The sequence below is a fragment of the Pelobates fuscus genome, chromosome 6 (assembly GCF_036172605.1).
Source record: "Pelobates fuscus isolate aPelFus1 chromosome 6, aPelFus1.pri, whole genome shotgun sequence".
NCBI lineage: Eukaryota > Metazoa > Chordata > Amphibia > Anura > Pelobatidae > Pelobates > Pelobates fuscus.
In genome coordinates this window covers 6,614,280-6,686,368 of record NC_086322.1, presented here as the reverse complement: position 1 = coordinate 6,686,368, position 72,089 = coordinate 6,614,280, and the positions used below count along the sequence as shown (strand labels likewise).

At 39.1% G+C, this 72,089-nt stretch overlaps 1 protein-coding gene across 1 annotated transcript; it reads left to right on the top strand.

The window, feature by feature from the left end:
* The first annotated feature begins 16,683 nt into the window (after window positions 1-16,683).
* LOC134615258 (vomeronasal type-2 receptor 26-like) lies at window positions 16,684-70,395 on the top strand. Its single transcript, XM_063459746.1, has 6 exons — window positions 16,684-16,742; window positions 32,223-32,316; window positions 49,724-49,993; window positions 55,489-55,710; window positions 59,000-59,123; window positions 69,491-70,395. The coding sequence occupies exons 1-6, from the start codon at window positions 16,684-16,686 to the stop codon at window positions 70,393-70,395; spliced, it is 1,674 nt and encodes a 557-aa protein (XP_063315816.1).
* Window positions 70,396-72,089: the final 1,694 nt, after the last annotated feature.

The window sequence follows — 72,089 nt, the reverse complement described above, 5'->3', positions numbered from 1 at the left end:
TTTTACAAAAAATATTACACAATACAATACAATACAATACAAAACAATACAATACATTACAATACCATACGATACGTTGTTCGCTGAGATTAACCTTGGTAATAACTTAGTCGATCTCAGGGAGTAATTTTAGTTTTAGTTTGAACCTATGGAGTAACCTCCGATGCACTAAAACTCCTCTTACAGTTACAGCGTAATACCCCGCGAACGACATATCGTTTCCCATGCCGACGGGATTACTGGGATAGCCAATTCCTTAAAGAACTCTCGAGAATAGGTTAATTCATGCATACTTGTACACTCAAGTTCCGCCTAACCCTCTCCTTCAATTTTCTTCAACCAGAAGGCATTATATACCTTCTTTGGGTCTCTTCCTTGAACCCTGTCCAACTGACCTTCCATTCCAAGTTGAAACCTGACTTGGGAAATCACCCTGTCCAAGGAAATTGGAGAAGAGTTCTTCCAGTTACGTGCTATACTTAATTTGGCCGCTATCATAAAATGAATATAAATTGCCTTTTCTTTTTGCTTTAATGAATCAATATTAAGGTGGAGTAAAGCGTTCTCAGGTAGCTTTGGAATAGACACGCATAAAAGGTTCTCTAAATAATTAAATAATTCCTGCCACAACTTGCCTACGATCTCACATTCCCACCAGATATGCAGGAAGGTACCCAAGTCCCTTTTGCATCTCCAACATATCGGTGAGCTTGAACTATACATGCTGGCTATTCTTGTGGGCACTAGATACCATCTGTTAATGACTTTAAACAGAGTTTCTAATAAATTCAGACAATGTATAGTTTCACACGCTTGGGGTAGTATTGCACACCACTGTTCTTTGTTTATTATTATGTTTAAATCTTTCTCCCACTTTTGTTTTGCGATGATAATCTGAGGAGCCTCTAGTTTCAGTATAGCATTCATTGCCTTGGAGGAAACTTTCTCTATTTGTTTATAGTTTAAAAGTGAGCAGATCAGTTTGGTTCCTTCTTGGGGGTGTCTTATAATGTTTTGGGTTAAATAGTTTTTCACTCTCAAAAATGTAAATAGTTCCTTATTTGACAGTTGAAATTCTTGCTTTAATTGTGGGAAGGTTTTCGTTTTTTCGTTGTTATACAGATTTTCTATTTGAGTTATCCCTTTTTGGATCCAACTTTTTATACTTAAGTCGTTAATATAATATGGGAGTAGTTCTACTTTAAGATTGTTTGTAATTTTATTCTCCATATTGGCTTTTTTTTTTATTTCTTTCCAGAATTCTAATATTGACTCTATACACAAGTTAGATTGCCTAATAGCCCGTAATTTCGGGTCTGTATACCTATACCAAAGAATAGCACTCAATTCCTTTACTTGGCAGCTCTCACTTTCTAGGATATACCATCCTTCCCTTTTTACACTATTCAATTGAGTTCTATATATATGAAAGAATTTGTTTGCTAAATAAATATCAATAATACTTGGAAAGCCCACGCCTCCCTCTTTAGTTTTTTGAGCCAGTAGAGTTTTGTTAATTCTCGGTCTCTTGTTCTACCAGATGAAATTATTAATTTTGTTTTGAATCATATCCAGCCATGGTCTGGGGATTTTTAAGGGGATCATTCGAAACATGTAGGCCCATTTGGGTAAGAGGTAGGCTTTTATACGGTTCATTCTTCCCCACCATGTAATTTCAATTTTTTTCCATTTATTCAATGCATTCATCATATTTCTAAAACAGCTTAGAAAATTAACCTGCGCTAGGTCTGAGGCTTTCTTTGTCAGCAATATCCCTAAATATGGAGTGCTGGTATTAACCCAATTAAAGTTATATTTATCCTTTATATGGTTACTGCTTGCTGTATCTAGGTTAATATCTAGAATTATGGATTTATTTTCATTTAATTTATAGTTCGAAACTTCGCTAAATCTCTTAACAGTTTTCATAAAAGCAGTGATAGATGTAACTGGCTTAGTTAGGGTGAGTATCAAATCGTCTGCATATAGTTTTAATTTCAGCTCTCTTACTTTCGTGGTAATACCCCTTATTAGATTGTTTGATCTTATATTTATCGCCAAAATCTCCATAGTTATTATATACAAGATTGGGGAGAGCGGGCATCCCTGTCTTGTCCCGTTATGGAGATTAAACCAGTCCGCACATATATTAGGGCCTACTGTCCTAGCCGAGGGACCAGAATACAGGGACATTATGGCTCTATGAATCCAGCCCTGGTAGCCGAATTTCAGCAAGGATTTACTCATGAATTCCCAGTCGACCCTGTCGAACGCTTTTTCTGCGTCGACAGTTAGAATTGTCATAGGTGTTTCTGTTCTATTAGCTAGATCTATAATATCTGTTATACATCTTGTATTATCCGAAGAAATTCTTCCCGGAACAAATCCTATTTGGTCAGGGTCGATGATGTTGTCTAAGGTCGGTTTTATTCTGTTTGCTATAATTGCAGAAAAAATTTTCACGTCGGTATTTATAAGGGAAATTGGCCTATAGTTTTCCACCTCTCCCGGGTCTTTATTCTGTTTCGGAATGGGTAATATATTTGCCCTCAGCATCTCCTTTGGGAATTGTCCCTTATCGACTATATTATTGAATAAATCTGCTAAATGTTTTATAAGTAAATCTCCGAAAGTTTTATAAAATAAGTTTGAAAATCCGTCTGGGCCTGGGGTTTTATTGTTGTCCATTTTTTTGATGGCCTCTTCCACCTCTTGTGCTGTTATTAAGTTATTAAGACTTATTTTTTGATTCTCTAATATTACTGGAGTATTAATACCATCTAAATAATTGTCTATCTCCTTATCCTGAGTTACTAGAGAATATAATTCGCTGTAATAAGAGTTAAAGCATTGGCCTATGGATTTGGGGGAGATATATTCCTCTTCGTTCCTCTTTATTCTAGTTATTTTATTGGATGCGATTTTTCCTCTCAGCTTCTTAGTTAACAGTTTATCTGCTCTGTTACCTGTACTGTATTCTTTCAGCTTCAGTTTCCCCATTATCTTTATATTTTTCTCAATTCTGATTTGATTAATTTGATTTTTGATCTCAACAATCGCCTCCGAGTTCTCTCTTGAGGGTGTTTGTTTGTTCTCTTTAGATTTTTTCTCTAACTTATCTAATAGGGGAGCTAATTCTTCTCTTTTAGACTTTCTAAGGTACGATTCTATACTTATTAAACTGCCTCTTATTGTGGCTTTAAAGGTACACCAGTTGTTAGAATGTGAAGTTTCGTCAGGTTGATTATCTAAAAAGAATCTTTCTATCTGAAATCTAAGAGCCTCTTGGTTTTTTTTCCTTAGTGAGTATATAATCATTAATTCTCCATGTCGTACTATTTTTAGTATTCCACTGATCTTTCATAGTCCATATGTTAATACTATGGTCCGACCATGTGTTATTCCAGATATCACTTTTCACTAAATTTTCTAGTGCGTTTATATCCCCCCAAACCATATCAATGCGCGAATATGAGTAATGGACTCTAGAAAAAAAAGTGTATTCCAGTTTTTCTGGATATGAAGATCTCCATAAGTCAAAACAATCAAACTCGTTCTTTATATTTCTAAGATTTTTTGCCATTTTAACTGTAGCTCTGTTCGCTTGAGTATTGAGGCTAAATTTCTTGTCTAAAACCGGATCCAACACACAGTTGAAATCGCCTGCCATCAAATATACTCCTGTCTTGATCGTTTCTGCCTGTTCCAAAATCCTTCTCAGTGTAACCACAGGAAAAGCATTTGGCAGGTAGATGTTGACCAGCGTATATTTAATTTCGTTTAGTTTACAAATTATAATTAAAAATCTTCCTTCCCTGTCCACGTATTGGTAGATTAATTCGAATTTCACTGTATTTGCCACAATTATAGCAACCCCCCTTTTCTTACTGTCGCTAAGCGAAGCCTGGAACACGTATGGAAATCTGTCCCCCCCCCATTTTACCTTATCCCTCAGCCTCCAGTGCGTCTCTTGCAAAAAACCAACGTCTATCTTTTGGTTGACCAAAAAATCATATACTAATGCTTTTTTAGAAGGAGAGTTCAGGCCCTGAGTGTTAACTGATATCATTTTAACCATATTCCCCACAAAAGTCTCCCATCATCCCAGACGGCATGTTCAACACTAACAACAAAACAGGACAAACACTAAAACATTCATTCCCTTCCTTTCTAGTTGTACACCAGATAGGAAAGAATGGCCTCTCCCCCGTCGGAAAGGGTGGAGCCATTTTTTCGATAGGTGAATTTAGAATTTTCACCTTATCGGTTATTGTGTCTCAACCTCGGACACATGGCAGGGAGCAAAAAGAGAATGCCCTTAAGTGAGAAGTATCATATTTAGTTATATACCTGAGTGAGTTAACTTATTTTCTTACAGAGAGAAGAGAGAGGGAAAAAAATACATATTTTCTATCTAATCCTACAGCATCTTATCTATAATATCCTGCGTTTTGTTACCTCTTCTATCTTAAATTCTGCTTACTCTCCCTTCCCCTCTTTTTTTTTTCTTTTTCTTTAAATATCCAGAAACCTATTTGTACCTCTTTATCGCTTTTGTGAGTAATGCACCTTTTAACCAAAAACTTCTTAGAGGAGAGAGAAAAAAACAAAAAACAAAAAAAAAAAAAAACCACAACTCTTTTTCTGTTACATATTATCTATTTCTTCCACTTAACCTTTTAATTTTTATCCCTTAAGCCCTGTCAAGGCCTTTTACTAGTGCTTTTGTGCTTTGTACTATTTTACGTGCTTTTATCTTCTTCACCCTCTTATGTTTTGTAAACCTTACTCCTTATCTTTAAACTATATATACATCATTCTGTATGAGTCAAAAAAAAAAAAAAAAACAACTCTTTTTCTACTACATATTATCTATTTCTTCCAATTAACCTTTTATTTTTATCCATTAAGCCCTGTCAAGGCCTTTTACTAGTGCTTTTGTGCTTTGTACCATTTTACGTGCTTTTATCTTCTTCATCCTCTTATATTTTGTAAACCTTACTCCTTATCTTTAAACTATATGTACATCATTCTGTGTGAGAGAAAAAAAAAAACCACAGCTCTTTTCCTACTACATATTATCTATTTCTTCCAATTAACCTTTTATTTTTATCCATTAAGCCCTGTCAAGGCCTTTTACTAGTGCTTTTGTGCTTTGTACTATTTTACGTGCTTTTATCTTCTTCACCCTCTTAAGTTTTGTAAACCTTACTCCTTATCTTTAAACTATATGTACGTCCTTCTGTATGAGTCAAAAAAAAAAAAACTCTATTTCTACTACTTATTATCTATTTCTTCCGTTACCATTTTATTTTTGACCTTTAAGCCCTGTCAAGGCCATTTATTAGTGCTTTTGTGCATGTACTATTTTACGTGCTTTTATCTTCTTCACCCTCTTATGTTTTATAAACCTTGCTCCTTGACTTTAAACTATAAGTACAGCATACTGTGTGAGTCGTAATCTTAAAAAAAAAAAAAAAAAAAAAATTGAACATTGTTCAATTATTATTTGATCTTTGTTAGTTCCATCCAACTGTTCAATGATTCTTTAGAGTCAAAGTTTTCAGCTTTCCCATTCCAGAACACCCTTAGCGTTGAAGGGAAGCCCCATCTATAATTGATATTTTTCTGTCTCAGGGTCGGTAGTAAGTCTTTGAAGGTTTTTCGCCACGTTCTAGTTGAGAATGATAGATCTTGAAATATGATCAGATTCTTAAACCTTTCCTCCAATGTCTGCTTATTCCTCATAGCTGCCATTATTCGTTCTTTTGTTTTGTAAGAGTGAAATTTTACCATTACATCCCTTACGAGAGTCTCCGGAGCGTTGTAGGGTTTAGGCAGTCGATGGCACCGGTCTGTCATATAATCATGAGTATCCCCATCTGGTATCAAATTTTTAAAGAATTCCAGGAGAAATCCTTCAAGGTTTTCGTTGGAAACCTCTTCTGGAATGTTTCTTATTCTGATGTTAGCTCTTCTGGATCTATCTTCCAGATCGCAGATTTTAGTTTCCAGTACTCCTATTTTGTTTGTAAGTCCTGCAATCGTTTCTTGACTTATGTTGTATTTTTTTTCTAATTTTTTGAAGTTTTCCTCCATTTCAGCAAGTTTGACTTGAATCGTTTTAAATTCCTGCTTTAATTCTCTCGTATTAGCCGTCATGTCTTCACCTATGGCTCTATGGAATTTCTCCAGATTTTTTGTCAGTATATCTTCCGTCATAGTTGTTTTTAGTTGAGCCTCTTTATTTAAGCTGTAATTTATTTCCATATTCTCTTCAGAGTCTTCTGGGTTAATTTGAGGCTTTTGTTGTGAAGGTGAAAAATACCCCGAAAGTCTTTTATCAGGCTGGAGCTCTTTCCTTTCTTTTTTCTTCCTCTCCTCTAGAGCTTTTTTTGTAGCCATGTCTTTCTTTGTTAGACCTTTTCCTTAGTTTTCTAGGTGTTTGTTGTTGTCCTTGCCTTTATATAAACGGTGTTAGCGGAGGATGCTGGTGGAGGGGGGTTAATATGGCAGGTGTAGCAGGGTTTGACCGAGTTGTAAAAATAAATAAATAAATAAATAAATAAATAAAAAACACACGACCGGAAACTTAATTTTTAGAGATTTTTAGAGATTTTAGAGATTTTATGAAGCAGTATTTTGCTTTTTGCTCTTTGCTCTTTACTCTTTTACTCTGTTAGGTATTTCTAACAGCCCACTTGTCCTCTATGGCGTTTGAAATACCTCCGGCTTTATACAAGCTTTGTTCAGGGTTGGTAGTTTAATAGAAATAAATTCCCGCTTCAAAGTCGCTTGAAATGGTTTGCATAAATGGCTTGGCAAAAAGTAAATTAGTGAGGGTTGGGAAGTATGTTAGTAAAGGCTAAAAAAATAATTGTTTGTGTCTTTTTCTCCCTTTTGTTATTTTTCTTAACACTTCCCTTGGTAATTGCCCTCAGTAATGCCAGTAATGCCCTTGGTGGCTTGGTAGCTTGGTAGCTTGGTAGCTTTAGTCTTTAGTCTTTCCAGCCCCCCAATTTTTTTTTTTAACCACTTTTTAACCACTTTCACACATTGTACCTTCTCTCAGTAGCTCGTCCCTGCTGGTCTGGTTACCTTCGCGTTTTTTTTTGCCGCTGTCTCTCTGATCAATCTGATCGGTCTCCCTGTGGACTCCCCCTCCTCTCCTTCACCTCCGTTCACAACTACCTTGTTATTGTTATTGTTCTCCGGTTTGCAGCGTAGCTGATCGGCAAGTTGTTGAAGCGTACCAACAGCGTTCAATTCAGCGTCTCTCTCTCTCTCTCGTATCACTTTGTCCGTTCACACTCGCGCTCCCTGCATCTCACTCGCGGGCATTCCTGGACCCGCCTCACGACGTCAACGCCTTCACGTCATCCGTCCTCCTCCTCCTCAATCCTTTAACAGGACCAGTACTTTCTTCTTGCACACCTTTTCTCGTGGCTGTGAATCCTTCAATTGCAATTTTGCTGGTTTCCAATGTGTTCCAAAAACGCACTTCCGTGCATTCCAGCAACATCACTTGCATTTTTGTGTTCCACTTAAGTCAGATATGCGTTCCATGGACACCGGTGTCTGTGCTCTGATTATGAGTTTCATATGTATTTAAAGTTTATTGAGAACAGGTCAATTATCTACTGAGGAGAAAAGTATTGAACTTCAAAATATCAATTGTACCTATTAATTTAAAAGTCAAAACTCACACCACATAATAATAGGGACAAAATTAAAAATAAACCCCCCCCCCAAAAAAACCTGACAATGATCATTTCAATATATTTCAAACATAGTTACATAGTTACATAGTTGCATAGCTAAAAAGAGACTTGCGTCCATCAAGTTCAGCCTTCCTCACATATGTTTTTTGCTGTTGATCCAAAAGAAGGCAAAAAAAAAAAACAGTTTGAAGCACTTCCAATTTTGCAAGAAGCTAGGAAAAAAATTCCTTCTTGACTCCAGAATAGCAGTTAGATTTATCCTTGGATCAAGCAGTTATTACCCTACATTAAAAGATTATATCATTTAATATTCTGTTTTTGCAAGTATGTATCTAGTAGATGTTTGAACATCTGTACGGACTCTGATAAAACCACTTCTTCAGGCAGAGAATTCCACATCCTGATTGTTCTTACAGTAAAAAAACCTTTCCTTTGCCTTAGACAAAATCTTCTTTCTTCTAGTCTAAACGCATGACCTTGTGTCCTATGTAAAGTCCGGTTTGTGAATAGATTTCCACACAATGGTTTGTATTGGCCTCGAATATATTTGTATAATGTTATCATATCCCCTCTCAGGCGACGTTTTTCTAAACTAAATAGGTTTAAATTTGTTAACCTTTCTTCATAGCTGAGATGTTCCATTCCTTTTATTAATTTTGTAGCCCGCCTCTGCACTTTTTCTAGTGCCACAATATCCTTCTTTAGAACAGGTGCCCAAAATTGCACAGCATATTCAATGTGTGGTCTTACCAGTGATTTATAAAGAGGCAAAATGATATTCTCATCCCGAGAATGAATGCCCTTTTTCATGCATGACAATACCCTACTGGCCTTGGCCACTGCTGATTGACATTGCACATTGTTGCATAGTTTGTTGTCTATAACAATTCCCAAGTTCTTTTCGTGTGTTGTTATTCCTAATTCGCTTCCATTAAGGGTATACGTTGCTTGCGTATTCTTTACGCCGAAGTGCATAACTTTGCATTTTTCAACATTAAATTTCAGCTGCCATTTGAGTGCCCAGTCCTCCAGTCTATCTAAATCCCTCTGCAGCAAAGTAATATCTTGCTCACATTGTATTATTTTGCAAAGTTTTGTGTCATCTGCAAACACTGAAACATGACTTTCAATGCTGTCTTCAAGATAATTTATAAACATGTTAAATAGAAGGGGTCCCAGAACAGACCCCTGAGGTACACCTTAATCTACAGTGCAATTGAAAATTATATATTCATAAGTGCCATAGTTCATATAAAGTGCTCAAACAAATAACATATGCATATACCTGTTTCCAACTCAGTTCTGAATCATTATGTATTGAAAGCATAAATATATAGATATGAACTATATGCAGGTGATACTCGAAAAATTAGAATATCGTGCAAAAGTTAATTTATTTCAGTAATGCAAAATGTAATGGGTTTTCATGAGCTGTAAGCCATAATCATCGCACTTATGACAAATCATGGCTTAAACTATCTTGCTTTGCATGTAATGCGTCTATCTCATGTATTAGTTTCCCCTTTTACATTGCATTACTGAAATAAATACACTTTTGCACGATATTCTAATTTTTTGAGTATCACCTGTAGAACAGTTCTATCTATACTAAAATAAAAATATAATACTAATGGTATGACCAATGAAATGTTAATATAAAAATGTGTAAAAATTTAAATATGAAAATGAGCATTAAATAAAATAAAACAAAAAAAGATAAATACAAATTGAAAAAAAATATAATGAAAAATAAAATGAAATGAGTATACAAATATATATATATATATATATATATATATATATATATTTCAAATAAATATGGATTTTTATATATTGAATATGAACAGGATATCTCTACAAAAACCAAACCAGATCTATATTAACATTAAGGCCAGAAGGCTCCAACATCCATAATTTGAACGAGATTTCTAACTCTATCTCCCCCTCTCAACTGTGTTAAATTAAATTTTGGGCAAGACCTACAGTGTGTTAAAATACCCTTTTTTATGTTGTTAATATGTTCCATAATTCGAACCTTAAAGCATCTTTTCATACGGCCCACACATTGCTTGCTGCATGGACATTGCAGTAAATATACCACAAAATTTGTGCGGCAGTCAATCTCCTCACGAACTGAAAACATCTCACCATTGGGTACACTAGAAAAACGTGTAGAATTTTCCATACTAATCATGGTACAGGCTTTACAACGTTGGCATCCTCTGAAACTCATTTCTGTTAAATTATCAATTTGGAGTTCATGTTTGATGGAGCTTGGAGCCAATAAGCATTTTAAGTTCCTATTCTAACTAAAAATCATTAAAGGATCTCTAGGAGGAAATTCTCCTAAGATTGGTGTAACGGATCACCTGGCACTGGGTACCTCCATTGATGGATGCTCCTAGTGCTTCCCGAGGGCTCCAAGCGCTCCGCTTGACACAATAAGCATTGCAGACCCCACGAACCACCCCAGCTTGGTTGGGGTCTCACCGTCTCCTATCCACCCTGGATCTACAAAAAGGCTCCAGGCTCCAGTGGGTGAACCTCTCTTCCTTCAGAGAGTGAAGCAGGAACAAGCTCTTAAAAGAGCTTAGTGATTATAGTCAGGGGAGTATACAGCATATAGCAATCCCCAGTGTAGATGCAGCCTTTTCTCCCACACATGAGACAAGGCTCTATGTTGAGGATAAAACAGGAACTCAGCAGTCTGAGGGTTTATTGTCTCTTATATACAGTTTTTTTCCACAAGGTTACCACCCACGTGGACCTTGTGGAACTCAGGATACAAAGTTACAGTTAGACACTCCCAGATAATGTACACAAACCCTCCCCTCTACTTGGGAGATAATTGAGCAAGATACTGTAATTAACTCAATTATCCCCAAGCAGAAAAAACACATTTTTCACAAAACACAGAAAACACTCCAAAACACCACATATATTATACATTCCTGGATAGCCCTGAACTGGGTGAACAACATATCCAAAAATCACCCAGATCAGAGCAGTCATATTTGACCGACTGCAAGCATGGCTTTCATGCCCAAAATAGTTCCAGGGATTTAGGCTGTGCGGCCGGTCTAGTTCACATAGTTCAAATGCAGTTGCATTTAAACACTTTTACAATAGCCCATATTAAAGTGGGATTGGAATTGTCGAGCTGTTCGACTCCCGCCGAAGCATCGAAGTTTAAAAGAAAGTAAAGTTCAGCTGTGTTCGTGCCGTCGCATGTGAGGTAAATTGGCTGCACACACCCAGGCTGGGAGGTAAATTGGCTGCACACTCCACTTGTGTGTGGTTCAACTGTTTGGTAGTTTGTTCGGTAAATCCCATTTACCGAACCACATAGTAAAAAGGCATGATCAAGCCTTTTTACAGTGAGAAAACAAAGTTTTAGCATATGGGCCATAATCTTGAGGCAAAAAGCTGGCAAACAGGCCCCTCCAAAACCCAGTGGTGAGGTTATTTTCGTCACAATTGGATCTTTCAATAAAATGGGCCAATATTTTTTTTAAGCTTTTCTTAATCTCACTATGTTGGGTATTATATCTAGTCATAAAAGCATATCCAAACTGTAAATTTTCCCTATTTTTAATATTATCCATAAGGAGATCATTTCTTTTCACTTTTGATATCTCCCTGATGTGTTTCTCTATATTTTCATAGCCCTTTTGAATGAGTTTATGTTTTACATGATGTGCCTTTGTTTTGAAATCTTGAACCGTGGAACAACTGCGTCTGACCCTTGTCAGCTAGCTCTTTGTTATGCCATTCAATCACGGACGATTTTTGCAATGCCAATTCTGATTTTGCAACATTTAATTTTATTTCTCTGAATTAAAAAAAAAAATAGTAAGTGAGAGAACCAAATCTCTATCTTATATTAATACGAAGTCAGGAACAGGGGCCATTTTAAGTCAATAAAAGGAATTTGAAAAATAAAAAGGAAAGAGAAGAGATTGTACTCTTCACACCCTGACAAAATCAAAGCTTTCTCATACATACAGTCTGATCATACATAAAAAAAGAAAAACAGTGCCTTATCAGCTTATATCAACTAATCTGTGGAGGTAGTTTCCATAGTCACAATGTAAGACTCAGCATGGCTTGGCAAAACCACTGCAATGAAAATTTACTCTTTGTTGACTACACATGGTCTTAGAAAATTAGCACTTACAATGCATACCTTAAAGAAAATATTTCTGTGGAAATCATGAAAACAGGCTGCAGTCTGAATGATGGACATAAAGGAAGGGGCCCTTCCATAAGAAGGGATGAGTATATGGATTTTCTCAGAATTGGAGAAAGGGTAATACAATTCCAGGTTTATCCCATCATAAATTTCATCATAACTGAATTCCACATGGTCTTTGAAGATGATGTGTTTAAAATGGTTTAAAATTATATATTTTTTTACACTAGGTACCTGTTTTGGCTGTGATGAGATTCGTCAGATCTTGTGTCTTCTCAATTTTACTTTGCTCAAACTCTTTTCCCCATATGGTCACTCATTACAAACACCTCAATCATGATAGATTGTGCTGTCAAACTCTCCTTTCATTTTATTTAGACCTCTGTAGTTGATACAAGGACTCAGGTCACCTTCCTTCTTAGAAAGAAAGAAAAAAAACTCACTCCAGCAGGAGAGGAGGAGCATTGTATGAAACCATTAGAGAGGGAATCCTGTATGTATTCCTCCATTATCACACTTTTCTGAGGGGATAGTGGATACACACGACCTCTAGGAGGCATAAATCGATGGCACAGTTGTAAAGGTCTATGTGGTTGCAACGTTTCTTCATGACTCTTTAAACAACTCTTTAATGGGCATATATTGGGAAAGGATTTCCATGGATAGAGGTGTGTCTGTAGGCGCATTAATAGTATTGATAGGTTTGATAAGTTGTATACATCTTTCCCTGTATGAATCACCCCATGACAATACTTTACCCTGTCAAGATAGGGTTTGTGAAAAAGCAAGCCAGTGGAAACCTAAGAAAACAGGACAGTATGAGGATATAACCTGGAAAACAATAGACTCCTCGTGCAAAACACCCATTGATAGATTTCTGGAACATAAATAAATAACATAATCAAAGGGTTCCTCAGAGGTCTATCCTCTATGACCCCAATGGCCAAAAGTGTTGCTCTGCTTCTTAGTGGTACATGATGCAATAAAGTATATTTAGCATCTATGAAATTCTCTGCTGCTCCAGAATCTATAAGAGCTTTGGTGGTAAAAACAGTACCACTCTGGGATAGCTAGATAGGAAGCAGGAATCTATTATGAGGTGTAGAAGGGGACATGTACATAACACCTAAGGCCGGTCCCCTAATGGTCCTCAGGTGTGTAAGTTTTCCTGATGGATAAGGCCATGTTAAACATAGATGACCTTGTTTGCCACAATATATACACAAACCCTTACCTCTCCTGTATTGCTTCTCAGCCTCCGATAGTATAGTTACCCCTAACTGCATGGGTTCAGGATCAGGTTGGGAAGCACAGAAAGAGGTAGAGAAACAAGGAGCCAAAGAAATAGACAAATGCTTAGGTCTGCTCTTAACCTTTTCTCTTTCTCTGAGCCTGTTATCTATTTGCATTATATATGTTATATATTCGTTTAATACCTCTGGTAAGTCTTTAGCAGTGGTTTCATCTAATAAGGTTTCAGACAGTACCTCTAAGAATGCTGTAACCAAGCTACTATTAGTCCAGTGGACTTTTTGAGCCATAGTATGGAATCCTATGCGCATCAAAGCTTTAGCTACAGATTTTTCCTTCTCGAAAGGTTTGAAAGATAGCTTAAACGCAGTAACAAATTTCTTGTAGTTATAAGCTGTAGATCGCTCGCTTTCCCATAAAAGGTTGGCCCAAGCTAAAGCTCATTGGTTCATGAAATGCCCAATCTTGGCTTGTTCAGAAGGAAAGGCCTAGGTGAAGCCTCAAAGTGGTACTCTATCTGATTCAAGAATCCTCGATATTCAAGGGGCTCACCACTAAACCTATGAGGAGGCGACAGGTTAAAAAAGGGGCTTTTATAGTAGGAGGCCTCAGACAGTGCAGGTTGTGGAGTCATAACAGTCTGAAGTGCCTGAGTGAACTGATCCATCCTATGATCAAGTTCTTCTACTTTGGTCTTGTAAGTAGTCATTTGTTGGTTTATAGTCGTAATGTCATGGACAGATAGGATCCAACAAGCAAAGACAAGGACAGAAAATACTAAAAGAACAGAAGGTGTATTACCGGAACTTAGAATGGACTGATTAAACGCCAATAGAATAGTACAAGACAAGACAAGTTCAGGGATACAGAAGTCAAAATAAACGTTAGGAATAGCCAAAGGTTAAGGACAAAAGAAATGAGAATAGTCCAATATAAGCCAAGGTCAAAATGCCAGAAATACAAGAAATATAAACATACTCTCGGATAAACCAAACAAATGGAAACCATGACAGGGCATCAGACAAATGGACCAGGGTGTTTAACCCAGGAAGGACTCTAATTGGTTACTGGAACCTGGTGACGCCAAAGCGTGAGTGCATGTCGATGACATGATGACGCACGCACGTCCGTCTCACCAGCGTCAAAAACAGAAGCTGTGCCTTTAAATTGCGACCTTCGAAAGCAGCCGGCGTTTAAGGGAACAGCACCGTGATTCATGGGCATATAGTATGGAGAGCAAAGGGAGACCCGCAAGAGGTAAGTGTATCTTTAGTTTTAGCATGTCTGTGCTGATTGAGCGTGGATACGCTGTCATGCTGACTGGACGTAGGCTAGTGGCCGCACTGACCTGGAGCGGGCGTGCGGTCTTCCCAGATGGGCAGCATGACACACCCAAGGAGACACTGAATGAATGTTGGGAGAGATAGGAGACCCACAAGAGGACGGTGTAGCGGAGAGCTGATATCCCACAGCTATTCTCCACTTAAGATCCCAGTGAGGCTCAGGAACAAGGCAATAGTAAATCCACAGGCAGAGTTTCCAGCAGGCAAAATAACACAGCAGTATCCCCACAGCAATCCCAATAACTGGACGACACACAGTTTCAGGAGCAGAACTGACCATCTTTATTCCAGGGTTCCTTATAAAGCATGCTCCCATGCAAGGGAGGGATTTACATCAATTAGGACAGTAACCAATACTGTAAATGTTACCTCCCACACATCTCCTCCCCTCAGGGTGACTCATAATCCCCTAAACTTACACAGTATTTTACCCCAAACATGGATGTACCCCTAAACTAACACACAACCTTAATATTAGGGTACCGCTAGGTAGCCCTGATCTGGGTGAACAATATATCCAAAATTCACCCAGATCAGACCAGGGGTTCGGCAGTTAGGTGGAGGGTGAAGTTTGACCGACCGCACACGAGGTGATAGCCGAAAAGGGTTCCATACGTTTGGGCCCTGCGGTCGGTCTCCGTTCAGCAGATGAAATACACAATATTCTTGGCCATCCACACTTAAATCCCCCTGCATTACATTTCCCTCGTTCGGTACTTGGTTTCTACCGAATGGGGGTTTGTTAGGTCCCTCCGTTCGGTAGTTACGGAGCTCTGGAGGTCTCAGTGGTGTTCGGTTGTTTGAGTGTCCGATTTGAGTTCCAGACACTCGACGACCAAACACCGCTGAGATTTTGATGCGTAAGATGGCCGCCGCACGTGGTTCGTATACCGAACAGCGGCCACCCAGGCATCAGCAATAAAGATCTAAGCTGCGGTTTCTGTGAGAAGTGTGAACGCCTAATGAGGCGTACACTTCTCACTGGGGTGGTCTAATGGTTCGGTAGTTTCATTCTCATGGAACTACTGAACCCACATATGAAATTATACATAAAGACATGAATACACAGCACGGATATAGTTACACAGGTAAATTACAGGACAGGCTTACTGCATTCCGCTACAGACGGTGTCACTGAGACTGAGGGATTGGAAGTTTTGGAGAAGATGGGATTAACAGTGTCAAAGGTGGTAGAAAGGTAAAGAAGACATAGTATGGAGTAGAGGCCTTTTGTTTTAGCTTTGATTAGGTCATTTTTTACTTTTGTCAGAGCAGTCTCTATAGAGTGGAGGGGGCAGTACCAGATTAAAGAGGGTCAAGCAGTGAGTTGGAATTGAGGAAGCGAGCCAAACAAGTAAAGACAAGTTTTTTTTTTTTAAAAGCTTTAAGTAAAAAGGGAGCAGGGATATTGGACAATAGTTGGAAGGGGAAGATGGGTCTAGGTGGTAGCTGTTTTAGGATTGGAATGACAGTAGCAAGTTTAAGGGGAATAGGGACAACACCAGATGAAAGAGAGCAGTTGAGGATGTGCATTAATTTCCCATGACATGTGCACTTACGTTTTAGTTATGGCCTTGTATCTTTGCCAAGTTAAGGGAGGTCCTAAAATGAACATCTAAGATATAAATATGTACCTTTTTTTTTTTTATTATTTTTTTTTTTTCAATTTATAAATTGTTTTATTGAACTCTTTGTTAAAATAAGCATAGCGGTTACAGAAAAGCAAGGTGCATGTTAGTAAGTATCACATGTGCTAGACATCGTACACATTTAGTACCAGCAGGTACAATATTTTACATGGAAAAGGTACAACAATGATTGCAGGTTATAGCGGGGTACAATTTTTAGTACACATTGCGTATTTAGCTTATGTGTTATTACTTTACAGTGTGTGGTCATTGTGTGTGTAGTAGGTATGTCAGGTAAAGCTGAGTTTTAGGTGTAGCTCCATTAAATACTACAATTTTAGGATTTGTGCCATAAGAGGCCTGCACACCCCTGCTTTCATCCTTCTCCTAATTATATGTACCTCAACTCTGGTTAACCGCTAAGATAGAAAGGTTACATAGAAACAAAAGGGGTATGTAAGGGGGGGTTCACTCCAGTGACTCACTTGAAACTGTGAACTCATTTTGCATCTTGCATATCTTTAACTAACCTAATTAAGAAGACTAAAATGGCTGCTTTGGGCCAGATTTCCCTGTGCTCCCTCCGTCCAACCCCATCCCTGGTTGGGTAAATTAAACATAGCGGTTTAACCTTTTTAATGTTAACGAACAGAGAGGAGAGATTTGGAGACAGACGCTGCATCTTATAATGACAGAGAGGCTGACATGATGACATGTTCAGGAGGGTATGTTAACCTATTAAGATATTTGCAAGCATCTAGTTTCATCTTATAAACTCTGATTTAAATTATTCTAATTGATTTATATGTCTATATTTATATTTTTATATAATAAATATCTAAAAACACAAAACTTTATTGCTTCCAAGGCAATCCTTATTTTATTTTTTATTCTCAATTTTTTATATATTTTAAGTAGAGGATCTCTCACTAACTATATAAAATTAAGATATCTGTATGGTCAGCCCTGCTATGTTCTATGCTTTAAGACGTTATAGTGGTAAATAGGGGAACCAGCTGCGGTTACAGTATGAGTAAAGTGCACGTGATGAATATAGAGATGAGGGAAGTAGAGAAGAGCAATTAAGATGGTGTCAGCAGAAACGTGAAAGTAGAAGGATAGATAGATTTTAATAATATAAGAAGTGAGGATGAAAGTGAAAAATAGGTTTAGAGGTAGGGAGATTTGAGCTGTTAAAATTATAGTTGAGATTAGATGGTTAAAGGGTTAAAAGGTATTCATTGCGGGAGTTAGGGTATTTCAAGTGTGAAGGGGTTAATGATTGGTTTGTCAGGAATGCCAAGTACAAGTGCGATTTGTTGTGGGGATGAGAGGGATTCCCTGCTCTGGTGCGTTCGTCTATGTTCGAGAAATTTGGCCAAATATAGACGAACGCAGCAGAGCAGGAAATCCCTCTAATCCCCACGACGGCTTACACTTACCCCCATGCTAGAGAGCTGGTCATAAGTGCGAGCCATCGTAAAACAGGTAGGTCATAAAATTAGTGCCACCTGTAATTTGAACTATCTATAAATGTAATGAATGCCCTGGGGAGGGCGGATGGGAACCAATTTTCCAGAAATGCTACTTTTGCTTATGGCTTTTCCTGCACAATTTGGTACCTGTGGTATCTGTGTTATCTGGGGCTCAGGCTGAAATAAAAAATCTGGGGTTAGATAGGGCAGATATTGTGGCTAGGAATGCATTGAGGTGTTAAACACAATTCAAGGAAAAAGCAGATGAGAAAGATTTCAGATATAAAGATATGAGGAAATGGTAGAGATCAAATTGATGATAATGGTTGGTGATAATGGTTATAAACAGTAAACATCATAAATTAACACGGCTTTGAATGCAGAAACACTAACAAAAACAAACATTTAAAGGGACACTATTGTCACCAGAACAACTACAGCTTTTTATATTTGTTCTGGTCAGTATAATCATTACCTTCAGGCTTTTTGCAGTAAACACTGTATTTTCAGAGAAAATGCAGTGTTTACATTACAGCCTAGGGATTCCTCCACTGGCCACTCCTCAGATGGCTGTTAGAGGTGTTTCCTGGGGTAGTGCTGCACAGTGTGACTGACATTCAGTGTCTCCACCTTCTGCATGCAGACCATTAAGGTTCCTCATGGAGATGCATTGATTCAATTCATCTGTATGAGGAGATTCTGATTGAACAGAGTGGTATTTGTCCAGAGATAGGCAACCTTCGACACTCCAGATGTTGTGGACTACACCTCCCTTAATGCTCTTGCAGCTATAATGCTGGCAACGCATCATGGGATGTGTAGTCCAAAACATCTGGAGTGCCAAAGGTTGCCTATGCCTGTCCTAGGGATACCTCCACTGGCTACTCCTCAGATGGCTGCTAGAGATGCTTTCTGTGGCAGTGCTGCACAGTGTGACTGGCATTCAGTGTCTCCACCCTCTGCATGGAGAAACTGAACTTTACTCATGGAAATGCATTAATTAATTGTGCTGATTCTGCCCTCATCTGCCTCCTTGACAGTCTCAGCCAATTCAGTGTTTTCCTATTTGAAAGCATTGTGATTGGCTTTTGATCAGCACTTCTGATGATGTCAGCAAGGCTGGCAGATCAAGGGCAGAGCCAGCAGCAACATATTGAAATAAAGGTATGATTGTGCTATATTAAAAAGGGCAAGGGGAGGGTTGGGGTGCGGGGGGGGGGGGGGGGGAAGAGTATGTAACGGCATCCCGGGCATAAAAGGGGTTAAAAGACATTTAGGAGATATTTCCTTCCAGATATACAAGCAGCTACTGTAGACACCAATCCACCGAACCGGAGAAGCATCAGAATGCCGTAAACAGCCAAACCCGAACCATTTGAATGCTGTAAACAGCCGAACAGGAAAAACCATAAAATAGGTTTACACTCCTAGCAGTCAAACTGGAACAGCATACAATAAATCCCCCCCAAGCACGAGACAAGGCTCCGTTTTGAAGGTCAAGCAGTGAACAGACAGAGATGTGGGTTTATTGTTCTTATATACACATTAGTAGCACCCACAGGGTTTTGGAAAACAACCAATAAACACGTACAATACACTCAGACACTCCCACACAAAATCCTCCCCTCTGCCTGTGATACAATTACCTTACACAATGGGTAATGAAATTATCACAAGCAGAGAAATACAGTTTTTCCACATTATTCATAACTTTAAAAGTATGCATCACATTTACATTTTCAGAATCAGCATACTCCAAATACAAACATATGTCAAAATCATACAAATTGGTCCAGTGGTTCAAAAGATAGTTTGTAGTCCTTTGTGACCAAATGAAGCATGGCTTTTCTGCCCAAAACCAGTTCCACAGAGTCTTCTATCCTGGAGATAATTAGGAAGTAGAGATGTGGTAAACATAAAATTTTCCGTTCGCAAACGGCGAACGCAAATTTCCACAAATGTTCGCGAACGGGCGAACCGACATAGACTTAAATAGGCAGGCAAATTTTAAAACCCACAGGGACTCTTTCTGGCCACAATAGTGATGGAAAAGTTGTTTCAAGGGGACTAACACCTGGACTGTGGCATGCCGGAGGGGGATCCATTGCAAAACTCCCATGGAAAATTACATAGTTGATGCAGAGTCTGGTTTTAATCCATAAAGGGCATAAATCACCTAACATTCCTAAATTGTTTGGAATAACGTGCTTTAAAACATCAGGTATGATGTTGTATCGATCAGGTAATGTAAGGGTTACGCCCGCTTCCCAGTGACAGACCAAACTCCCCGTTTAACGCACCGCAAACAACCGCAAACAGTCCATTTGCACAACCGCAAACTCCCCATTTGCACAAGGTTGGATACCAAGCTAGCCATGTTCTGTTCCTTGTCCTCACTGATGTCATTGAAGGTCTCTTGCTCCACCCAGCCATGTACAACACCAAGGGTCCCCGAAAGGTGACAACAAGCCCCCTGGGATGCCTGCTGTGTTTGGTCTTCCACCTCCTCAAAGCGACCTTCTTCCTCTAACTCCTCTTCTTCAGACTCCTCTCTCTGCGTTGCCTCTCTCTGCGTTATTATAAGGTGTGTTAAGTAGTACTATTCCTATCAGTTTAATCCCTGGTACTATCAGGGGACGTGTATATGGCATCAATTTTAGGAACCGGGAGATGGAAAAAGATGCTTGGTTGGTCCTCCTACTTCAAATTTGGGGCACTGCACGTGTAATCTAATGTGCCACCAGATAGGAGTGGTGTGTTAATTAGTACTATTCTTAGCAGTTTAATCCCTGTTACGTCCCCTATCAGGGGACGTGTATATGGCATCGATTTTAGGAACCGGGAGATGGAAAAAGATGCTTGGTCGGTCCTCCTACTTCAAATTTGGGGCACTGCTCGTGCAATCTAATGTGCCACCAGATAGGAGTGGTGTGTTAAGTAGTACTATTCTTATCAGTTTAATCCCTGTTACGTCCCCCTCATCAGGCCTTTTTTAGTCGAATGTATCGCCCACTGTCAGTCCCTTCGGGATCCATCCCTCATTCTTCTTAATAAAGGTGAGGTAATCTAGACTTTTTTGACTTAGGCAACTTCTCTTCTCAGTGACAATACCTTCTGCTGCACTGAAGGTCCTTTCTGACAGGACACTTCAACGCGGGGCAGGCCAGAAGTTCTATCGCAAATTGGGATAGCTCAGGCCACAGGTCAAGCCTGCACACCCAGTAGTCAAGGGGTTCATCGCTCCTCAGAGTGTCGATATCTGCAGTTAAGGCAGGTAGTCTGCTACCTGTCGGTCGAGTCATTCTCTGAGGGTGGACCCCGAAGGGCTGTGGCGATGCGTAGGACTTAAAAAGCTCTGTATGTCCTCCATCAACAACACGTCTGTAAAGCGTCCTGTCCTTGCCGGCGTGGTCGTGGGAGGAGGAGGATTGCTTTCACCTCTTCCCCTGTTAGATTCCCGTTGTGCTGTGACATCACCCTTATACGCTGTGTAAAGCATACTTTTTAATTTATTTTGGAACTGCTGCATCCTTTCCGACTTGCGGTAATTCGGTAACATTTCAGGCACTTTCTGCTTATACCGGGGGTTTAGTAGCGTGGACACCCAGTACAGGTCATTCTCCTTCAGCCTTTTTATATGAGGGTCCCTCAACAGGCACGACAGCATGAAAGACCCCATTTGCACAAGGTTGGATGCCGAGCTACTCATGTCCTGTTCCTCGTCCTCAGTTCTTCCCCCCAGCCACGTACAACACCACGGGTACCAGATAGGTGACAACGAGCACCCTGGGATGCCTGTTGTGGTTGGTCTTCCTCCTCCTCCTCAAAGCCACATCCCTCCTCTGACTCCTCTTCCTCACAATCCTCTTCCAGCGTTGCCGCAGGTCCAGCAAGCGATGCTGATAAGGCTGTTTGTGGTGGTGGTGGTGACCATAACTCTTCCTCTTCATGCTCATCTACGGCCTGATCCAGCACTCTTCGCAGGGCACGCTACAGGAAGAAAACAAATGGTATGATGTCGTTGATGGTGCCTTCGGTGCGACTGACTAGGTTTGTCACCTTCTCAAAAGGACGCATGAGCCTACAGGCATTGCGCATGAGCATCCAGTAACGTGGCAAAAAAATTCCCAGCTCTGCAGAGGCTGTCCAAGCAGCCCCAGTCATACAAATAGTCGTTAACGGCTTTTTCTTGTTGGAGCAGGCGGTCGAACATTAGGAGTGTTGAATTCCAACGTGTTGGGCTGTCGCAAATCAAGCGCCTCACTGGCATGTTGTTTTGCCGCTGGATATCTGTAAAGTGCGCCATGGCCGTGTAGGAACGCCTGAAATGGCCACACACCTTCCTGGCCTGCTTCAGGACGTCCTGTAAGCCTTGGTACATATGCGCAAAGCGTTGTACGATCAAATGACACACATGTGCCATGCAAGGCACATGTGTCAACTTGCCCAAATTCAATGCCGCCAACAAATTTCTTCCATTGTCACAAACCACTTTGCCGATCTCCAGTTGGTGCGGAGTCAGCCACTGATCCACCTGTGCGTTCAGGGCGGACAGGAGTGCTGGTCCGGTGTGACTCTCTGCTTTCAGGCAAGTCAACCCCAAGACGGCATGACACTGCCGTATCCGGGATGTGGAATAGTACCCGGGGAGCTGGGGTGTGCCATTGATGTGGAGCAAGATGCAGCAGCAGAAGAGGACTCAGCCGAGGAGGTTATGGAAGAGGATGGAGTAGGAGAAGTAGAGGAGGTGGCAGCAGGCCTGCCTGCAAGTCGTGGCGGTGTCACCATCTCCTCTGCAGAGCCACGCATTCCATGCTTGGCAGCCGTCAGCAGGTTTACCCAATGCGCAGTGTAGGTGATATACCTGCCCTGACCATGCTTTGCAGACCAGGTATCAGTGGTCAGATGGACCCCTGCCCCAACACTGTGTGCCAGACATGCCATTACTTCCTTTCGAGTACAGGTTGGGGATTGCCTTTTGTGCAAAGAAATTTCGGCCGGGTACCTTCCACTGCGGTGTCCCAATAGCTACAAATTTTTGGAACGCCTCAGACTCCACCAGCTTGTATGGTAAAAGCTGGTGGGCTAAGAGTTCAGTCAAGCCAGCTGTCAGACGATGGGCAAAGGGGTGACTTTGTGACATTGGCTTCTTATGCTCAAACATGTCCTTGACAGACACCTGACTGTGGGCAGGTGAGCAGGAACTGTTCAAGGCGAGAGACGGAGTGGCAGATGGTTGAGAGGGGGCAAGGAGGACAGCAGTGGTTGACCTGGCTGAAGATGCTGGACCAGGAGGAGGATGGCGGCTTTGAGTTTGTGTTCTGCTTGTACTCATGTGTTGACCCCATAGGTGTTTGTGATGTGCGATCATGTGCCTTCGCAAAGCAGTTGTACCTAGGTGGGTGTTGGACTTCCCACGACTCAGTTTCTTTTGGCACAGGTTGCAAATGGCATCGCTTTGGCAGAGGCAGACACACCAAAAAAATGCCACACTGCTGAGCTCTGCAATGACGGCATTCTGGTGGTGGACACATCATGCGTTGATTGGCGTGCTGTCTGGCTGACCCTGGGTGCCAATGCATGCTGTCTGACTGTGCCACTAGCTCCTTGCGACGACCTCCCCCTGCTTCCAACTCATCTCCTCCTCCTCTCTGTCTCCCCATCTGAACTTTCCCCCTGTTCTTCTTCTCTTCTAGCGGCCACCCACATGACATCCACGGACGCATCGTCATCATCAACCGCTTCACTTGTATCTGACAACTCAGCAAAGGAAGCAGCAGCGGGTACAACATCATCATCATCATCACACCGTACGTCCATGTGTGTAATGCTGCCTGACTGAGACATATCCCTGTTATCTACATCCTCTGGCAATAATGGTTGCACATCACTCATTTATTCCAACTGATGTGTAAATAACTCCTCTGACAGATCAAGTGAAGCGGCTGTGGTGCTAGTGTTGGTGGTGGCGGCAGGCGGGCGAGTGGTAACTTGAGAGGTGCCCGAAGCTAATCTGGAGGAGGATGGTGCGTCAAGGTTCCGAGCGGAAGCTGTAGAAGATTGGGTGTCCTGTGTTAGCCAGTCAACTAAGCATTATTCTAGGGCCAAAGGGAATCACAGCACCCCGACCACAACGGCCCCTGCGGGGTGGCCTACCTCTGCCTGTCATTTTTTTTTTCGATTAGTGGTACTATGCGTGCAAGCTACTGTGACAACAGATATGAGTGGCACTGTGCACTGGCAGAAGTTGGCAGAGTGGACGCTGTAGGCCTGACACACATGCTTGCAGACAACTAACTGCTATTCAATCTATTACAGTCAAAATTGTATTTTTTTTTTTAAATGTACAGTACTGTTACACCAGATATGAGTTGCACTGGTGTGACACTGTGCCCTGGCAGGCCCTGAAATGCACACGTGTGAAGGAAACTGACTGCTATTATTTCACAGTCAAATTTCTAGTTTTTTTTTTTTATTTACACTACTGTTACACCAGATATGAGTTGCACTGGTGTGACACTGTGCCCTGGCAGGCCCTGAAATGCACACGTGTGAAGGAAACTGACTGTTATTATTTCACAGTCAAAAAGTGTTGTTTTTTTAAAATGTACACTACTGTTACACCAGATATGAGTTGCACTGGTGTGACACTGTGCCCTGGCAGTCCCTGAAACACACACGTGTGAAGGAAACTGACTGCTATTATTTCACAGTCAAATTTCTATTTTTTGTTTTAATGTACACTAGTGTTACACCAGATCTGAGTTGCACTGGTGTGACACTGTGCCCTGGCAGGCCCTGAAACGCACACGTGTGAAGGAAACTGACTGCTATTATATTACAGTCAAAAAAGTGTTTTTCTTTTTTTTAAATGCAAGCTATTGTGACACCAGATATGAGTGGTGGCACTGGGCAAGTGGGCACAGTATACGCTCTGAGCCTGACACACACGCTGGCAGGCAGGCAACTGCAATTAGATTACACAGAAAAAAAGCAGACTGATGTTCTAGCCCTAAAAAGGGCTTTTTGGGAGGCTGTCCTTACAGCAGAGATCAGATGAGTCCTTCAGGACTGTAGTGGACACTGAATACACTAGCCTAGCTATCGATTTCCCTATTAAATCATCAGCAGCTACACTGTCCCTCCTCTCACTAAGAATGCAGCTTCCGAATGAATCTAAAATGGATGCTGTCCAGGAGGTGGGAGGGCCTGGGAGTGAGGGTCTGCTGCTGATTGGCTGGAATGTGTCTGCTGACTGTGAGGTACAGGGTCAAAGTTTACTCAATGATGACAAATAGGGGGCGGACCGAACAAGCTATGTTCGCCAGGAACTATTCGCCAGCGAACTATTCGGGACATCTCTATTAGGAAGTAATCCAATTATCTCCAAGGACAGAGGCAAAACTCCATTAAGCACATGGCAGTAAAAAGACAGTAAAATACAATAAAATACGCAAGGTTACATTTATTACATAAAATACAAACATGCAACATATCCCCAGATAGCTTAGGTCTGAGCACAAATTATTACTGGATGGCGCTCAGACCACACACATACAGTTCAATTGCCATGGAGCCAAAGTCTTTCCCATAGTCTTTATACAAATGGGCTCCATGGCATATCTATCTGGGGTATCACCGCTCAAACAGGGCAAGCACCGAATGACCCGGCTTTCATGTCTTTGCAGGGGAAAATCAAGCGTTTCAACATGGGGCCATAGTCTAAAGGCAGCAGGCAGGCAACCAGGCTCCTCCAATGCACAGTGGCGAGCTTGGTCTCATCACAGGGTAGATGGTGGATTTGGCACTATCTTTGAGTTCCTGACCCTATAGTGTTTCTTTAACAAAACAAGAGTTGGGGATAAAGGGTGCAATAGTTATCAATTATGCAGTAATTTGGGGGTGGAGGTAGATAGGCATACAATTGACAAGATAAATAAAAAGTTGGGTTATTAGGGCTCATTAATTAGGCAATATTTGGGTTATCAAAATCTGTCAAACTGTTATCTCTCTCATGTCTCTTAACTTGTTCAGTCATGTATGTATGTATGTATGCATGCCTGTATGTATTGCATAGGAACAATATTAGGGTTTTTGGGGTTATGGTATGGTATGGTAAAATGATTAAGTTTTAACTAATTACTTTTTCAAATCATCTCGCCACACTAAATCAACCTAAGGCCTTAGGGTTCACTCATATAACATGTCTGTCAGTTATATAGAAACATAGAAACATAGAATGTGACGGTAGATAAGAACCATTCGGCCCATATGCACTGCCCAAAATTCAGGCAAAAAATTTGGTTTGGTTTGGTTTGGAAATTTGAGCAAGTAGAAAAATTTGTCTGCTTCGGCAATTAGGACCAATGGCATTCGATTCGGCACTTCCTAACTACCGAACTTCGGCGATTCAGAACTTCGGCAATTCGGAACTTCGTAAGCTTCCGAATGTCCGAAATTGCATGAAACTAATTGTACATGTCTAGTAAGTGGTTGTGGTGGCAGTCCTGGCTATGGGAGCCCCCTGCTCATTATGGCCCATAGCCAGGACTGCCACCACAACCACTTACGCATCTATAGGGATCCCAGTGCCCAGGCTGCCACCACAACCACTTTCACATCTATAGGACTCCCAGTGCCCAGACTGTCACTACAACCACTTACACATCTATAGGGCTCCTAGTGCCAGGACTACCACCACAACCACTTACACATCTATAGGGATCCCAGTGCCAGGACTACCACCACAACCACTTACATATCTATAGGGCTCCCAGTGCCAGGACTGCCACCACAACCACTTACACATGTGGTGCCAGTCCAGTGCCCGGACTGGCACCACAAACACTTACACATCTGTTGGGCTCCCAGTGCCAAAACTGCCACCACAACCACTTACACATTTGTAGGGCTCCCATAGCCAGGACTGCCACCACAACCACTTACACATCTATATGGCTCCCAGTGCCCAGACTCCCACCACTACTACTTATACATCTATAGGGCTCCCAGTGCCAGGAATTAGCTTATTGGTTAAATCTCCTGTCATCATTCATGTAATTTTCCCTCCCTGTCTCTTGTTTTGCCACTTTTCAAAAATCCAAAGCACTTCAGAACTTCGGCAATTTGGAACTACGGCAAACCAGTTCAGTTGGGCACTTCCAAACTACCGAACTTCCAAGCATCCGAATGTCTGAATTGCATGAAATTCCTACGAACGTACATTTGAAAGGAAACGTTTTGCACTTGTCTTAAAGGTATATGTTATTTGTCAAAGTGGTTAAGTGCCCTTTGGATGTCTCGCAGCCCATCTCTGGTCACTGTTCCTTAGTGGACTTTATTTGACATTTCACATCTCAGAGTAGATGTGTTTCATCTTATGTAAAAATTAACTTTCCAACAAACTGCAGTGGTTTAGTGGAGGTCCAGGGAGATTTTGTTATTATCTCCAAATGGTTTGGTTTGATATTAGTCTTATATGGATGATTAGGTTGGCTTTTGATGCTTTCTGCTATTGATCAACATGGAGAAAACTGACCAAATTATAATATTGTCCACAACAAAATAAATTAAGAATAACAAAAAAACGTTGCTTTAAACACAGTACTAATAATGTTTCTCCACTGAATAAAATCCAAGATAGAATCAATTTATGTAACTAGAGATTTACAGATTTATCCCTCTGATCACCTGATCATTTTCCAGAATGTATAAAATCTCCTGGAGATTTCTTCTGCAATCAGACAGAAGAAATACCCGGACTGCAAGATCATGCATATAAGCAACCTACCATTGAATGAGATATATCCAATGTTCCTAGAATGGCAGACTTACTTTATTTAATATCTAGTTTAGGTTTCTTGTTAGTATCACAATGTGTGCTTTTGGATTCAAGACCTGCATGCTCTCTCGCCTCCAAGCTCTCTCCGTATCAAACAAAGTACGTCCAGGCTGGAGATGTCATCATTGGTGGAGTATTCACAGTAAATGACTATTTGATAGAATTAAACAGATCATGGAGAGCTACATCTGTTGTCATATGTTTGATGTGAGTAGATATTTGAGCATATCCTTATATTCTATAGTGTTTGGTATTTGCCATTTAGATGTATATTTCTGAAAAGGTATATTACTGGATGAGGAGCCATTGCTTATCAAATCATTATACAGAGTATTAAATGTTTCAGTATGCCCTAATCCAGGGGCATGCAAGCTTCAGCACTCCAGATCTAGTGGACTTTATCTCCCATAATCGTAATATTTAGAGAAACCTGAATTATCCTGCAGGAGATAAACCTGAATTATCCTGCAGGAGATATCCCTGCATGCATGGGATATAGGGGTGGGTTCCTGCTCAACATGCATTAAACTGCACTAATATAGTTTGCCTACTTCAGGGGTGCCCAAAAATTTGACCCCCAGATGGTTTAAAACTACAACTTCCATGATGCCTTGTCATTCTATATGCACAAAGACACACAAAGTATCATGGGAGTTGTCGTTCTACAACATCTGGGGATCTACCTTTTGGGCACCCCTAGTCTACTTGTTGTGGAATGGAACAATGCAGACCCAGCATGCATGGACTTCAGGCACCATAACCACTGTAATACAAAGTGGATATGGTGCCTTTAGTGTTTCTTTAAATACTAAAAAGAAATGTTTACACCTAACCCAAAAAATAGTCCTAATATAATCACACACAAATGTAATAGGGTATACCCATAATTTAGACAAATATTGCAATTGCAAATATAAATGTCAGGCTGGAATTATCATTATAACTTAAATTTATTCATAACACAAAAAGGAAAAAATATGAAAAATTTGAAACTTTTAAATATACACCCAAATATTTACAGTGAACACGCAGTCAGAGTGAATAACTCAGTAAAACCTTGGTTGCTGCTGTGTTTCACATTCTGAGAGAGTTAATGTATCATGAAATCCAATGTACGATTATAACATCTATTAATGTAACACTTCAACTAGGTGTAACTAGGCACAGTATAATGTTCCGAATTGGTAAAGGTTCGCGTATAGAGGAGCCATGACATTTTAACAAAGCAATGGAATAAATCTGTCTTTCAACTAGGTCAACAAAGTTGTAAATAAACCCTAAGAAGGTTAATGATTCGCCCTAAAATGCTGGTAGCCATAACTGGAGAGTGAGCAGCCATTCTTACAAATGTTTCTCTCTTTTTCTATGATTTTCTTGATGTTATCTATATTTACTTTAATAGCCTGTGTCTGTGTGTGTTTTATTACAAAGATGATTGTAGGTACCGCACTCACTCCCAGCAGCCACCGGTGCTCTGGAACAGGATCAGCAATCCCAACACGTCAAGGCAAAAAATAAATTTCCGGGCACTTAAAGTGTTAAAGCCGCAGGCAGATTTTAATGGAACAAAAAGAGCAGCAACATTTCGACCTTCACAACTTGAAAAAGACCTCTGTGAAGGTCGAAACGTTGCTCTTGTAAAACTTCGTAAACTTTTTTTATTAGCATTCTTCTTTCTTAATAATTTTCTAGCCATGATTCTATGATTTGCGTAATCTGTTTAGATATTCATTGCACGGGAGGCTCTCCATGTGCATTATATTTTGACCTTTATTAGCATCTAGCAGTTTAATGTTGTTTATTTTAGCATGCAGAAAGAGATATCTGAGTCTCTCATCAGTGGCCGCAGAATCTACAGTCATGTTTGTAGCAAATCCAGTTTTGAATTTTATGTCCCTCTCACGATAAGCTGGAACTCTTTCCCTAACATTATCAGCAAGCTGGGTTATATTTGCTTCTGCCAAATCCCAACTGAGATGCAAAGGTCCAGGTCATGGACAATGGTTTTACACCTTGTCTCCAGAACATTGTTTGAAATCACTGATTATGAAATACTTCTGTCTGTTATAAAACATCTTAGAACATCTGTTCCATGCCAATCCTCATATTAACTCAAAAAGAACCTTGGCAAGACAGCCGTCCCAAGATGAACCCAATACATATCATATAAAATGGAAGCAAGTAACCAAAATGGTTTCTCATTTTCTACACTATTTTCTACATCACTCCCGTTGCAGCGAGTTTAAATGATCAATCACATATTCAATTAGATATTCAATATGTGTCAGCCCTTTAATGTCTGCCGATGAAGTGTTAGAGTTAGTGATATTGATGCATTCCCAATTTTACCTGGAGCAGATTAGTGAAATGCATTTTATATTAAAAACTCATATTTCGGTGATTGCAGTCCCGAAGGAGTTAGTAAAACTTTATGGGATCTGTGCAAACTTTCCACACCTCAAAAGACTTGAAAATAACTTTAAAAAAGAGCTTTCCTAAGAAAAAATACTCCCTAAACATTTTTCTAACATTTAAGGTATGAGCAAAATACACCAGAAATACCTCACCTAACTCCTTGGTAATTGGCAAATTGATGACATACAATACAGGCAATGAGCTAGACACTATGGGATTAATGATATTGTAACAGTTACTGACTTCTGATCCATTACTACCAAAACAAATGGTTTGTGAAATTTGGATTCTAATTACTTTAATAACCATTGACACTTGCTGCAAATTAGAAAACAATCTATAACAGGGTCTACTTGCTATTTAGTAGTTTTAGCACAGGTGCGGTGTCACACCTTTTCACTGCTGTCCAAATATATATGAGCTTGATTTTGTTAATATCGAAGCAGAACATATTCACTACCAATCAGGTTAGCAGAGACCCTGGTTGCACTCAGGAATCCACAGTTCGGCCAAAATGCTCAAAAATGGTTTGACCAGAAGTTGCCCAAGCACCCTTACCATTCCAAAGTTTTGTAATGCTTAGTTTAAATTATTTTTTAATAAAGTAATACAGGTGTAAAATTGAATGGTTTTATACCTACCAAGAACTTAGCACTTTACCAGAGAGTATTTTATTAGATATAGATCAATAATACCAATATTTGTTATTTATTATTATTACATTTTATTTGGGAGTCAAATTTACTTGAAACATATCAATAATAATTATTGCATACACATAATAACTAAAGATATCACACTCCGACATTGCCATTTACCGCTTCTCGTGACCCAGAAATATTAAATCGCGTTTTGGAAGTGCAAATATGTGAAAATTAAGGACAATCAATAGAATCTAAATAAACCACATAGAAGTTCCAAAGTGTCTCTGAAATAAATGTCCTTCTCTGATTTGAGCACAGCTCTGTGGACAGTGAGAGCTGGTCCTATCACAAGGTCTAGCTAGGGAGATGATGTAAGGTTATAATGGCGATATTATACTCCCTTTTATGGGAAAATGCATAGTCAGACCAAACAGGTGTTCTCTTCTCAGTGTTGTGTTTATTAATTCATTTCAATCAGGCAATCGGTGACAGTCAATGAATGAGATTATGCTAACATGGTTAACAATGGGTTACATAGAATATTCAAGCCAATATTCTACCCTATATAAAGCCTTGTTTTAATTTATACCCTGTAAACAATATCACATATTTAATATTACATAGGTATCACAAGAGTGCTATGATCACATTTTAGACAAGCACCTAGCTATGACTTCAGTGTCATGAGTTAATCTTGCTTTTGCTAGATCCCATCTGAGATGCAAGGGTCCAGGTCGTGAACAAGGGTTCATATTAACACATAAAGAACCTTGGCACGAAACAGCCATCACAAGATGAACCAAATACATATTATATAAAATGGGAGCAAGTAACCATAATGGTTTCTAAATTTCTACATCATTTTCTATATCACTCCCCATTAATGTTCCCCCAGTTAGTTTAAATGATCAATTTTAAGCCCCACTAGCTTTGTAAATATTTCAAAAAGAAGAGTTGTTAATTTAAAAACTGAACGAGCACCAACACCAAAGTGGTTGCAGGGAACATTCAGAGGGATTCTGCATATTATTTGTCTATTTATGTGTTTGTATGTGTATATTACTAAAGGTCCATATGGAAATTCCAGAGAATTCTTCAGTTATTTATTTATTGTCATCCAAATATCAGCACACTGGGGCAGAAGACGCAGTAGCACAGATAGATGGGTCCTCCTATTAGGCTTTTATTGTGGGAGTGAGAAAAGTAGAAGGAGAACATTGTGGTCCCTTTTCTGTCCATAAAAATATTCCAGGGACTCATATTCATTAATTTTATGTGTGATTTCTACATTAACTTTCTTGACTAAAATCCATTTTGTTATTAGAAAGTTGTGCTGCTACAGTCAACATGTATGTTTAATAAAAAACTGTATAAAACATAAACTACATAAACAGAAGGAGGTAATAGCATGTATAGTTTTAGCAAAGAAAAAAAAAAGACTAACTGCCATTATCATAGCATGTTCTAAATTATATTATTAAATAGTTCTAATTTAAACTATTATTTTCACCTAGCCCTCTTCCTAAGTATTACCGGCACCTATTAGCATTTATTTTTGCTATTGATGAGATAAACAATCACCCGAATATTTTACCCAATGTGACTCTGGGATACCATGTACTTGAATCCTGTGGAAATGTGAACAAAGCTATTGAGAACGTAATAAACATATTATCAGGAATCACATCTAATATCCCTAATTATTCCTGTAGGAGATATGGCAAACTGGTTGGTGTTATAGGAGATCTGTCCTCAGAGACGTCTCTTCATATTGCCAACATACTGAGTCTATATGGATACCCACAGGTAAGATATATTACTAAGAATACAGGATTGTCTTTTGCTTGCCTAGGTTTGATAACTGCCTAATAATTTGATAACCCTGCTTAATACTTTATGCAATGTCCCAAGACAGAATGGCAGAGAGATATACAATCACTGGTTAGTTATGCTTGTTAGTTTCCATGCCCTTTCATATAGCCCATTATGGCTCCTTTCATTTATGATATTGTGAAGAATCAGTACTATTCCCTTTTTTACTTTTTACTTTTTGCACGGTTGTTCAAATATGCTTTGTTTGGTTCCCAAATGAGGACCACCCCAACACCTCATTAGAATGTGTAACATCAGGTATTAAATACGAAACCACAACGGAAACAATTAATGAATGCTCCCCTGGGTGGCTGCCTGTGACAGAACCCACTGCCTGTAAAATACTTTTATTGTTTCTCACGAATAGACTTATCGCAGATAGCTGTGCCATGGAGCCCATTCGAATAACGAAAGACTATGTGAAATACTTTGGCTCCATGGTGATTGAACTGTGTGTATAGGATCTGAGCACCATTCGGTAATAATGTGCGCTCAGATCCAAGCTATCTGTGGTTGTGTTGAATGTATCTATTGTGTTCTGTAGTTCTTGTATTACCGTATATACTCGAGTATAAGCCGACCCGAATATAAGCCAAGGCCCCTAATTTTACTCCAAAAAACTGGGAAAACGTATTGACTCGAGTATAAGACTAGGGTGAGAAATGCAGTAGCTACTGGTAAATCTCTAAATAAAATTAGATCCTAAAAAAATTATATTAATTGAATATTTATTTACGGTGTGTGTGTATGAGTGCAGTGTGTTTGTATGAGTGCAGTGTTTGTGTATGAGAATGCAGTGTGTGTATGAGTGCAGTGTGTGTATGAGTGCAGTGTGTGTATGAATGCAGTGTGTGTGTATGAGTGCAGTGTGTGTATGAGTGCAGTGTGTGTGTGTGTGTGTGTGTGTGTAAGAGTGCAGTGTGTGTGTATGAGTGCAGTGTGTATGAATACAGTGTGTGTGTATGAGTGCAGTGTGTGTATGAGTGCAGTGTGTGTATGAGTGCAGTGTTTGTGTGTGTGTATGAGTGCAGTGTGTGTGTGTATGAGTGCAGTGTGTGTATGAGTACAGTGTGTGTGTATGAGTGCAGTGTGTGTGTATGAGTGCAGTGTGTGTATGAGTGCAGTGTGTGTGTAAGAGTGCAGTGCGTGTGTATGAGTGCAGTGTGTGTGAGTGCAGTGTGTGTGAGTGCAGTTTGTGTATGAGTGCAGTGTGTGTATGAGTGCAGTGTGTGTGTAAGAGTGCAGTGTGTGTGTATGAGTGCAGTGTGTGTGAGTGCAGTGTGTGTATGAGTGCAGTGTGTGTGTATGAGTGCAGTGTGTATGAATGCAGTGTGTATGAATGCAGTGTGTGTGTATGAGTGCAGTGTGTGTATGAGTGCAGTGTGTGTGTATGAGTGCAGTGTGTGTGTGATGCAGTGTGTATGAATGCAGTGTGTGTGTATGAGTGCAGTGTGTGTGTGTGTGTGATGCAGTGTGTGTATGAATGCAGTGTGTGTGTATGAGTGCAGTGTTTATGAATGCAGTGTTTGAGTGTGTGATGCAGAGCCTTGGTGGGGGTGGGCATTTTTATTATTTTTGTATTATTTTATTTTAATAGTTTTTTGTTATATTAATTTTTTTATTATTATTATTATTGTATTATTTATTTTTATTATTATTATTATTATTATTAATAATATTTTTATTATTTTTTTCGTCCCCCCTCCCTGCTTAATACATGGCAGGGAGGGGGGCTCTCACTCCCTGGTGGTCCAGTGGCATTGGCAGTTCAGTGGAGGGGGGCTGCCAGGAAGCACTTACCTCTCCTGCAGCTCCTGTCAGCTCCCTTATCCTCCGCGCCGGTCCGTGCAGCTCCCTCTGTCAGCTCACAGTGTAAGTCTTGCGAGAGCCACACTATGACCCCGCGGCTCTCGCGAGACTTACACTGGGAGCTGACAGAGGTGCTGAAAGGACCGCCGCGGAGGAGAAGGGAGCTGACAGGAGCTGCAGGAGAGGTAAGCGCTCGCTGCCAGCCCTCAGTCTGTATTATGGCAATGTAAGTTGCCATAATACAGACACTGACTCGAGTATAAGCCGAGTTGGGGTTTTTCAGCACAAAAAATGTGCTGAAAAACTCGGCTTATACTCGAGTATATACGGTATGTATTTTTATGTATTTTCATTACTCTGTATAAAATGGAGTTTGGCCTCTGCCCTCGGAGATAATTTAGTTACTTCCCAATTATCTTCAGGACAGAGAGGAGGGTCCTATACTGTAAAAAAGGAGTGTTTATGTCTTCAACGCTGTGATTGGCTAATATACAAAATGTGTCCCAGTTTTCCACCAGGCCTCCTAGGGGAGTGTCCACCTGTTGGAAAACCTGCATAAATACCGGGCAGGTAGCCCATATTAAACCAGATTCCTGCTGACCCTCAATACGGAGCTTTGTCTCGTACTTGGGGGGATTTATTCGTATGGTGATTCTCGTTCGGATGTTTGGAGGGTGTATGAGGGTGTATGTATATTCGTGAGTTATTCTTTTGCCTGTCCCAGGAGAGAAGAACATCATATGGTTCCAGTCCAGTGAGTTCGCGTGATCGTGAACTGCTGCACTCTTCAAAAGGTGAATCGCTTGACCGGAATAACCCTCACTATACCGGATTATACCGTAACACATATACGAATGGCGTTCAGGAGATATGAACTACCAAATATGGGGAGCATTCGCTACTTGAAAGCATTTGGATATATTGTATGTTTTTCGTACAGAAACCACAGAACTGAGACCGGCCATTGCCACCATTTCCCTGGAAGTATTTTGGGCTTCTACCTCATGGCCGTCCGGTCAAAATTTAAACAGGTGGCGATTCCATACGAACCAATCTGAGCACTTTTTGGATATGTTGGGTGCTCAGATCAGGGCTATTTGGGGGATGTGATTCTTGAGGGGTTCCCGTGTTTTTTGGGGGTACTTTTGGGGTCTTGTAAGATTTTTTATGTTTTCCTGTACCTGGAGATAATTGAGTTATATGTTTCCTGACTCAATACTCTCTCAGGCACAGAGAGGAGCTTGCTGTATTTTTGTATGGAGACCCCCTGATGGGGATCTGTGTATAAATTGAGAATACTGGCCTGAAATAAACAAATCTACTCCCAACATTCATTATTGACTAATGTATGGGGGACAGCACTCTCTCTTTGGTGGAGCTATTAAACACTGGGATCTACTGGTGGTCCACCACAGATATACATTAATAAAAAAATAAATGCCTATACTGCACTTAAATTAAAGATTTCCACAGGTTGCTGGAGTTGTCCTCTTGCTGTGAGTTTTTTTTTAGGTGAAATATATGAATCAAAAATCTCTTTGAGCATCTATTAGTTGAGTGCGGTATCAGTCTTTATTTTTTGTAATAATTTGAGATTCATTATAGGTGGCGAACCTTGATACCCATACCGAAATACAGTTTGAGTGCCAACACGTATTTTTGTTTAGATATACAATAATAACAGAAGTCTGAATCTGATTGTGGTGGGACCGGTGCCTTTCTGTGAATTGCCCTCTCCTATGTGTGGATGTGCTTTCTTGGAATGTGTGTTTCCCCTTTGATATTTTCCCCCTTTCAGTAATTTTGACCTTAAATCAGGCAAACTACTTTTTAACCACATGGGGGCGCTACGGTGCACGGGGCTCCATGTACCAGACCACCCCGATACCCCATTTAGAATGTTTAGTTGGAATTTTCACACCCCGCTAACGAGGTGTGAAAACCGCAGACCACAAGGGAAACAAGCAGTACGTGCTTTCCCTGGGTGACCACCGGTTTGTATCTCCGAACACCAACCAGGGGAACATTCGCATCCCGAACTGGCCTGCGAGCACTGACTTTTATTCCTGTGTGTTGGGGATCGTCCTACCTGCTCCCAATGGAGCTATAACCACTCTTTACACCTCAAACTGGGAGCTACTAGGCTAGGCTCGTGGCTGCCCAGGAAAGTACTTTCTCAGGTGGATACCAGCATGGGGATATCCACAAGCCCAAAGTTTACCCCCCTGTATGTAATGTGTTGGCATGTGTGTCCCTGTGTGCTAGTGGTATCTCCAGAGCGGGAGATGGTTATCTGCAACCCATCCCCCTCCTGCCTGGGATTGTGTTGTGTTGTGTTGTGTTGGATGGAAACCCCCTGTGGATGGTCTGTGCATAAAAAGCTGTGTGCCCAAATAAAGATAGTCAAATGTTGTACCGCTGGAACTGTGTGTTGTCCGGTTACTGGGGGGGGGGGGGGTCTCTTAAAACACTAAAAGCGGTTGTAACCATTCATAGTTTATAGTGTTTAGGGGACAGAGATCCCATAACAAAATTAGTTTAGTGACGGTTTTAGTTTTTTTTTCTAGTTGATAACGTTTTACTATCACTAAAATAATTCAGTGTCCGAAGACCCAAAGGGCATTGCATAAATATTGTAAGATGAATGAGACCATGACAAAAATAAAAATAAAATACATGTGAATTGAGTGAATATGTAGAAAGAAAAATAACAAGTAGGCAATCTTACCAACATAAATGATGTGAAGAATGGCAGCAAAATATGTGGATGTTGGAATGAATGGGTGTATGGAGGAATGAATGGGTGTATGGAGGAATGAATGGGTGTATGGAGGAATGAATGGGTGTATGGAGGAATGAATGGGTATATGGAGGAATGAATGGGTGTATGGAGGAATAAATGGGTATATTGAGGAATGAATGGGTGTATGGAGGAATGAATGGGTGTATGGAGGAATGAATGGGTGTATGGAGGAATGAATGTGTATATGGAGGAATGAATGGGTATATGGAGGAATGAATGGGTGTATGGAGGAATGAATGGGTATATGGAGGAATGAATGGGTGTATGGAGGAATGAATGGGTGTATGGAGGAATGAATGGGTATATGGAGGAATGAATGGGTGTATGGAGGAATAAATGGGTATATGGAGGAATGAATGGGTGTATGGAGGAATGAATGGGTGTATGGAGGAATGAATGGGTGTATGGAGGAATGAATGTGTATATGGAGGAATGAATGGGTATATGGAGGAATGAATGGGTGTATGGAGGAATGAATGGGTATATGGAGGAATGAATGGGTGTATGGAGGAATGAATGGGTATATGGAGGAATGAATGGGTGTATGGAGGAATGAATGGGTGTATGGAGGAATGCATGGGTATATGGAGGAATGAATGGGTGTATGGAGGAATGAATGGGTGTATGGAGGAATGAATGGGTGTATGGAGGAATGAATGGGTGTATGGAGGAATGCATGGGTGTATGGAGGAATGAATGGGTGTATGGAGGAATAAATGGGTGTATGGAGGAATGAATGGGTGTATGGAGGAATGCATGGGTATATGGAGGAATGAATAGGTATACGGAGGAATGAATGGGTATATGGAGGAATGAATGGGTGTATGGAGGAATGAATGGGTGTATGGAGGAATGAATGGGTATATGGAGGAATGAATGGGTATATGGAGGAATGAATGGGTATATGGAGGAATGAATGGGTATATGGAGGAATGAATGGGTGTATGGAGGAATGAATGGGTGTATGGAGGAATGAATGGGTGTATGGAGGAATGAATGGGTGTATGGATAACCAACATTTTCCAGCTATCCCTTTACTGCTGATATACACTTTCCTTTCTCCCAAAATGGTTACGGTTGCTCTTGACTTGTTCCCTGACGTAATGTATTGTATAGCTGTAGTCAGATTGTTTAGTTAGCACTATCTCTTGTTCACTCCAAAAAAAGTTAAAAGGACAAGTGTAAAGGTGTCTTGTTTACCCTTTGATTGACAGGCAACATAAGGCTATCTCCTAAATTGAACCATAATCATTATTTTACTGAGTGAACCTTTCAAAATAAATGATATGAGTCTGCAATATATGCTACCATACAGCTAGAATGTATCTGTATGCATTAAATAATAACAATACATATTCCACAAGGCTTAGTGCTCAAACATAACTCTAATCCAAAACAGTTAACTGTTTGTGGCTTTCAGAGTCTCCCTTTACATCTATCCATGGCAGAAAGGAATCTAGCCCTGCTACAGGCAGATATAAGTGGATTTATTTATTGGAGACTCTGTTTCCCAAAGCTGTTAATGAGGAAATGGATAGTAATGTGTTATAACGTTGTAGCTTTAAAATGAGCAGTGCAGTAGCATTGTTAACAAGTGATATATTTTTTACATCTTTATATGTTCTGTATGTACAGGTTTGGTCCATATTAACACTCCTTCTGTTGCTATTAAATAATTAACCGCACTATACATGTTTCACACCCTTTTAGGCTGAATAATTACTTGCACCTATGCAGAATAATGTTAGTTATACATGGTATGTTGTTACTATTTGTTCAATGTATTGTGAGTTCAAGTTTTATTGTTAAACCTTTGATTTTTATCAGCAGCATGTACTTCTCTTTGTGAGGTTGTCTGTATATAGCATATATCACTGGCCACTTTACTTGAATTGCCCTCCATCCTGAATTTCTAGTCACACAGACTTTTCGCGATCCAATGAACTTTTCTCCACATCATTGATTTTTTTCAAAAACTTTTTACCAGTTGCCTGTGTTCTCCGCTCTCAGTAGTGTGGCACCACCTTTGCTATAGATTTTAGCGCCTTTTCCTGATGATCAGCCATATTATTTTTCTTTTTTTTCTTTGATATTTGCTTTTGGCTCCACGTTGTGTTTTTTCTCCATTTGAAGAACAGGGGCCAGTCTAACGATGTTGTTTTCAGTGTGTTCCTCTATTTCATGATTGTATTATCATTTCTATATTATTAGATAAATGTAATTATTGTATTTACCATATATCTTGTATTTTGCACACTCTGACCTATATATATTTGTAATTTCCAGGAACTACAAAGAATGTAATTCATCGATTCAGCCATTTATTCCTCCATGCATCCATTCATTCCAACAACCATACTTTTAACCCCTTTTAACCCCTTCAGCAGCATGGGATGGGAGGTGGGAGGGAGGGGGCAGGGGTCAAGTCCTGGGGAAAAAAGTGTGGGAACTCACCTAAGACCTAACCCCCTCCCCCCATTCCCCTGCTCGTATGCATATATATTTCCCAGAATATACTGTGCAAGATTTAGGCTACGATTACACACTTACTTCTAACTATATGAATTCATACCAGCAATGGGTGCTGTGATAGTCTGACACTCATCCACCCATTGCTGCTCAGGCTAATGCTGAGCCCAAGCAGCACAGAGTGGAAGGGCTGTTGTGGACGATTATTCATAACTTTGTTTAGTTGCAGTTGCATTATAATCTGTTATAAACACCTTTGTTCAAATTTTCAAAAATAGAAATTCTATGTGATGATAAATATCAGCTGTGATACGCGTTTCTATCATGTATATGATACACGTATAGGTGACCTTTGGAAATATATTGGTATTTTGCGGCCTCAAATCTCCACTGATTGTTAACAACGGTTTACGGAGCATACTTACGGACAACACTGGAGGTGAGCCTTAAATTGATAGCCTCTGGACACTCAAGCTGTTGTGGACACCCAAATATAATCTTTGAAAATATGTGAATTAAATAAAATGAGGGCATGAAAAAGATGCCTTTTATTCATGGCTAATTAGATCTAATGTACAGCTGACCAGTAAAAATATGAAATAAGGTAACATTTATGGCATATCACTGATGGTGTTGTACCATATACAATTACCACTCAGGGTTCTCAGCTGAATCACGTGAACCCTAGTCCACAAGAGCTTATGTGCCAAAGACCCTCCTGGCTTACAAGCATGGGTAACATACGAGGTGGCTTGTCTATTCAATTGTAAATTGTCAGGAATTCAAATTTAAGGCCAAATCTGCGAAACTGAAAACACAGCTGAATTGGATGTTTTTTCCCCCTCTAACACAGCTAGTGTAAATAATATTTTAAAGGAACACTGTAACATTAGTAACACTAGCATGCATTTCTAACACTGTAGTGTCCTAGAACCTATTTAGGCTTCTCCTCTAATTAAATGCTTCTCCACGATTAATGTCAATAGTCACAGAACTCCGTTTTGCACATGGAAGCACCTGCTAGAGGCTGTCATGAAGATAGCTAGTAGCAGTGAGTTCCCACTTGATATGAACATTTTGTTGCACATCCAAACAAGCAGACACAAAAGGACTGGGTCACTGCACCAAACCACTTCATTGAGATAAAGTGGTCTTGGTGCTCATAGTGCCATTGTACATGTGCTTTGAAGTTTATTCACTAACAATATATTGTTTAACTATTTAGATCCATAACCCCCCTTGCATCCCATGGGAAAGGTGTTTTATTATTGCATCTGGCTTCACCTCCACGGCTGAGATGGCCAAATTTGATGATCTCAGCCAATCCAATGCTTTTTTTTTTTACCCCCCCCACCTATAGGTAAGCAGAGGAAGGCTATTGTGCATGAGCAGCAAAATGCTGTGCTGTGTCAATAAGCATTTCCTTATAGAGATGTATTGAATCTTTGCAGAGCATGGAGATGCTGAATGCTAGTCTGAGTGACTTGCCATTTATATTTAGATTCGCTATGATTAATTGTTTGAAATCAGAAAAATTGAAACATTAGTATTAAGTCCTGTAATTTACAGTCACTGACAGACATTAGCTATGACAGTCATTTTGTTAAGATATACAGGAGATCCCACTAACCCGGTTGCATTGGGTATTACGCCCATATCACACCGACTGTGAATTATTAATGCAATTCATAATATAATTAACTAATAACTCTAATTGCAAACAAATTGCATAAAAGAGGCATGGTGTAGCAGTAATAGCTAACCTCAGCACTGCAAATGCTTCAGTCAGACATCTGACTGCTATTTTGGGGTCAATAAGGATTTTTTTCCTAGTTTGTGGCAAAATTGGAAGCGCTTCAGACTGGGTTGTTTGCCTTCTCTTGGAACAACAGCAAAAACATATGTGAGGAAGGCTGAACTTGATGGGCGCAAGTCTCTTTTCAGCTATGTAACTAGGTGAGTATGAAGAAATAAATAGAACTGCTCACCTTAATTAGAGCCTCTAAACTCTGAGTATAACAGCATGTGTGTCAATAAGGGGACACAAACCCTTCTTGTAAATAGCTGGAACACTGGATACTGAAGTCCACAGGAGAATGTATGATAAAATACAATTTATTGTAGTAAAAAAACTTTCAATATGAACACAACAGTTGTAAAACAGTACTTTAAAGCTTCAGTGCTGTGGGTAGTCCTGAGACGCGTTTAGCCCTGTCGGCTTTTTCAATCGGTATGGATGTCCAGGTTCCCGCTTTCCTTTTAAATGGTAAGTAAAGACCTCGTTGGTTAATTGGTGGGTGTCGTCCTCTATGTTGATCGCAGCTGTCAGATTCGTCAATTCCGGTTTCATCACACGGAAGTGACGTATCGCTTTTTTTACCCTTGTAAGGGCGAGTCCGCAGTCGCCATTTTGCTTAATGGCACATAAGTCTATATACACATATAACAACTCCTGTAGGAGGCAACAGCAGGGGAGTATGGGTAGATAATGAAAAGAAAAGGTTACATATCGATAATATATTATTTACAGAGGTATTCCAATATCTTCCAGTTTATACAATAAAGTGACTGCCGTTAGTCATACAACATTTAACCCATTAGGTGAAGTGGAAAGCGCCTAAATTAATATTGTGAGTAAAAAGGGGAATGAGTAGTGGTGTATTAAAGGTATATTAAGCCTTGTTATAGCTAGCAGATTAAACCAAACGATAAGCATAAATAGAAATGTTTATTGCTTATAGTATTATAAAGGGAGGCATATTATAATGAAATTGCAGGGAATAATAAAAATAATAAAGTACTATAAAAAAGTGGCAGAGTTCAAAATCACTACTTAATCAGTGAGGTACCTCATTTCCATCTGGCCTACACGTTGTATTAACCCCTTAAGGACCGGCATCTTTTTACACTTTTGTGGTGTTTGTGTTTAGCTGTAATTTTCCGCTCTCTCATTTACTGTTCCCATACAAATTATATATTGGTTTTTTTTCAGGACAAAAGGGGCTTTCTTTACATACCATTATTTATATAATCTCATGTAATTGAATTTTTAAAAAAATGAAAAAATATGATGAAAAATTGAAAAAAATACATGGTTTTTGACTTTTATGTGAAAAATCTTTTACTCATCTACAAAAGCGAATGAAAAAAACTGCTAAATAGATTCAAAATTTTGTCCTGAGTTTAAAAATACCCAGTGTTTACATGCTTTTTGCTATTTTTTTGCATGTTATAGGGCTATAAGTACAAGTAGGATATTGCGGTTTCAAAACATACATTTTTAAAATGTATCAATAGTGACATTGTAACACTATTATCTGTCATAAACCACATGTACATATTTTTTTTAAAGTAGACAACCGAGGGTATTCAATATGGGGTATGTCCAGACTTTTTTAGTAGCAAGTTAGTCGCAAACACTGGCCAAAGTTAGCGTTCATATTTGTTTGTGTGTGAAAAAAGTAAAAAACTAAATTGAACGCTAATTTTGGCCAGTGTTTGTGACTAAATGGTTACTAAAAAAGACTGGACATACCCCATTTGCAATACCTTGGGTTGTCTTCTTTTGCAAATGGTATGCCATCATGGGGGTAATTATCATTCCTGGGCTACCATACGCTCTCAAAGGCAACGTAACCAACCTGGCCATTTTCAATGTAAAAATATTTGACCCATATATTTGACCCTGTAACTTTCAAAAACGCTATAAAACCTGTACATGGGCGGTACTGTTATACTCAGGAGACTTTGCTGAACACAAATATTAGTGTTTCAAAACTGGAAAATGTATCACAACAATTATATCATCAGTAAAAGTGCTGTTTGTGTGTGAAAAATGCAAAAAAAGTCACTTTCACTGACAATATCATCGCTGTGATATGTTTTACTGTTTTGAATCACTAATATTTGTGTTCAGCGAAGTCTCCCGAGTAAAACAGTACCCCCATGTACAGGTTTTAGGGTGTCGTAGAACGTTACAGGGTAAAATACAGTGAAAGCAAATTACATTCTCTGGACTTTCGGCCTGGGTTGGCAGGTAGGTCCCTTAAATTGCAATCAATAAAATAACTTAATTATGTAAAAATATTACATAAATACGCACATAGAATTTAAATATATATGCATATTTATATATTTGAAGTCTACGTGTATATTTATATAATTATTTATGTAATTTTGTATATGGACATATGAATAGTTCTTATTCTTTTTATTTATTTATATATACATAGATATATATACAATTTCATTCTAAGTGTATTTTGATATAAATATATATATATATATATTAATATCAAAATACAGTTAGAATAAAATTTCGTATAGATATATAATTTTTTAAAAAAAAAATATTATTATTTTTACATGTTTAATTTAATTTAAATTACTTATTATTTGTATTTTATAATAATATATAAATACAATATATATATAGTTATTATATATATTATATATATACGTGTGTAATTTAATTATAAGTGTATTTTTATATTAATATATGTACATATTAATATAAAAATACACTTAGCATGACATTATATATATGATATATAGACATATATTATATAGGTATAATATATGTCTATATATCATATATATACACATATATAATAATATTTTTTTTATTAACTATAACTTTAATTTTTTTTTTATTTTACAGTTGCAGGGAGACTGCCTGTCAGCACGACAGTCCCCCTGCAGGCAGACACATGGACACCTATTGTGACCATGTGGTCGCCCTGTTGGGCGATCACATGGCCACAGGGGTCCTAATTCACCATGGGGAGACTGTCTGGGCTGCAGGCAGTCTCCCCACACCGGGAGCACCGCCGATCGCCGCCGGGGGAACGACGGCGATCGGGTAAGTACATTTTAAATTTAGGACGGTTCAGGACCGTCGTCGGTCGGCAATGAAAAAATGCCGATGACGGTCCTGAACCGTCCCGCGTCCTTAAGGGGTTAAATCCTCACCCCTCCAGTTCGGTATTATTTTTTGTATACCCATAAATTGGATATTGTTTGGATTTTTTATTATGCACTTTCAGGAAATGTGATGAGAGGCTGTGCTTCTCAAATCCATTTTTGATATTCCTGATGTGTTCCTGTATACGCACATTTAGGGGGTGGATAGTACGTCCAACATAAAAAAGGCCACATGGGCACATAATAACATATATCACTTTTTTAGAGTGGCATGTAATTAATTCTATGATTTTAAAGATCTGTTCTGGGTTTCTTGGATGTTTAAAGGTTTCGACGTGTCTTTTTTTACTTAATTTGTTTTTACAAGTTCCACAACCAAAAAAACTTTTCTTTCATTGAGGAAATGCTAATTTTATTTTCCTTTTATATGATTATGTACCAAAGTCCTATTCAAACTAGAAACTCCTCTGTATACAACAGTGGGTTTTTCAGGGAGTATGGAGATTAATATATTGTTGTTTCTTAGGATAGGCCAGTATTTATTTAGCATTCTTTTGACCTGCCTGTTTTAGCAGTTAAAATCACATATGAACACTCGTTTCTATTCCCAATATCATTTTTCTCTTTATATTTTATCAAAGAGTATCTGTCTTCTAACTTAACCTGTTCACATGCCTCACTTAATAATTCATCTTTATACCCCTTTTCTTTACAATTCTGTATAATTATTTTGCTTGATCTTGGAACATTTGCTCGTCTGTACAGTTACGTTTAATCCTAAGCAGCTGTGCTCTAGGGGCATTAAGGAGCCAAGGCGAAAAATGGCATCTATTCTCTTGTCTGTAACTGTTAACATCTACTATTTTGAAGAACGTGTTGGTCTTTAACCCCTTATGACCGGAGGGCGTATTATTACGTCCTTTTAAAAGAGTCTTTAAACGCCGCAGGGCGTAATAGTACGCCCTCCGATTTTTAGTAACTTACCCGGTCGCCGGCGGTCCCACGCCGGCGATCGCGGTTGGGGGGACTCCCAGGGAGCCCCCCCGCGGCACATCTTCCTCCTCCGGTCCCTCCCGGTCATGTGGGAGTGAGGTCCTTGCGAGGACCTCACAATCACATGGCCGGGATAGCTGGCTTCTGTATTGCCAGCAGGGGGACCAACTGTAATGACAGTTAGTCCCCCTGCTGGCTGGAAATAAAACAGTTAAACAAGTGTAAAAAAAAATATATATATACTTAGATCATATATATATATTATATATATATGATCTAAGTATATATATACACATATACACACACACACATACACCGTCTAGGTGTATTTTAATATTAATATGTATATAATTATATATATATATTAATATCAAATTACACATAGACTGATACTGATTAAATATATATATATATATAATTATTGTTATATATATATATTTATAAATAATATAAAATAATATATAAATAATATAAAAAAATAAATATGTAAATACGTAAAAAAATAAAATAAAAAAATAATTAAAAATAAAATATTAAAAAATATATGTGTTTTATTTCGTTCTAACTGTATTGTGATATTAATATATATAAATTTATATCAAAATACACGTAGAACGAAATAATATATATATATATCTATATACATAAATATATACGTATATATCACTATATATATATATACCTATATATAAATAAAAATATTTTAAAAAAATATATATATATACGTATATATACACATATGTATATATATACATATATTAATTCTACACATATATTTATGTAATAATTTTACATAATTAGGTATCCTAATTAATTACAATTAGCGGGACCTGCCTGACCACCCATGCCGAAAGTATAGGGAATTTAATTTGCTAGCACTATATTTAACCCTATAACTTTCCAAGACACCATAAAACCTGTACATGGGGGGTACTGTTTTACTCGGGAGACTTCGCTGAACACAAATATTAGTGTTTCAAACAGTAAAATGTATTACAACCATGATATCGCCAGTAAAAGTGAAGTTTTTTGCATTTTTCACGCACAAACAGCACTTACACGGACGATATTATTGCTGCAATACTTTTTACTGTTTTGAAACACAAATATTTGTGTTCAGGGAAGTCTCCCGAGTACAACAGTGTTTTCAAAAATTACAGCGTCAAATATAAGGCTTGTGTTTCATTTTTTTCACATTAAAATTCGCCAGATTGCTTACGTTGCCTTTATGACCCTATGGTAGCCCAAAAATGAAAATTACCCCTATGATGGCATACCATTTGCAATAGTAGACAACCAAAGGTATTGCAAATGGGGTATGTCCAGTCTTTTTTAGTAGCCACTTAGTCACAAACACTGGCCAAAATTGGCGTTTTTTGCATTTTTCACACACAAACAAATACTAACGCTAACTTTGGCCAGTGTTTGTGACCAAATGGCTACTAAAAAAGACTGGACATCCCTTATTTGCAATACCTTGGGTCATCTACTATTGCAAATGGCATGCCATTATGGGTGTAAATTTATTTCCTGGGCTACTATACAGTCTCAAAGGCAACGTAACCAATCTGGCGAATTTCAATTTCAAATGTAACACGCTAAATTTGACCCTGTAACTTCCCAAAACACCATAAAACCTGTACATAGGGGGTACTGTTTTACACGTAAGACTTTGCTGAATACAAATATGTGTATTTTATTGCAGTAAAAGCAAACAGTATTATGACATTGACAGTTAAAATGTCATGTAGAACGAAAAAAAAAAAAAAAACCTATTTTCTCCCATTTTTTTCATATTAAATTATGTTTCATAGCTAAATATTTGATATTAAATGAAAGCCCTGTTTCCCCTGAATAAAATGATATATAATAAGGGGGGGTGCATTTAATATGAAAGAGGTGAATTACGGTTGGACAGACATATAGCGCAAATGCCAGGTTTTGTTTACGTTTTGTTTCGTTCACAACTTGTACATTTGGCTGCGGTGTTAAGGGGTTAATGTTCCATTCTCTATGTATATGTTCAGGTCTAAAAAGTTAACTTGGGATTTACTAAAATGGGTTGTAAGCTTTATTCCCCAATCATTAGAATTAAGATCGGTTAGAAATGATTTAAGGGATTCTTCATCACCCCTCCAAATGAAGAACAGGTCATTGATATATCTACGATAGGTCACAAGGTTTGCCTCCCAATCTGTTATCTCTATAAATAAACTCTTGTTCCCAATGGGATATGAACAGGTTGGCGTAGCTAGGGGCAAACCTCGTTCCCATCATAATACCGCATACCTGGAGATAATAGTTATCCCCCAAACTAGAAATAGTTATGGCGGAGTATCCAGTCTAGTGAGGAATCTAAACCCAAAAAGTTTTTTTAAAGAAAAGTTTTATTGCACCAGATTACCAGAGGCTGTTCTGACAAAATGTGTCTCTGGGACTATTTAAATTATTGTTGATATTATATATATATATATATATATATATATATATATATATATATATATATATATATATATATATATATATATATATATATATATATATATATATATATATATATATATATATATATATATATATAAACATCCATTTGTTTAAAAATACATAGGGATTAAAGAGAGAGCACAGGTAACTTGTTTTTCTTTGGTTTTTCTATGTATTGGGGCTGATGTGTACTGTAGTCATTGCAGCCGCCCAGTGATGGGAGTGAGCGCAGGACTTATCTTTCTGCATTTGTATCCATTTTTTGTATCACTCAGCCTTGTTACAATGCAGCCGCCCATCCCATGTGTTCCCTATTAAGGGTTAATTATATATAGGGGTGTATATAAAAAAATACCCCTTTCTGTCTCAGTAGAGATTTTTGCCAGAGGCTCAAGGAAGCAAGGTGAATGGTTAGAGTTAGGACCCACCTAGGGGGGTCTGCCTTGACGTTGGCCGGTGGGCTCATCCTCTCATGGCCATTGGAGGTAACTAAAATACTAAATTTGTTTAAAAATACATAGGGATTAAAGAGAGAGCGCAGGTAACTTGTTTTTCTTTGTTTTTTACTATGTATTGGGGCTGATGTGTACTGTAGTCATTGCAGCCGCCCAGTGATGGGAGTGAGCGCAGGCCTTATCTTTCTGCAAGGTTTATACTTTCATTAACTTATTTTTTATACTAGCCATCAGTGTTCCTGCATTTTAAAGAGGGTGATATGGTCCCTAACCATGCTCTGCCGTTCCACTGAGCCAGCTATAGGCTCCAGGCTTGTGAGTATTTTACTTACTTACATGTTGGAATATGGAATAAATGGTGTTACACTATCCACATATCTCTTTCCTTGAGATACTGCACACAACTGCCTCACATAAAGACATTTTCAAACTACTCTTCATAAGCAATACGAAAAAAAAGGGGAAGGTCGCTTAAATTGACCTACTGGTGAAAAACTCCCAGAGCTAGGTTATAGCTCTGGAACATGTGAGTGACCCATTTTGTGGGAATATTATGCTTGTGTACAAAATGTTTGTATTTTATAACTATCTTAAAGGTACACACGTCATTGGATTGTTAAAGGACCACTCTAGGCACCCAGACCACTTCAGCTTAATGAGGTGGTCTGGGTGCCAGGTCCTTCTAGGGTTAACCCATTTTTTCATAAACATAGCAGTTTCAGAGAAACTGCTATGTTTATGAATGGGTTAAGCCTTCCCCCTATGTCCTCTAGTGGCTGTCTCATTGACAGCCGCTAGAGGCACTTGCGTGCTTCTCACTGTGATTTTCACAGTGAGAGCACGCCAGCGTCCATAGGAAAGCATTATGAATGCTTTCCTATGTGACCGGCTGAATGCGCGCGCAGCTCTTGCCGCGCGTGCGCATTCAGCCGACGGGGAGGAGAAGAGGCGGATCGGAGGAGGAGAGCAGGAGGAGAGCTCTCCACCCAGCGCTGGAAAAAGGTAAGATTTAACCCCTTTCCCCTTTCCAGAGCCGGGCGGGAGGGGGTCCCTGAGGGTGGGGGCACCCTCAGGGCACTCTAGTGCCAGGAAAACGAGTATGTTTTCCTGGCACTAGAGTGGTCCTTTAAGGAAACACAAACAAATGATACATTAATATTCCTTGTTTGCACTAGGTGCATTATTTACTCATATCCACAAATTGAAGCATTCCACTGTATCTGGTATAAAACACAAGAGATTTATTTTTTCTGCACAGTCAATTACTACAACACTTGCACTTAATAAATGCTCATATACATTATTTGTTTTTTCAGACTATAGTTGTTACCTAAAAGTGCATGATCTCACTGCTGATAACTATTTTACATGAATGTTCTCCCTGATTTGCTGTTTGTGTTTTTAGATCAGCTATGGAGCTACACATCCCAATTTAGCCAACAAAAATCTCTATCCATCTTTCTTCCGAACCCTTCACAATGACCATATTCATATTAAAGCAGTTGTAAAATTACTCAAGCATTTTGGCTGGACCTGGATTGGAATGATTATATCAGATGATATTTATGGGGAAATTCAGAGCCAGGAATTAAAACAAATGGCTGCTTTAAATGGAATCTGTATTGAGTTCTCTCTAAAGACAACTGCCGAAGAAGAGTTTGATCAACTTAAACTTGTAAAAACTTACAGAAATATTCTTAAACGCTCAACATCTAAAATTGTTGTGATTTGTGGTTTCATTTCTTTTCTTTCAATGAATAGATTGGAATATGAATTTATTCATAATAAGACTGTTATCATCCCAGTCAGTAGACATATTTTCTATGATATGAAAAGTATGGCTACTATAAATCTTTACAATGGCAGCCTGACATTCATACAGTCATTCAAGAACATCCCAAGACTACAGAAATATTTAGAGAAAGTCAGTGTTTCACGCCATCCAAATGACCTGTTACTAGAGGAAATTAAAGCAACACATTTAAAGTGTTTATCCTCAAATCACAAAATGAATGATAAATATTACCGTTATTATGGTTTTCACCTACATAACTGCAGCAGGGACGATCTTCTCTCAGAATTATTTTCTCAAATGATATATAATACACATAGTTTTAGGACTACTTACCATGTGTATAAAGCTGTCTATGCCATGACCCAGGCTCTGCATGAATGGAATTTATTTATATCTTCTCTGAATGTGGATAAAACACATACCTTTAACCAAAATCTACAGGTAAATATGCAGTATATCCAATGAAGACAAGTATTTTTCCAACGTGTAGTGGCAGTAATAGAAACAAGTGGGTAGTCTCTTCCCCATGTGGACAATACGCTCTATAAAATTAAATAATTTAGTCCAATTCCTGCCAGTTCAATAACCTGCTTCACCCAGGACAAGAATACTCCCCAGTTTTTCCTGTCCTGGGAAGGACAAGTCGCTCTGCTCACAGCATTATAGGAAATGGCTGATGCAGGAACCGGAATGACGATTTTCGGTGAGGCACATGGGATGCTGCTGGGGAGAAACCTGGCCCAAAAGCTCCCAGGGTGGAGAGCTAAGGGACAGAACTTCCATACTGAAGCGTTATGGAGCGCAGATAGAAAGCATTTTTCTTGTGTAGAAAGGAAGTAGGAGGTCCCGGGTGGACCTCTAATCACAATGCAGGACAAATTCATGCACACAGCAGTGGAACACATGCCTAAGAGGTGTTGTGTTCCACTGAAGTATCGACTGTGGTACTGCACATGATCAGATCTTAATTTTGTAAGTTTTATAAGATACAGTAAAGAAGGACAGCAAGACTGTTAAAATTCAAGACATGTAAAGAAATGAAAAAGGCAAAGATCTTCTTCATTATCAGAACTCTCTTCATGCGAATGTTCTACTTCATCCATGTACCGCGCTCCACTAGAGGTTTAAGGAATCATATGGACAAATGTGCTGAAACATCAGGCAGGCAGATTTTTCAAGCTGCAGGTTATCAGTATAAAGAAGCAATTCCTGGTTCATCAGTACATAAAGCTAAAGGCCTATGGTTGCAAACTTTAGATGTTCTGATAGGTAAATCAGATAAAGACCCAGTACAGTTGCTGTATCTTTTAAGACTATCTAATGAATTCCTAACAGACATGTTGGGTGAACTGTTAAAGTTATCAGCACGTATCATGGGATTGTCCTCAGTAGCCAGGAGAGCATTATGGCTCAGAACATGAATGGCAGATTCATCATCAACACAGGTATTATTCAAACTTCCATTTGAGAGAAACAAGCTGTTTGTTTCTCCACTGGAAGAAATCATTAAACAAATGTCCAAAATCAAAAAAGCCCTTTCACAGGACTCTAATTATTCTGGTGGCCAATTTAATATAAGGTTTTAGTTCCGCAGATAAAGATCCTTTTGTTACCAAGAGAAATTTAGAAAATTTTGCAGACAAACAAGAAACAACAAGTTCAGGGATACTAATGATCAGGATAAGAAAAGAAGATAATGACACCAAATGTGTGGGAGGTCGTCTCCAATATTTTGTGAAAAAAATGGAAGAAAACAATGTCAAACAAATGGATTCTACAAACTATTTCGAAAAGGTTACAAATTCTCAGCTCAACCAAATCTAGATTTTTTTTTGGTTCCACATACCACTTTTTATAAGAAAGCAAAATCTCTTCAAGCAGAATCACTGCTGCTTTTAAGAAAAGGAGTTATAAAGAAGGTACCCAAAAGTCAAGAATACCAGGGGGTTTATTCAAAAAATTTTTGGGGGTTTAAAAACCAGTCCTTTTGTCCAGTCCTAGACTTAAAAAGAGTCAACAAGTGTATACCCTATCAGACGTTTTGACTGGAAAACATTCTTTCAGTAACTCACATCCTGCAAGAAGAAGAATACATGAATACAATGTAGTCCAGGCACTTAGGGTCTTTTTTAAACAGCATTTTTATTGGAGCGTTGATCTCAGAATATCAGATTAGACAAAGCGAGAATGCTTTCAATTGTACTTTACTGGTCAAACAGGAGCTAGTTTCCAAAAAAGAGCAGTTGGTGATAATACATTGGGTACTTCCAAATTCAGACAACATCCTAGAGAACACAGTTCTTCCAATGGAAACATTAAAGATGTTCAGGTTAATGGCTTGGCTGCTGCAAGGCTAATACTTAAAGAGCAAGGGCTATCTGGTTGGATATGTGAAGTTCTACTGGCTTCTACCCGTATCTTTTGGATAATCCTTCCAGCCCTAACATTCATTTATTTTTGCAGGATGGTTTCCAGACAAGGTCCAAGTCTCAGCTTTGAGTACTTTCCTTGTTTGTGAGTTGTCATCAAACATCCTTATTCACAAATGTTTTCATCTATTTTACTCAAATGCCCTCCAAAGCTTTAATCTTTCCTAACTTGGGATCTGTTCGTCATTCTGCAGGCTTTGACAAAGGTTCAGAAGGCTGATATAGCATGTGTCCAGGAGACCTACTTCAACGATAATAATAATTTCAGGAACATTATGGTTAAAAATGTTCCTATACAATTTCACTCCACGTTTAAAACCAAATCCATGGAGGGTTTTACTTTTTTAATAGAAATGTTGCTTGTATTACTGAAAATGTATTGATTGAACAAAGTGACAGATTGATTATTTGCATGGGAAATGTTAATAATGTGACAAATACTATTGTTAATGTTTATTTTCCAAACAATGGGCAACTGAATTTTTTGAAAAGGTTATGAGGTAAAATACTTAAAAATATAAAGGTTAAACTTGTAATTTGCGATGACACTAATTTTGTTTTTGACCAAGATTTAGACATCATCAGAGAGGGATCCAACTTAGCAGAGGGTTATTCTACAGACAGATTGGACAAGTTATTCACTGACTTCTTATATGATAACGGATTATATGATGTGTTGAGGGTATCACTTTTTGCTGGATGAAATAACATTGTCTTCTGTAGTCAAAGCTTAAATCTTGGATTTCACCTGGATATGACCTGATCAGATCACATTCAGATCTTGCCTGGAAATTGAGTGGTTGCCTGGTGCTGGGTGTGGAGAACAATGTACTAGCTAACAATATTGTAAAGAAAATGACAACCCCGAGATTTCTGGTGGAGTGATATGGAATGCCTACAAGGCTGTGTTTAGAGGCCATTTTAATCCACAGGGCGTCTCACTTGAAGAAGCTTAAAACTAAAAATTTAAAGGAGATGGAAAGGGAAGTTTACAATTTGAATCAGGTTAATAAATTTGGTCCATCTCCCTCTCTAATGGCAATGATTAAATATCTAAAAAAGAAAATTGATGTATTACAACTGGAACAAACAGCCTTCATGTTGAGATGTGCAACTGTGCAAATATCTAAACAAAATGCCCCTACTTAATCTTAATAAAGCATGGCCTTAATTAAATAAATAAAATGGATAATTGATGTAAACTAGAAGTATCCTGTTTGGGAAGAGTCAACTCAGTCAAAATGAGCATTCTACCGAAAGTCCTTAATTATCTAAGAGCCATTCCCCTGGCCATTCTGATATCCTTCTTTAAGTTAATACAATTATGTTGATCAGATTTATTTGGGAGTAACAGAATGAGTAGCATAACATTTCCAGTACTACAAAACCCTAAACGTTATGGTGGCATGGTGCTATGGATATGAGATAGGACTACCATTTTAACACAATATTTGTGCTTTTACGCTCATAACTCTCAAAGTTATACGTTCCCCATTTAACAGATATTCGCTGCATAAATGCAATTTTTAAGCACTGAAAAGGTTAGTTCACAAATCAGTTTAACCAGTTCAGAGTCAAGAGGCAGGTTGATGGGTAGGGAATAGGCTGGAAGGAGAGACATGTTACTATGGTTATTATGAAGCTGTTTTGTGGATGTTTGGCAGTTGGTTTTTGGAGTTTATTGGGGATAGCAGCGATGTAGCAGTACAGGGGCACAGGCAGCTTTATTATTTTTTTCTAAGGCTGCAAGTACGCGCTCTAAGCCCATATCTTTTATTCTGGGACATGAAGCTTTATCTATCCAGAGCAGCAGAAACCTTAATATCCATTTCATCTAAGATCCTGAGACGCTAAGTATAAAACTGTATTATTTTGTTATAGCTTTTATGCTTATGTTTAGATTAAATTGCTTGGATAGCCTTTGATATGTTTTAACTGCAATCGTGGGAAATATACGATTAGTATTGCAAAGGATAATTGTCTAATATTGCAAGTGTTTCGCTAGAACATGTTTATTAATATTTGTAATATTTTAACATCTTTTTATTAAACATTATCTTTTGCTGCCCTGTGAGTGATTGTTATTTGGTCTTTATTTTAGGATATAACTCAAAATACATAATGCAGCTAATAATCTAAAATGATAGCTGTACAAAATAAAAGGGTTGGTTTTGAATACTTGCAAATATATATGGGCTTCCATTAACTATATTGTTAGTGTAACTAGGTGATGTCTATTGTTAGTGTAACTAGGTTACACCAGGGCACATGACTGATGGCCATCTTGATGCTCTTTGAAGCACAGAGTCGCCAGCCATCTTGGTTCTCCTAAAAGTTTAACACAGTAGCTTTTGTGTTTCCTCTCTGTAGAAAAAAAACTGTTGAAACTATGTCAACTGCACCAGTCCAAACTGCTCTCTGTGAGAGCGGTAATGGAGCAAGTCTACAGCTTTAATGATATCATCGTATTGGAGAAGATTGGTTTGTGAATTTTTAAATTACTTTCAAAGACATAAGGGTCAAAAGCACTACCAACACTATGAGTATGAATGTGTTTGCTGACACAGCTTACTTATTTATTGATTTATAGAACTGAATAACAATTTATTGTTACCTAGATAGTCAAGACAATGATTGCAAGAAAAACATCAATTTCTCAATACTTGTATTTTCAACAGACAAGTTATAGTACTATATATTGCTATAAATAACAGACGGCATTTGACTTGCAAGTTGGGTGTTTGCTAAATTTTTTAGATCATTCTATACCATTAAACTTCTATTTCTGGGTTCCCGTGTTCCAAAGGGAAAATTAAAGATTTCTGTAATTGCAGAATTACATGTTTTTTAAAATGTTTTTTTTGTCCTATTTAATTTTTTTATTGAAATAATGACACTTTGATAAGAATGCCAACACATTAAAAGATTAACATTTGATGTTTTCAGTACTTTTTAAGAAGACTACATTTTAAAGATCCCACTGGGGAGGATGTATATTTCGATGAGAATGGAGAGATGCCTACAGTGTATGACATTGAAAACTGTATCATGTTAACCAATGGGCAAATAATGACAAATAGTGTTGGGATGTTAAACGTATCTGCTCCAAATGGACAACAACTTATCATCAATGAGACGCTCATAACATGGAAAAATAGTGCTACTGAGGTCAGAACATAAGAGGATATCCATGCAAATAAGAAAAAAAAATAATAATAAAAAAAAATATATACCGGTATATATATATATATATATATATATATATATATATATATATATATATATATATATATATATCTTGTTTGTAAATACTTTGATATTATTTATTTAAAAATACTAACTGAAAAAGCTCAATCATTGACAGATTAATACTAGAAATAGTAACTGATATAATAAATACGTAAACATAAAAAAACTAGCTACCCAAGATTTTATGTAAGACTCATAATTGATATTAAATAGGGAAGTATCTATCTATCTGTCTATCTATCTATCTATCTATCTATCTATCTGTCTGTTTGTCTGTCTATCTATCTATCTATATATCTATCTATCTATCTATCTATCTATCTATCTATCTATCTATCTACCATCTGTCTATCTATCTATCTATCTATCTATCTCTCTCTATCTATCTATCTATCTATCTATCTATCTATCTATCTATCTATCTATCTATCTACCATCTGTCTATCTATCTATCTATCTATCTATCTATCTATCTGTCTGTCTGTCTATCTATCTATCTATCTATCTATCTAACTATCTATCTATCTATCTATCTATCTATCATCTATCTATCTACCTATCTTTCTACCCATCTATCTATCTATCTATCTATCTATCTATATCTGTCACCTACCTCCCTATGTACGGACATGTCACAACTTTAAAACCACTGACAGGTGAAGTGAATAACATTGATTATATTGTTACAATGACACCTGTCAAAGGGACGGGATATTTTAGTCAGCAAGTGAACAGTCAGTTCTTGAATTTCTCAGAGCTCTGCTTGAGGACATCCAGTGTCAGCTATTTCCTCATAGGAAATTATTAGCATTGGCGCCTCTTTGTCAGTAACTTCTTCGGAAGCGGAACCGCAACCCAGCGCTGAGGGACATCAGAACTGGGTTTAGGTACATAAATAAAGAGTTTTAATCCTTTACTCACAGCTTAGTATTCCTGGCACTATCGTATCCCTTTAACTATCCTGTTTACTGAGCAGTATCACTATGAGACATCTTGCTAGATGGAATATATTAAATAAATATGAACACAATAGTTAATTTTAATGCAACTGGTAGAAGAATTATGCCAGAAAACTGGTAAAAAAAATAAAATAAAATAAAAAAAATATATATATATCTAAACATTAAACATGTAAGCTGGGATTACAAAGTAAAGCAAATGAATGATAAATGGCAAGTGATAAATCACAGAAAGGAAATTCAGGTATTGTAAGTGACAATAAAAACAAATAAATAAATATGAAGATGTATTATAGCTTCAAATAAACTAGAAAGTCCACATCAGCAGGATACTGTAACAAACAGCAGCTCTGATATACTAAGATTATAGATAACCGAAAGTGAATGTTTACCGGCTATATAATAATGAGACCAATAAATGGGAATTATCATACATCTAGCAGTTCCCTCTATAATGGTTTTTATCAAATACACCATATATGCACAGGTACACAGTCAGGCAGTGATTTGTGTAGGAAATTAGCTGTTCCTGAGATTTATTTGTCACATCAAAGTTCCAATACTCGAATCAGATTGTCTTGCACCAAAACATTTATGTTTATTCAGACATACATGCTTTCGAAAATAACACAAAGTATTTGCAGACATCTGGACCAATACAGCAATGTGTATTCATTTCTACATAATATCCAAGGTTAATTTCAAAAGTATTGGTGACTAATTTCTTACTGCAAAAATTTTTATATGTCTAAGAATTTAGTTACTTTAGAGGCGTAGACATAAGGTTATTGGAGTCTTTAAAATAGGTGACCCTCATCGAAATGGGTAGGGACTTATTAACCATTCTATCTAATAAATGATTAGAGCCAAATGGGAATCAGAAATAGGACCCTTCTTAAAACACAGTGAATCTAGCTTGCAATGCTGGATCAAAGGTTAATAACATCAGGCCTTCATCAATCATATTCTCAACACAAACTATATTTGGTGACCATTGATATACAATGGATCTCTGTAATACTAGGTGAATAGGGTGTCTCGGTTCCTATGTCTGAAAGAAATGTGAAATGAAATTAATTGCAACTAATACAAAGAATGATAATATTCATATTACAAAGATAAAATCCTACAACACATCAGATATTTTAATATTCATTAAATATTTTTCAGTTTGCATGGATAACAAACAACATGGTGAATCAATAGCAAACCATAACTGCTATCTTAAATATGCAATATTTTAAAAAAGAAAGAAAAATGTTTACACAGGAATCCCATAGGGTTCTGATAAGGTCATCTAGTGAGGGTAAAAAGTGGGTAACTCTACATTGAGCATTAAATACTCCAGACAAAAAAACAAACAAACAAAAAAAAACAATACTTCCTCTAAGGAAAGTGGAAGTTATAAACCCTCACCAATAAAACTTACATAAACGCTATGAGACAGCTTCTAGCTTTAATTTATATTTGACTATCATTAATTTTTAATCAATGAGCTAATAAAGTTTATGTAAGTTTTGTTAGTGGGGGTTTATACCTTTTATTTTCCTTAGAAGAATTGTATATTTTTTTAATCTTAAATATGCTCAGAGTGAAATTTATTAAAGAGGAGCTCTAAGCAACATATTCACTACAGCTCACTGTAGTGATTATGGTGCCCAGGGGGTATTGAAACTACCCACTAGATCAATGTCTAACCATTTAAAAAAGTCTTGGCATAAACAAGAATTTTATGCACATGTACTATACTCAATATAAATTTAATCCAGACAAATAACATCCTTCTTTTATGTCTGCAGGATGCAGGAATGTTAATTAAGGCACCTATTAGCATCTTGTAGTCCAGATCCACAAGGAACAGGAACAAAGCCCCTTGCAGGACTACATGACTTTATTCTGGAGGCATAATATGGCTAAGGAGAGCCCCATATTTGTGGCTTTAAGTTGGTAGTGAAACTAGTTTATTCAAAGTAAAATCTAAGTAACAAATAATGATGAAAAGGTGGTCAAATACGATTTTAAATTTATTAGATATATAGCAAACCAGACTTGAACTTTGATACAGACACAAAATAAACATGTGCAAACACACTCTCAGGACAGATTATCTTTATACTTTTAGACTGCACAATAATTGTAATAAAGTAACTTTTTAAAACAGCACTTTTATTCATCTCTGAAATGAAACTTCATATTTCGAAATTTGTTTTAAAAACAAGATTTAAAAAGTCAGTGTTTTATGTCTTTAGATTCCACTTTCAAGATGTTCTGAAGACTGTCCTCCCGGCTACAGACAGGTACCACGAGAATCAATACATATTTGCTGCTTCAGTTGTGCACCGTGCCCAGACGGAGAGATATCCAACCAAACAGGTGAAAACTGTAGGGACCTTCTGGTCAAATCGTCATGTCACACAACTGTCACCAAATTTTACATTTCATTTTTAGTGTTATTTACTAATTCAGATTGAAATCATGCCAATCTATACTCTGTCTGTCAATAATTTTTTACATAAACCAATATTTTAGTTGATATATAGAAAAATAAAAAAAAACATTCTATAGTGATTAAACTGTATTGCAATAATGTAATGTGTGCCGTGTGTGTCAAAACCTCAAATAGTTATAAATGACTATAAAACCAAAACACACAGCAATTTAAAAATGTACATCCCCTGTTTAGTGTACTTAGTCTCATTTGTAAATTTAAAGGATCATGATTGGCTGTGTAACTTCCTGGCCTGTGCAGAAGGTCACAGTGAATCCTACAAAGTATTACATTCTTAAAGTCTTAAGTTAAATTTTAATATCTATTTCATTTTTATTATTTTTAATCTGTTGGCATTTTTTTATTGATTTGTTTTTTCATTTTGACATTGTTGATATTTTCTATGAAATAGATGTCCCGTTTTAATGAAAATGTGAACATGTGTGAAACCTAGTGCAAGACACTCTCACCCATCCCCAGGGGATTATAAAATAATAAAAAGTTATAGAACACTAGGTTTGTACAATATATATATATATATATATATTTACAAAGGTATAATAAATATATACAGTACATTTAAAAATATAAATAGCAGTACCACAGCTTAACCAGTTTTGAATATGTTTCTAATGTGGATGTAAGTTTTAAATTATATTCCTGACTACTATTGGCAAATGTTGATTCCTTTTCACACAATGCATAGACAATTAACTCATCATTTCACATGAACTGAATGTAAACAAACTGAAAACAAAAACTGCATTTAATGATAATAATAATAAAAACACAGAGAGAACTAAAGAGAAGTGTTCTAGGGTTTCCTTTTGGCAATTTATAGCTATTTTCCAATTCTGTGAATTTATTGGTAGAAATGTCTCACTAGTTCTAAACGTCTTTTAATTGGTGGAAGAAAAATTACTCCCAGTAGTGCCTGTGTAGAATCACCTTCCATTCATTCGGTTCTTTCCGGTTCTTGAGGAAACCGCAACTTAATTGCTCCTAGGTGGCCGCCATTCGGCATACGAACACATGGCGAGAACAAAGGATGGCGGCCATTTTAAATCTCACTAACGCGGTCAGCGGTACTTACGCATGAATTGCCTGGAACTGTTTTTGGCATGGCAAGTCCACGAACACCCGGTCACCATGGAAGTCCCGGCTGACTACTTTCCACTCCACGAATCAAACCGGCATTCGGGAGGTGGAATCTACCAAACAAGGGGAGCATTTCTATATAACCAATTGCAACGTTCGTATGGTAGTTTTCCTGTAATTAGGCGCGAACGGAGACCGGCTCTTGCTGCTGATTTCATGGAACTGTAAAGCGGATACCACCACATGGCGAGCCGGTCAAACTTCCACACGATGCAACACGGAAACTACCGAACGGAATTTTGTGAGATTTGGATATGTGACTCCCAGTATCCTCAGCTACCCAGGGATGTAATGTATGTTATAATTGTATGTGTTATTGAAAGTACTTTTCTGAAAATGTTGAGAATTGTAATGTTTCTGGCCAGCAGATAATTGAGTTTAGTATGTTGCTGAAACTCAATTATCTAACCTGGCCCAGAGGAGGAGTCTGTTACTGTTTAAATTGAATGCCTGTTGCTTCCAGTAAATCAGTCTTGTTCCAGCATTAAGCTTTGGCTCATGTGTGGATTATTTGGCGATACCAGCGATCGTTAATCCTGTGGATTATTGGGAATATTCTTTTATGGGGAAAAAGGGAAGATTGGACGGTGATACAGATTACTACCATAACAACTGGTTGGCAGCGGCGGGATTATCCCTTCTTTTCCCTGCACAGAGGATTCAAGGAAGGCACTAGGGAATAGTGCATGGAGGGCAACACTAGCACTCGTGCAGCGACCCTGACTTCGGAGGAACTCAAGGGATAGAGCTAGCTACAGGCAGCGTCCCTATCCACAGCAACATGGAAGAGGAGTTCCGCTGGAGGTTGCAGCAGCACTTGGCCCAACAGGATGGGCCTGTATCAGAGGAGTGCATACTGGACTGGAGAGAGGCCACTCGTAAGGAGTTGTGGGACCAGGCCCTGGACGAGGTACAGTGGCGGCGGGGTGAGAGTCTCCCCAGTGAAGAGCAACGGTTGCAAAAGCAAGTGGACTTGTGGATACCCTTCCTGGGAGAGCAGCCCCTGGAGGAATGGGTGAAGGAACTAGGAGGATGCCTACCAGGCGCTCTGGTGGAGTAGAAACTGGAGCAGGACTACCGAGATCTCTTCCACTATATTGGGAAGCCTCAGCAGGACAGCAAGGCGACAGATCCAGATCCAGACCCCTTCAGCTGGGAAGATATCGTAGAGGGGAGGAACCCAAGGCGGCAGGTGGAGATGGGACCGAGGTCTCTCCACCGGTCCTACAGGGATGCTGGGCGGAAAGCCCAGATCCCCAGCGGCAGTGCATCTCACAGGGAGAGGAGACAACCGGTTCCTCTCTCCAGCGGCGGCTTGAGTTCCGGGAGGAGGTGATGGTAGATCCCTCCACCGTACAGCAACCAGCGTCCTGGGGAGGGGAGGCAACCGGCCTCCCTCTCCTCCACCAGCTAGAGGTACCCGAGGTAGTGGACCTCATAGACTTGCCCTGGGGACACACACAGATGGCAGGTGGATATGGGACCGAGGTCTCTCCACCGGCCCTACAGGGATGCTGGGTACCCGGCCCAGTTTCCCAGCGGCAGTGCATCTCACAGGGAGAGGAGACAACAGGTCTCTCTTCCCAGCGGCGGCCTGAGTTCCAGGAGGAGGTGATGGTAGATCCCTCCACCTTACAGCAACCAGCGTCCTGGGGAGTGGGGGCAGCCGGCCTCCCTCTCCCACCGCAGCAGGAGATACCGGGTGAGGGGGAGAACAACCCTAACCACACTGGCGCAGATGGGACCGCGGTCTCTGTGTCAGTCCTACAGGGATGCTGGACAGGCGGTCCAGATCCCCAACTGCAGGGATACCAGGAGGAGGAGGTAAGCAAGCCCTCCCCTCCACGGCTACAACCCGACCGGGTCCTGGGGCAGTGGATGAACCGGCAATACCCACTGACCCCCTCCCAGCAGAAGAGCTGGCACCGGAGCAGAGCGCCGCTAGCCTTTGCCCTACCCTTGTACCTGGCCCAGAGCCTGACACCCTGCAGGCTATCCCAGCAGAAGAGCCGGCACCTGGGCTGAGCACCACTGGCCTCTGCCCCCCAAGTAGCCCTAGCTGGTTGCTTAGCTACACCAGGGAGACCGAGGATGCTGAACTGTCCCGCTACAACCTGGGACCTACAGGCCAGTACCGTTTATTGTGGGGGGGGGCTACTCTGCTGATATTGCTTTGTGGGTGGGCTGCCTGACTAAACTGGGTCCTGACAGACGGAAGGTCAGGCATCTGCGCACCTGGAGAGGACTACTAGCCGGCCTCCTGCCGTGGGATCATGGACCCGGGAAGGTCTGACCCTTTAAGTGCTGTATGTGGACTGGACCGCCAAATGGACTTATTCTGGGACTAATGGCTGGAAGTCCCGTCAGCCCCACTGGACTACCGAACAAAGACCACCCTTAGAACTTGGAACGTTGAGGAAACCGCAACTTAATTGCTCCTAGGTGGCCGCCATTCGACATACGAACACGTGGCGAGAACAAAGGATGGCGGCCATCTTAAATCTCACGAACGCGGTCAGCGGGACTTATGCATGAATTGCCTGGAACTGTTTTCGGCATGGCAAGTCTGCGAACACCTGGTCACCATGGAAGTCCCGGCTGACTACTTTCCACTCCACGAATCAAACCGGCATTCGGGAGGTGGATTCTACCGAACAAGGGGAGCATTTCTATATAACCAACTGCAACGTTCGTATGGTAGTTTTTGTGTAATTAGGCGCGAACGGAGACCGGCTCTTGCTGCTGATTTCATGGAACTGTAAAGCGGATACCACCACATGGCGAGCCGGTCAAACTTCCACACGATGCGATACGGAAACTACCGAACGGAATTCCGTGAGATTTGGATATGTGACTCCCAGTATCCTCAGCTACCCAGGGATGTAATGTATGTGTTATAGAATGTTGAAAATTGTAATGTTTCTGGCCAGCAGATAATTGAGTTTAGTATGTTGCTGAAACTCAATTTTCTAGCCTGGCCCAGAGGAGGAGTCTGTTACTGTTTAAATTGAATGCCTGTTGCTTCCAGTAAATCAGTCTTGTTCCAGCATTAAGCTTTGGCTCATGTGTGGATTATTTGGCGATACCAGCAATGGTTATTCCTGTGGATTATTGGGATTATTCTACTATTGGGAAAAAGGGAATACTGGACAGTGATACAGATTACTACCGTCACAGTGCCATCACATGGTTTGTTTGAACCTATTTTCTTCTTTGTCAGGTTTACAGTCCTATCCTGAATGGTTCAGTGAAATTTGAAGTCATTTGTAGTATTTAGTGTTCCAGATGGACAGTAAGGATTATTCAGAATTAGGAGATTAGGACAATCATAAATCAGAATGTTGGAGAAAGAATATATAATCTACAGTAATTTTTAAAAGTAATTATTAACTGTGTAATTAAGTTATATATTCATGATATGTAACATTGCTTTATTTTGTAAAAAAAAAGTGATAATCAAATTGTGTCCTATAATACAAAATTTTCTAGCTAATCGTGACAGCACCATTTATGTGTTAGTGCCACCCTCACAGGATCAGGACATGAAAAAAAATAACCAATTAAAAGATTAACAGAGTGTATAAAGGGTCCCTCCTCCCTTCACACACCAGTCTATTTTCCTGTCCTCATACGAACAAATAGGACTTTTCCTTGGATCTCCCAGACACAGTTCAGCCTTTCTGTGCCTGAAGGACCCAGTAAACAGCCTCCATTAGCAGGACTAACCAGATCAGATTCAAAATCAGTATTTTGAATCACTACCTAAAAATTGCTATGTTCTGAGCACTGGCTATGTTTAAATTGAGAAGCCCTTGCCATGTATACCCCATCTTTAATCCTTAGAGGCAGTAAGGATAAACCTCTGTAATGTATAAGATTTCCTTCTTGTATTTTCTTGGTTGCCTGGCTTCTCAATTCTTTATTTCCAGTCGTATTTTAATCCTCTCTCTCTTTGTTCTTACCATTTTTTCTGCTTTCCCCTGGTGCTGCTGCATTGAATCCTTATCTTGTCTGAATGCAATGTGATTACTTTTCCAGCTCGTTCTCCTTTTGGAGGTAAGTATAATTTGCAATTTGTGGGCAAACAAGCGTTTCAATGCTCAAGCACAAGTGAATCCAGTTCACCTAGTGCAGTGCCGGGTAAAGTTGCTGCTTCACTTTCCCCTTTGCAGGGAATTTAAAGTGAATCACCTGGCGTCCTGCTGACTGCAGGGCATGCGTGAACCTTCTGATGTCTTAAAGGGATCATTCTCTGTTTCAACCTTATAGCGACAACAATCTTAAAGTGACAAAGCTTATAAAAATATCTTCAGAAAATTATTTTGGTGCTGCTGGTACTCTTCCATGGAGGAATTAAGGTACTTATTTAAGCTCTTAATTGAAATTGATAGCTAAAATATTTAATACATTTTGCTGCTCCTTTATCTTCTTATTCTTTTTTTTTCTCTTTTAAATGGCTTCTCCCTTTTCCTATCTCCATTTGGGTTCAAAGAAACATAGGTGAGCCAATATATTTCATCCTTTTGTCTATGATGGAGATAAAACGAGTGCCATCAGGCCTGGTTTATGTATGGCCTTTTGCCTTGTAGCCCAAGTATGAGCCGGGAAACATCGCCCTGGAAATACAAAGACAAGACTAATCGATGCTTGGGATGCAGTTCAATTGCTCCAGAAGGGAAAAAGGAATGCCTTGACTGTATCTCAGAAATAGCGGAAGCACATTCCTCTAAAAGTTCTCCCAGGAAGAGCTCAAAATCTGGATAAGGCCACCACTAAGTACATGCTGCTTTCCCAACACTCTAAAATTGACACTCTCGCCTCATCATCGGAGTCTGAACCAGACCACAATGGAAAACATTTCAGAAAATGAAGAGGAGGAGCTGGGTTATGATCCAAAATCCTTGGACTCAAAAGCTGTGGGAAAAATTGCCAAACAATCCACTCTCCCTACAGACTCCATTGCAAACTTGAGAGAGCACATGGATCAAAGATTGGGTGACAACTTAATCGTATTTAAAATGTAATCCTATTTGTCTCTGGTAACATCTTTACATCCAGCTGTTGCATTAACCACGTTATCTAGAGCTGTTAAGGTCTGATTAGTCAACTAAGAAGAAAACATTTATAGAATAGTCAAAAGAGAACATCTTATCGATAACATCAGAGGCTTCAAGTTAGCCACAGAATTGAGTTCTGAAGCATCCTTGGACATAACTAGAATTGTTGCTGAGAACATGTGTAACAAACTACCCCGAAAACCCTGTGATTCCCCTAGCCCAAGTAATTTTCCCTTTTATTTGGTGGTTCTATCTAACAAAAGCAGACCACCTCCATGCTCATTATCTGTAAAGGAACCATAATGTTAAGTGCTCTCTCTGGGCGGCTGCCATTCGTATAACTCAAAGCCACGTGTGCTGGAAAATGATGGCCATCTTGTCTCCCAAATGCAGGCAGCAGCACTCGGTCACAAGCTGGACACTATAACTTGCGAACACCGGTAACTTTGTACTGTAGCTTGCTTCTTTTCGTGAGAAGCCAGGAGAGCACTATTCCGTGGAAAGGTACGCATGAACTGGACAAACAATCACTACCTATGAGCCAGGGAGATGGGTATTTTATTTGTTTTGGGACTCCCGAAAGTAACTGAAAGCTACCACTTTTCTTCTGGAACTATTGTGGGCAGTCCCCACATGTGCAGTCAGTCAGAACTTTACCCTAGTGGCGATTCATCTGTATTCGAGGGATCTGAGCGCTATTTGGATTCTTTAGTCACTCAGATCAAGGATATCCAGGGATATAAGACTTGTGGTGGTCTTTATTAATATTATGTATGTTTTGGAGATTTTCATGTTTTATTCATTGTACCTTTAGTGCCTGGGAGATAATTAGTTTAAGTAAAGTAAACTCACTTATCTTCCAGACACAGAGACGCCTGGGCGTGTTTTTCCTATACATTTACTGGAGATCCCATGCTGGGGGTCTGTGCATAAAAGTTAGGCATCTGGCCATAACAAAACATTCCAGTTGTACCCTTCATCAAGTTTTGACTGATGTTTGGGTATGCGAACGATGACGTGCTTTATTTCTCACAGAGAGTACGAATGAACATACTATGTGAATGGGCTATAATTCACACTACCTTATAGGATTTCTGGAGAGTGCGAATGAACGTACTATACAAAGTACAGGGGGTTTGTTACAGCATGATCTTAACCATAGCATCCAGATGAGCACTATGACTTTACTCATGGTGAGTGGGCTACATTTCAAAATCTTCCCTATGCTCCTTACCTTTCCAGGGAGACCTTCTCTTTGGGAAAGTTTTGGATGAAGCAATTCAGAAATCCACGACTACAAGAAAGTGTTTCTTCCACAAGGGAAAAGATCTTCAGATTTCATAACTTATCATTTCAAGAAAGTAGATCTTACTGTCCAGGGAAAGAATACTCGAGGGACTTGTCCTAGAGAAATAATCAGTCATCTTCCTCCAACTCTAAATCCATTAGAGGAAAGGTATCTCACAATTCATCTAAGAGCTTATGAAGGTGTGCCAGCAAACCAGATCTCATAGGAGGAAGGCTCCATTATTCCTACCCAGTCTGGACCAAAAATATTCCTGGGCAGGACTTTCTATCCCAGAGAAAGGATCCTTTCTATTCTAGAGTTTGAGACATTTCCAAGGCCTAGTGGAAATTTATTTCCACTAGGAAGAAAAGGAAAGGCCATGTCAGAAAGCTAATCCAAATTTCTTCATCTGGAAATAATAGAAGAGGTTCCTCTTCCCAAAAGATTCAAAGGCCTACATTCTCCATCCTTTATGGCCCCAAAATCCAACAGGAAATTGAGATTGATCATACATCTAAAAATAATAAATACATATCAAAAGGCTATGCCATTCAGGATGGAATCCATTTCCACTATTATTCCCTGCATCAAGCAAGGAGACTGGCTACCACATAGAGACTTGAGGGATGCATATTATCAAACCCCTTTTCACAATCAACACTTAAATTTTACAATTTTATAATTTTTTTATATTTAAAAGACACTTTCAGTTCAGAGGTCTTCAATTCAGTCTAAGCTCGGCTCACAGAACCTTCTGAAAACCCATAATCGTCCTCATAGCCTTTCTCAGGAACAAAGACATATACATCTTCTATTATTTAGACAACATTCTGACCATCACTTCTACGTTTCAGAAAGCCATTTCCCACACCAAGCAAGTTTTGAAGTTTTCAAGAAGGAAAAGAGCCCTTTAACACCTTCACAAAAAGCAGTGTTCTTGTGGGTGTCAATAAACTTGATTACATCAAAAGTCAATCTCTCAAGAAAAAACTTGAGAATCAAGCAGAAAATGTGTCAACTTCGTCAATAATCATGAGTATCAATCAGGACAAATATGAGCATGCTAGGCGCTCTATCCTCAATGATAGGTCTTGTCCACTAGTCCCAATGAACTTCCAGACTAATTCAGAAGAATTTTTTCGAACCAGTTTAACAGCAAGACATTTGACTAGGATCAGTTAATTCATATTCCTCATCAAGTGAAGAATCAACTGAGATGGTGGATTCAACAGAAGAATTGTCTTAGAGACTTGAAGGATGAAAACAAAAGACACGTTCATTTTCCAACTGCACTACTACTGCAACTACATTTATACACAGACCCCCAGCATGGTGTCCTTAACATAACAATGGTAACCCTACTCAGGCATCTCTGTGTCTGGGAGTAAATTAGATCAATTAGATCAAGCACCACTAACTCAATTAACTACCAGCCACTCAGGCGCTTAATACAGTTATCCTTCAAACATATGAAAAACAAACAAACATGGAAAACAGGGGTAGACACCCACACATGTGGTATCCGCAGATAGTTCAACCCAGAGGTTCCAAGCTGTTAAAATAGTGCCATAATCTGTAACATGGGGTCCATTCTACGCCCCTAATTTTTCAGTGGGCTGTGTCACAGTTCCAAACTGCTCAGCAGTTCCATAGTATTAACAAATTTGTCTCAGTAAGGCTCTTCTTTCAGACATTACTATTCAACATCTCACATACATACTGTGTCCTCTTAGCCATTTCCAGAGTGAAACGTATTTTGGAATTACAGGCCTTTTCTAGTGAATAATCTCATACGCTCATCTTTCACAAAAGAAAATTTCCTTTCAAAAGTAGTTTCTAACTTACATCTAAAAAGTGGTGCTCTCTTCCTTCTAAGCATCTCCTTCCACCCTGTAAGAAATCAAACTGCATGAGCTGGATGTTATCGAGTGCATTATAAATATTTTTTTCTACTTTGGAATTTAGGGAATCAAATAGACTATTTGTTTTACATTTGGGTCTCCATAAATAGGAAGCTGTTTCATCTTCTAAATTATGGCATTGGATTGCTGTAGTTATATCTGATGCCTATCTAAAAAAACAGCTATCTCATCTGGAAAAGATTAGGGCTCATTCTACCAGGTCCTTGGCTATTTCTTGGAAAAATTGGGCAAACATTTCTCAGAGGACATCTGCAAAGCAGCTACTTTGTCTACCCTAACTACCTTCATTAGCATTACAAGCTGGATTTGCATTCCTCTGCCTCGTCTTCCTTTGGGATAGGAGTCCTATCCACCGATTCTCTACGCAATAAATTATGAGTTTGTAACATCATTCTGGTGTCTTCTCTTCCTTTACTAATTTCCCCTCCCTATTTTATTAAGCTTGGGTATTACCCATGAGTGATGCTGCCATGATTAGCCAGAAATAATGAAAATTAAAACAATACTTACCTGGTAACTTTTTTCCCCTAGCTATTTATCATAGCAACATCAGTCTCCCACCCTCTCTTATTTTAGCTTGGGAACGAGACTGGTGTGTGAAGGGAGGAGAAACATTTAAAACACTCAGTCTCTTTTTAAATTGATTATTTTTTTCCTGTCCTGAGGGCGGAGCTAACCAATAGGTGATGCTGCCATGATAAATAACCAGGGAAAGAAAATCACCAGGTAAGTATTGTTTTAATTTTCCTTATTTGATCGTATGAAAAGTGTAATCATGTCATCATGCAATTTGAAAATAATTCATGCTTTTTCCATTTTTTTTATAGACAAGATATCTTGTGAAAAGTGTCCTGATGACAAATGGCCAAATGAAGGAAAGGACAAATGCATCAATAAACTCACTGAGTTTTTATCCATCAGAAATGATCCAATAGCTTTAGCACTTTCTCTTGTTTCTGTTTTATTTTCAACAACCGCTTCCATTAACTTATGTATATTTATTTTATTCCGAGACACTCCTATCGTTAGAGCTAATAATCAAAATCTCAGCTTTATTTTGTTGGTTTCAATCATACTGAGCTTCCTCTTTGTGTTTCTGTTCCTTGGTCGTCCAGTGGATATAATTTGCATGCTGCGTCAGACCTCCTTTGGAGTTATCTTCTCTGTAGCTGTGTCTTCTCTGTTGGCCAAGACAATCATGGTTTGCATCGCTTTCAAAGCTACCAAACCAGGCAACTCTTGGGGAAAATGGATGGGGATAAAAATACCCAACTGTGTGGTTTTTATTTGTTCATTTACTATGGTTATGATATGTATTAGTTGGCTCTCTATCTCACCCCCCTTCCAGGAGATGAACACTCACCTTTATCCTGGAAAGATCATCATTCAGTGCAATGAAGGTTCAGTCATTGCCTTTTACACTGTCCTTGGTTACATGGGGTTCCTTGCAGCTGTGAGTTTCATTGTTGCATTTCTGGTCAGGAAATTGCCAGATAGTTTTAATGAAGCCAAGTACATCACCTTCAGTATGTTGGTTTTCTGCAATGTGTGGATCACGTTTATCCCAGCTTATATGAGTGTTATGGGGAAAAACACTGTGATCGTTGAGATTTTTGCTATAATAGCTTCTAGTGCTGGAATTCTAATCTGCATATTTTTTCCAAAGTGTTATATTATACTGTTTAAACCTCAGTTGAATTCAAAAGTGAACTTACTAAAACTGTCTTCTTGACATTGACTGCAAAATGTATAAATCAGTTTACAATTAATTACACTAGATATTTTTCAATCCTTTTTCTATATTTATTATCACTGATATTCTTTCTGAGATTCTTTCCATCCTGAAATGTTAACTTATTTTCTCCTCCATAATTATTGTTGTGAATAGGGCTGCGGTCAGAAATCGTGTGGCCCATTTCTGCTGAAAAACTGAGTCCAGTGCTGTAACTACCACGAGGCTGACAAGGCATTTGCCTTGGGTTGCACTTTCAGGGGGATGGCAAAGAAAGCCACCCCCCAAATTCCCTGGCAAATGCCTTGCCAGCCTTTTGTCTTAGGGGGCCCAGGAGCTGGTCGACTGACCACCTCAGGACCCGTCCGAGGGCTGACATGTGCTGATGTAGGAGGTGGGTGGCGAGGGAGCACTCTCCCCTAATCAGCTGCCTCGCATGCACCGCAGTGATGTCGGAGATGGGATATGATGTCACTTTGGCAGTGGCATCAATATGGAGCTGAGAAGGAGGATCAGAGCTCCATCGCTGCCCGACTGAATTGTGTGCTTGTCTCCCCTCCCATCTGCCTGTGCCTGCCCATGCCCATGCCTGCCAACCCAGCCAGCAGCAGGCCCACTGGGCGCCAGGGAAAAATCAACTCCAGTACTCCCAAAGGTAGGGAGGCTGGATGGATTGAAATGTAATTTTTTTTTAAATTGTGTGCTAGTGTGTGTGTCTGTTAGTGAGAGTGTTAGTGATTGTGTTAGTGTGTGTTTGTGTGTGTCTGCTAGTGAGTATGTGTGTCTGTTAGTGAGTGTGTTAGTATGTCTCTGTTAGTGAGTGTGTCTGTTAGTGAGAGTGTGTGTCTGGTAGTGTGTGTGTCTGTCAAAGAGTGTGTGTTTGTCTGTCACTGATAGTGTATATGTGTCTGTCAGTGAGTGTCTGTCTGTGTGTATCTGTCACTGAGAGTGTTTGTATGCATGTGTCAGTGTGTGTATGCATGTTTGTCAGTGAATGTGTATGTCTGTCAGTGTGTGTCTGCCAGCTAGTGTATGTGTGTCTGTCAGTGAATGTGTGTGTCTGACACTGAGTGTTTATATGTCTGTCAGTGAGTGTGCTTGTGTGTTTGTCAGTGTGTATATGTGTGTCTCAGTGTGTGTGTGTCTGACACAGAGTGAGTGTGTGTCTGTCAGTAAGTGTGTATGCAATTATGTCAGTGAGTGTGTATTTGTCAGTGTGTGTCTGCCAATGAGTGTGCATGTGTGTGTTGTCAGTGAGTGTGTATGTTTCTGTTAGTGAATGCGTGTCTGTCAGTTATTGTGTATGTGAGGTCTGTCAGTGAATGTGAGTGTGTTTGTCACTGTGAATGAGTGAGTATGTCTGTGAATGTGTATGTATGTTTCAGTGAAAGTGTGTGTTGGATAAACAGTATGTGTGACAATGACTGTGTATCTGTAAGTGAGTGTATGTCGGTGCATGCATCAGTGAGGGCATGTGTCTGTCAGGAAAATAAATTTTGAAGGGATGGGGGCGGTTCCCAAGTTATATTAATAACAGATGGGATCTATTTTTTTCCAGCTCCCACCCATGGGCAGTGGTGGGGCTCTAAATACATATTCAAGGATGGTGGACAAGCCATTCTAACTGGGCATATATGGTTCCCAAAGCCCTTAGCCACCCCTTCACAAACTAAAAATTCTACCTACCTCTCATT

Coding starts and splice junctions, on each gene's coding strand:
- LOC134615258 (XM_063459746.1), top strand. CDS start 16,684: ATGGCTGCTTTGGGCCAGATTTCCCTGTGCTCCCTCCGTCCAACCCCA. Junction 49,994..55,488: donor AGTTTGATCAACTTAAACTT/GTAAAAACTTAC, acceptor TGATGTTTTCAG/TACTTTTTAAGAAGACTACA. Junction 55,711..58,999: donor GGAAAAATAGTGCTACTGAG/GTCAGAACATAA, acceptor TTATGTCTTTAG/ATTCCACTTTCAAGATGTTC.